General features: G+C 49.8%; 3 protein-coding genes across 22 annotated transcripts in view; 1 reads left to right on the forward strand and 2 right to left on the reverse strand.

Annotated features, from left to right (window-relative positions):
- Pde4a (phosphodiesterase 4A) overlaps positions 1-20,586 on the forward strand; it is a 62,744-nt gene extending 42,158 nt beyond the window's left edge. For 13 of the 15 annotated variants that reach the window (XM_063264966.1, XM_063264971.1, NM_001393736.1 and 10 more), the window contains 11 exons: positions 1,267-1,316; positions 1,406-1,518; positions 5,511-5,604; positions 8,231-8,427; positions 10,252-10,350; positions 10,439-10,603; positions 11,776-11,875; positions 12,383-12,537; positions 12,715-12,837; positions 13,885-14,067; positions 18,047-20,586. In XM_063264966.1, the coding sequence (XP_063121036.1) occupies positions 1,267-1,316; positions 1,406-1,518; positions 5,511-5,604; positions 8,231-8,427; positions 10,252-10,350; positions 10,439-10,603; positions 11,776-11,875; positions 12,383-12,537; positions 12,715-12,837; positions 13,885-14,067; positions 18,047-18,697 (1,930 nt within the window). In that variant the 3' untranslated portion in view covers positions 18,698-20,586. Of the gene's footprint in view, positions 1-1,266; positions 1,317-1,405; positions 1,519-3,601; positions 4,044-5,510; positions 5,605-5,650; positions 8,140-8,230; positions 8,428-10,251; positions 10,351-10,438; positions 10,604-11,775; positions 11,876-12,382; positions 12,538-12,714; positions 12,838-13,884; positions 14,068-18,046 lie in introns of those variants that run through there. The other 2 variants (NM_001393737.1, XM_063264974.1) reach the window with 2 other exon arrangements.
- Positions 20,587-35,419: 14,833 nt separating this feature from the next.
- On the reverse strand, positions 35,420-44,907 carry Keap1 (Kelch-like ECH-associated protein 1). 3 transcript variants are annotated; one of them, NM_057152.2, is made up of 6 exons: positions 44,632-44,907; positions 42,627-43,312; positions 39,132-39,805; positions 37,440-37,645; positions 36,954-37,130; positions 35,420-36,562 (listed from the first exon to the last, which is right to left on the reverse strand). In NM_057152.2, the coding sequence occupies exons 2-6, from the start codon at positions 43,263-43,265 to the stop codon at positions 36,396-36,398; spliced, it is 1,863 nt and encodes a 620-aa protein (NP_476493.2). In that variant the 5' UTR covers positions 43,266-43,312; positions 44,632-44,907; the 3' UTR covers positions 35,420-36,395. The 3 variants fall into 3 exon arrangements, with proteins under 3 accessions (NP_476493.2, XP_006242653.1, XP_038936643.1); XM_006242591.5 differs by having other exon boundaries at positions 35,739-36,562; positions 39,132-39,817; positions 44,632-44,772; XM_039080715.2 differs by lacking the exon at positions 44,632-44,907 and adding an exon at positions 44,351-44,490 and having other exon boundaries at positions 35,739-36,562; positions 39,132-39,817.
- An 8,798-nt stretch (positions 44,908-53,705) lies between these two features.
- Positions 53,706-58,878, reverse strand: S1pr5 (sphingosine-1-phosphate receptor 5). Of its 4 annotated transcripts, NM_021775.2 has the most exon segments (3): positions 53,763-55,751; positions 56,010-56,156; positions 58,700-58,734. In NM_021775.2, a coding segment is annotated over 1 exon segment (1,203 nt). In that variant the 5' UTR covers positions 55,677-55,751; positions 56,010-56,156; positions 58,700-58,734; the 3' UTR covers positions 53,763-54,473.
- Between the last annotated feature and the right edge of the window lie 9,680 nt (positions 58,879-68,558).

The following is a 68,558-nucleotide window of genomic DNA, read 5'->3' on the forward strand; positions in this document are numbered from 1 at the left end:
AGTTCTCAGCACACATGTGGTTCACACCGCGGGAATCCAATGCCTTCTTTTTAAATATTTATTTATTTTACGTATGTAAGTACACTGTTGCTGTCTTCAGACACACCAGAAGAAGGCATCAGATCCCATTACAGATGGTTGTGAGCCACCATGTGGTTGCTCGGAATTGAACTTGGGACCTCTGGAAGAGCAGTCAGTGCTCTTAACTACTGAGCCGTCTCACCAGCTGATCCACTGCCTTCTTATAGATTCTGAAGGCACCTGAAGTCACATATGTGTACACACACACACACACACACACACACACACACACACACACATAGTTAAACGTTAAAATTGGGATGGTCGTATACACCTCTGGAGGCAGAGGCAGGGGCAGATCTGTGAACTTAGTGGGTTCCTGGTCAGCCAGGGCTACACAGTCTACATAAGGCTGAGGGTGTGACTTACCAGTCCTTGCATAACAGCCATTCTCAAAACTTGAGACATTGGGGAGAAAAGGAAATTTTTTTTTTTTTTTGGTTCTTTTTTTTCCGGAGCTGGGGACCGAACCCAGGGCCTTGTGCTTCCTAGGTAAGCGCTCTACCACTGAGCTAAATCCCCAGCCCCTGAGAAAAGGAAATTTGAGAACCTGGGATCTGGCCACCACAGATCAGCAGTGTGGACTCAGTAATACTACTAGAATCCCGCCAGGTGGAGTGTCCCATGGCTCGGGAGGCTGAGGCAAGAAGATTTCCAGTTCCAGTGCAGCCTGAGCTTCAGCGAGATCCTATTTCAAACATTGTCACCTGCTATGTTCTCCCTCTGTATGGGCTCTCAGGCTGGGAGGATGTTTACCCAGCATTCGGAGGGAGGTCAGAATTTAATCTCAGGCCCCACAAGAATGAACAAACAATAAGTAACTGGGCCTCGGGCTCAGCTCATCTAACTGGCACTGAGCCCTGGGTTCCCCCCCAGCACCCTGTCTATATGCAGGGAAGGGTGGCACACACCTGTGATCCACAGCTAAGAAGGTGGGGGTAAGGATCAAGGTCATGTTTGGCGACATCGTGGGTTTGAGGCCAGTGTCAGCTGAGATTATCTCACAGGAGACAAATTCAGACTCTGAGATTCTATGGATTCAGAACCAGGGAAGCTGGTGTTACTCATGGGTAAGGGGGGCTGGTTTTGGGAGAACCCAGGCTGACATCGGAGTCAGTCAGTCAAAATCTCCCTCTCTCTCTCTCTCTCTCTCTCTCTCTCTCTCTCTCTCTCTCTCTCTCACAGGAGGTCTCCACTGGGTGGCCCACCCTCTGTCTGCAAGGCCACACTGTCAGGTAGCTAAGCCTAAGCCCAGAGGTTGGGGAAGAGCCCCCTTACCCGTTGTCTGGGGGCCTCTAGGTCACTTCCTGGTCTCTTTCCTCAGAGGAGACGTGCCAGCAGCTGGCCCGGGAGACCCTGGAAGAGCTGGATTGGTGCCTGGAGCAGCTGGAGACCATGCAGACCTACCGCTCTGTCAGCGAGATGGCCTCACACAAGGTGAGCGGGGCTGGGGAGCAGTTAATTCTCTGTGGAGTGCTAGGTGAATCCTTTGGTGGACAGGGCTTTGGTAGATAGTAGGCACCCTTGAAGAGGGCTGGGGAGCAGGGTGACTGAGGTGGGTAGGACCAGTGGGCAGGATGAATGTATAGGGTGAGTGGAGCCAGTCACCAAGGTGAATCCTGGGCCAATGAGCAGTCTGACTACTTCAACAGGGGTGGTATGGTGAGTGGGGTAAATCCTCTGGTGTGGGTGGGCAGACCTCTAGGCAGGGTGGCTGGGGTGTTTATAGGATAGGGTGAACCCAATCCTATGATAGGACCTACAGGTTACTGAATGGAGAAGTGGAGTGGATGCCGGCCCTGGAGCAGGGACTGGGTGCAACGCCAGTCACCAGTTTTAGATGGTGGGCAGGACCCAGGTCTGATTTAGAGCATTGGGTCTGCCGTTTGTCTGTGCCTTTAGAAAAACAAGTAGCGGGCTGGAGAGATGGCTCAGTGGTTAAGAGCACTGACTGCTCTTCCGAAGGTCCTGAGTTCAAATCCCAGCAACCACATGGTGGCTTATAACCATCTGTAATAAGATCTGATGCCCTCTTCTGGTGTGTCTGAACAGCTACAGTGTAATATAAATATAAAAAATAAATCTTAAAAAAAAAAAAGAAAAAGAAAAAAGAAAAACAAGTAGCTTGCCCCTCAGAGCTGAGGGGAGCCTGGTGTCGGGGGTGGGGTGTGGGTTGGAAGGGAGTCGTTGTACATATTTTCTACAGGTGACGGTAGCTCATGGAGGTTGTGCACTTGTGTGACCTCTTTGAGTGTCTATCCCTGGCTTCCAACCTATATGGCTGTTGGCTTTTTAAACATTATTTATTTTTATTTTATGTACATTGGTGATTTGGCTGTATGTATGTCTATGAGGGTGTCAGATTCCTAGAACAGGAGTTACACACAGTTGTGAGCTGCATGTGGTTGCTGGGAATTGAACCCTAGTCCTCTGGAAGAGCAGCCAGTGCTGTTAACCACTGAGCCATCTCTCCAGCCCTAGCGGTTGGCTTTTTGTCTGCTCATTTGCAAGTCTATTTGGAGTCATTCTGAGGAATTGTGTGCAGGCGTGGGCCATCAGAACAGTGTGTGGTTGTGGACATGTAGTCTTGTCGTGTGCTTTGGGTGTCCAGGCTGTGCTGGAGGGATTGGAATCTGAGTATCTCTGGTTTTGTGCAAGTTGTAAGCATAGAAGGAGGGCTTAGGGCTTCCCTACCCAGCTGTGTGGAGTGTGAACTGCCCAACTCCAGGGGGCCATTTGACTTGCTTCTGGGAGCCTGCAGCCCTTGTGGGCGGGTGTCTGTCAGGAAATGAGTGTGCAGGTGGAGGCGGCCTGCCTTTAGGAATGCATATATCCTCGTGGGCTGAGGCTTGTCTGGCTGGGAAAAAGAGTTCAGGGACACTTGTGTCCCTGAGGACAGGTTAAACTGATTTGGGGTGTGGTGTGGTGTGGTGTGTGTGTGTGTGTGTGTGTGTGTGTGTGTGTGTGAGAGAGAGAGAGAGAGAGAGAGAGAGAGAGAGAGAGAATGAGTACGTGTATTGATTTGCACCTTTAAGTGTCAGAACCTCAGTCTGTTTGCCCGTGAACTCTTGAAAGGGGTGGGACTTTTGTGTGAACCATTGTGTGTGTGTTTAAATGTTCAGCCAGGGCTGTATTGTGGCCTTGAAGCTGTGGCGCTCTCTCTCTCTCTCTCTCTCTCTCTCTCTCTCTCTCTCTCTCTCTGTGTGTGTGTGTGTGTGTGTGTGTGTGTGTGTGTGTGTGTGTAAGCATTTGGTGTCTGACCGCATTCAGTGTCTAGGTTTGAGGACAGTGTGTCTCAAGGCATGTTTGTGGTGTGGAGTATGTTTCTATCTGGCCATGTCCCTGGATGAGATGTGTCCTCAGAGAAGTTCGAGGGCCTCCTTGCCTCCCCATAGCAGCCTTCTCTGAGTCCCGCTGAGGCCCATGGGCTCCGATGCCCCTTTAACACCCCCCCCACCCCCAGCACCACCTGACTTCAAGTGCAGCCTCCAGTACTGCAGTGAGCGAGCAGCGAGCGAGCAACGACCAGCGCGCACACAGAACTGTGCACACAGAGAGCCCCCAAGCCTCCTCTGCACAGTTCACTTCCCAGGGCACTCACCCTGCCTGTCCCCATGGGCACAGGTCCCCCACTGCCTCCTGCCTCTGCTGCAGAGGTGCTCGTCAGGACCAGGGCTTGGCAGGCGATGTAACCAGGACTGCTGCTGGGAGCGCGGAGGGGAAGGGGGCCCCCAGTCCTGCTGGGCTGGCCCAGGCCCCTCCGCGGCTCCTTTTGGACCTTGTCCCCTCCTCCCCAGCTGCTCCCCTCCACTGCCCCTGGTCCCCAGGAATCACTGACCCAGGGACTCGGCCAAACCTACCTTACCTGTGCGCCAGCCCAGAGCTAAGCTTCCATCATGCCTCTGGTTGACTTCTTCTGCGAGACCTGCTCCAAGCCCTGGCTGGTGGGCTGGTGGGACCAGGTAGGGGGATGCAGGGTCGGGGTGGGGGGGACACCATCCATCAGTCACCTCTGATCTCTCAGGATTGGCACTTAGCTTCAGCTGTTCATGTGTGGCTGGGCCATGTAACATGCTTTGTGGCCTCTGTGTGACCCAGGGCTGGGCGTGCATGGCAGTGTCTGTATCTGAGTGTGAGTGTGTATTTGTGAGCCTCCCTGGGGAAGGTGTCTGCAATGGCTGGGTATCCTGCCTGGTCCTGAAATGGACCGTCTGTTGTGTTTGTGGTATATTTGTTAAGTGCAGTGCTACTTGATATTTCTGGGGGTATGTGACCCCTAAATGTCAGTGACTGAGTTATTGGGGTGTGAACCTTTGGTTGGTGGATCTGAGCATCTGAGCAGTGTGACACTAGATAGACTGAAGACATGGGATTATGTGCAGTGTGTGAGTGTGTGTGTGTGAGTGTGTGAGTGTGTGTGTGAGTGTGTGTGAGTGTGAGTGTGTGTGTGTGTGTGTGTGTGTGTGTGTGTGTGAAGTGTGTGTCTGTGTGTCCAGGGTCTCTGGGTAGTATTGAGAAAAGTTATACCCCAATTGTCAGTGTGGCTTACCCCCCTCCAGCCTGCCACCCCCCCCAACCTTGCCTCTACAAGAGTGTGTGTGTTTCTGCTATGGGGTGCTGGGGGTGGGGAGCAAATGCCCTTTCCGCTCCAAGCCCAATGTCACAGGAGACGCCTGTATGAAAGGACATGGGGGGACCAGGAGGGGACCCCCAAACCTATTTGGGAACATATTCCATCCATTTGTACATTATCTACCTGAGGATGGAGGAGAGGGGGGTTTGATGGGAACCCCCTCCCCCAGGTGATGTTACTGTAATTTCCTTGGTTCACTAGTTTTCGGTGTCTAGCCAAACCCTCTCCTCCTCCCACAGAGCTTGGGTGCTCTTAAACCTTCCAGATTAGGCTGGGCCTGCTGAACAGACCCTCATCCTTCCCCTCCCCTCTCCACCCTCCCAATTGAGGTCATGTTTGGCAACACCTAGGCCAGGGTTGGGGGTTTGCTCTGGGAAGGCAAGGGTTAAGGGGCCTCAGGCTTGCCCCCCTTTCCTAGGCTCAGCAGCTGGTTGGAAGGGGAGTTGCTAAGGAGACTCCCATCACCATGGCGACAGGAGTCTCCTGGTGCGCTATTGGTTCTGTGGTCAACGGGAGCTCCTCCCTTCCACAGGTGCTCATTGCATTGCTCTTTGAAGGGGGGTCCTTTTCCTTTACTGGGAATCCCGTCCTCCCAAATTTAGGGGAGCCCCTCCTCCGGAGCCAACAGGACAGGAAGAGCTAATTGCACTCCTCAAGCAGCCTAATTGGGGCTCTGAGTAGAGAAATTGTGGGCCTACAGGAATTTGCCGGGAAGGGCTGTCATATATGCATATCCATTCGTACCCCACCCATCTGGTACCCTATCACCCATTCTTTTTTGGCTCCTTCTCCTCAGTTCAAAAGGATGCTGAACCGTGAGCTCACACACCTGTCGGAAATGAGCAGGTCAGGAAACCAGGTCTCAGAGTACATTTCCAACACATTCCTGGGTGAGTGCAGGGCAGCAGGTGAGAGGGGTGTGGGGCATTGGGTCCAGGGTCACATGTTCAAGAGTCCCCTCTCAAACTGTGAAGCCACCCATATTTCCGTGGAGCCCAATTTATAAATATCTCAAGCCAGGGAGAGTGCTTTGTCGTTAAAGTGCTGACCTCAGAAGTATAAAGACTTGAGTTTAAGACCCTAGGGCCCAGATTAAAGGTCAGGTGCCACAGAGTAGACCTATAATCAAGCTCAGAGTAGGAGGAAACTTTCGCTAGACGAAGGAGCCATATCTATGAGCCCCAGGTTCAATGAGACAGACTCCCTTAAGGTAGAGCCCGCAGTGGGGGCACACACCTTCAATCCCAGCGCTGGGAAGCGGAGGCAGGAGCATCTCTGCAAATTTGAGACTAGCCTGGTCTACATAGTGAGTTCCAGGACAGCTAGGCTACATATGTCTCAAAAAAGAAAAAGGGGAAAAGTAAGCAAGGTGGGCAGCACTGGAACAACAGCGGAGGCTGAGCTGGGCTGGCATGCACGCATGCACGCAGAGAAAGTGTATAAAATCGAAGCCGCCATAGAGATTGAAATAGCATTCTTACCACTCTTCATTATTTATCCATTTATTGAGACACGTTTGCTGTGTAGTTCTGGCTGGCCTGGAACTAGATAGTGGACCAGGCTCAAACAGAATTCCTAAACTTTGAAAAGACTCCAACCAGTGCCAAGGAAGGTTGCCCAATAGGTAGAGCACTGGCTTAGCAAGCACAAGTCGTGGGCTCTTTTACCAGCACAATGTAAACCCACCCTGATGGTGCAGCTCTGGCAGTCCAGAACTCTGGGGAAGCAGGGGGAAGTTCAAGGTCATAGTTTTCTACGTAGCTGGTTAGAAGTTATCTGGCTAAAAAAGACCCTGTCTCAAACTAAAACACGCGTGCGTGCACCCGAGTGTACACACACACACACACACACACACACACGAGGGCAAAAAGGGTATGTTGGCACACACCTCTGATCCTTGTTTTCAGAATGTGAGTCTGAGAATTGTAAATTTAAGAACAGTCTGGGCTGTGTAGTGAGATGCTGTCTCAAGAAGCCAAAGTAAACTAAACAGAACAGTTCTCACAGACTTTAATCTCGATACTTAGAAGCAGAGGCAAAGAGGTCTGTGTGTGCAAGGCAGCTGCTCTATAAAGCAAATTCCAGGCCAGCCAGGGATGTACAGTCAGTCAGACGCCGTCTAAAAAACAAGCAAAACTGAGGTTGAAGCAGGGGTTTGATACCCAAGGTTGCCCTCTGACCCCTGCCTCTGTATTTGTGGCACTCACACATTCTATGAACACACGTGTGCGCACGTGCACGCACGCGCACACACACACACACACACACATGTATACTATTTAAAAATCAATAAAAGCCAGTGTGGTGGCACATGCCATTCACCATGATAGTCAGGAGACAAAGGCAGGCGGATCTCAGAATTCTAGCCAGTCACAAGGAATGATTGCCTGTCTTGAAAAACTAAATAGAACAACAACAGCAAATCAATAAAAGCAAGTATACTGGTGCACACCTGTAATCCCAGCACCTAGGCGGCAGAGGCAGGCAGATCTCTTGAGTTCAAGCCTAACCTGGTCTTCAGATCGAGTTCGAGGACAGCCAGGGCTACACAGAGAAACCCCTGTCTTGAAATCCAAGGGGTAAGGGGAGGACAAGTCAGTAAGGGGGAGAGGCTCTAAAGAGATGGCACAGTGGTTGGGAGTGGATTCAGCTTGGGTTCCCAACACACACATCAGACAGCTCACAACTGCCTGTAACTCCAGTTTCATGGCATCCGATGCTCCCTTCTGGCCTCTCCGAATATCTGCATGCTCATATACACACAACACAAAAAAGAAACTTCATGTGGAGTCCAGCAGTCACAGACTGAGGCAGGAAAATCTCAAGTCCCAGCCTAGAGGACAGGGTGAGACCGTGTCAAATCTTTCAAGACTGGGGGGGGGGGATGTGTTAAACCTCCCTCCAGCAGCAATGGTGTGGTACGTCTTAGAATTCTGAGGATGCAGCCAGTGGGATGGTGGCATGCAAATTAGGTCCTCCAAGGTCATAATGGGGTCAGCCCAGCTGGTTCTCAGAAGCTTTTGAAAGCTCAAGAAAAGAGTCTCTGGGGCTGTTCCTCAGGCTGACTGGTACCACGGGGCAGGAGGTCATGGATCCAGAGACCCCCCTTCCCTCCCACCTACAAACGATGTCCCCTCCCACCACTACCCTATGCCATCGTAGTGGGGTCTTCTCTGGTCAAGAAGGTCCCCTGGCTATCCAGAGTCAGCAGCAGCTCACTTGGGGGTCTTCCTCCCACATCCTCATGTCTCATACCATGTTGTGGCCCAAACTGGGCACCAGTCTGAGGGAACTCCATAGTCCAGAACCATCCCTAAGACCCCCACTGCAGCCCACCACCTCCCAGAAAAGTTCTTACATGTGTCCCAGTTTCAAACCTCAGAGAAGAGACCAGCATTGCCGTCCGCAGGATGACCTCATATCAAGTGAGATATCTCAGGACACCACCACAGACTGAGGGATGTGGGGGAGCCTCCTGGAAAGGGCATCTCATGCTTCTTACCTGATCTTTGACAGACAAGCAGAATGAAGTGGAGATCCCCTCACCCACACCTCGGCAGAGAGCCTTCCAGCAGCCCCCGCCGTCAGTGCTGCGACAGTCCCAGCCCATGTCTCAGATCACAGGGCTGAAAAAGCTGGTACACACTGGAAGCTTGAACACCAACGTCCCACGGTTTGGAGTCAAGACAGATCAAGAGGACCTCTTAGCACAAGTAGGTGAGGGGAAGGGGCTCAGCAGGGACAGCATTATCTGGGAGGTGTCCAGCAAGGGTCAGCCAGGCCCTGGGCTCATCTAACCCAAATTCCCAGCTTGCAGAGGCTGGTGTTGTGGGGTGAAGGAAAGGACAGTCAAGAAGAGCTCCAAGCTTGATCCAACAGGGCTCTGGATTTAGACAGCCATTCATTCTAACATACTGTGACCAGCCCTGGTTTACCCCCTTTTCAATCAGTGTTATTAACCGAGTACTGGTATGTAATGTGTTTGGAGGACAGCAGCATTCCTTCCTTGACCCCAACACAACTGAGGTCTCACGAGTAGGTTAGCTTAAAGTCTTGACGTGGGTCTGGGAGTCGGCCGGCTTGGTTCCCAGCTCGCGAGCCAACGGATGTTGGAGAGGTCTGGCATGTTTGTGGACCCAGTGTCCTTCCAGCACCACCTAAACCCAGTGCAGTGGCCTGTGTTCCCAGCACTGGGGAGGTAGAAGCAGGAGAACCAGGCATCCGTAGTCATCCTCCACCTAAGTGAGTCCAAGGCCAGCATGGACTACAGAACATACTGTCACAGAAAAAGATGGGATGGTGCTGGGCGATCGCTCAGTGTTTAAAGTGCGATCTTTCATTCAGAGCCCCACTGCCCACATCAAAAGTTACCCCAGTGTTGGTGAGCAAGGACAGGACAGGATGATCCCTTGGGGTCGCTGGGCAGCCACTATAGCCAAACTGGTGAGCTCCCAGTTCACTGAGAAACTCTGTGAAAAACTGAGCCTGGGGCCAGCAAGCCTGATGACTGTCCTCTGCCCTCCACACATCACACACACACACACACACACACACACACACACACACACACACACACACACACCCCTGCATACGCACACACACAGATGCACGTATGGCGATGCCTCAGCTGTTAAGAGTGCTTGCTGCTCTTACAGAGGTATCCAGTTCACTTCCCAGGATCCATGATGGGGAGGCCAGGGACCCAGTGCTGCCAGTAATTCCAGAGCCAGGGATGGATCTCATTCTAGCCTTATACACAAGTGATACACAGAGATACACATACACATAAAAGTTTTTTAAGTTTTATAAAGGTAAGAGAGATGGTTCAGCAGTTAAGAGCACTGGATGCTCTTCCAGAGGTCCTGAGTTCAATTCCCAGCAACCACATGGTGGCTCACAACCATCTGTAATGGGATCTGACGCCCTCTTCTGCTGTGTCTGAAGACACCTACAGTGTGCTTATATATAATAAATAAATCTTTAAAGAGAATTTTAAAGAGAAGACTGATTGAGGAATCCGTCTTAAGTTGGCCTCTGATCTCTGTGGTTGCGCATACCTGCAAATAGGCACACACACATACCAAGACTATGGCTGTCTTACAGTCCATGAATCTGGCCGGGTGTGGTGATCCATGCTTTTAATCCCGCCACTAGGGAGGCAGAGGCAGGCAGATGGCTGAGTTCTAAGACAGCCAGGACTACAAAGAGAAACCCAGTGTGGTGAAAGGGATGTTGGAGAATGGCTCAGTGGTTAAGAGCACTGACTACTCTTCCAGAGGTTCTGAGTTCAATTCCCACAACCACATGGTGGCTCCCGACCATCTGCAGTGGGATCTGATGCCCTCTTCTGTCGTGCAGGCACACATGCACTAGAGTACTCATATGCATAAAATAAATACATGTTTTTTAAAGTTAAAAAAGTCACCCATGCATTTGAGCACAATTTGTGAGCAGTAATGAGGCCCAGAGTCCTAGGAAGTAGCTTTCATGTCCCTGGGCCATGCAGGCTCCTGACCTCTTGCCCCCATCACTGCCAGGAACTGGAGAACTTGAGCAAATGGGGCCTGAACATCTTTTGTGTGTCGGAGTACGCTGGAGGCCGCTCACTCAGCTGTATCATGTATACGATATTCCAGGTGATGGGGGAAACGGAGCTGGCTGGGATCCCAGGGGCTGGGCCGGGGCACTGGGGATCAGCAGGCGTCACTGCCTCTTGGCTCTCAGGAGCGGGACCTACTGAAGAAATTCCACATCCCTGTGGACACCATGATGATGTACATGCTGACCCTGGAGGACCACTACCATGCCGACGTGGCCTACCACAACAGCCTGCACGCAGCGGATGTGCTGCAGTCCACACACGTGCTGCTGGCCACGCCCGCACTGGACGTGAGTGCCTGCCACCTCCCCGTCACCACCCTCCCTTCCATCCCGATTCTGTCTTTTCTTGTTTTCGGGGTGCTGTTGCCTGTGTGTGGAGGTCAGAGAACAGCTTTTGGAACTGAGTCTATCTATTCTGCCTTTTTAACATGTAAATCCAGAACCAGACTCCGGTCACCTGTCTTGGTGGCAGTTCCTTTACCCAGTGAGCTATCTCACTAGTGTCTGTTTTATTTTATTAGCGCGTGCCTGTGAGGGGGTGGGCATGTCTGTGTGAGCCGTGGAGCGTGTGCGGGGGAGGACGACGCTCCTGGGTGTTTTGCCTTCCCTTTTGCTTTACTTACAGTCAGGATCTCATTTGAGCTATATATCCCAGACTCGCTGACCTCGAGCTTCCTGGTGTCTCCTGTCTGACTCCCGTCTCACTGGAGGAATATTGGGATTGCAGATGGACACTGTAGCTTTTTTACCTGGGTTCTGGGGATTCAAACGCGTGTCTCCACATTTACGTGACCAGTGCTTTAGCCTCAGAGCCATCTCTCCAGCATGCCCTTTTGTATTTTGAGATGGTCTCATTGTGTGGCCCTAGCTGGCCTGGGACTCACTCTATAGACCGACCAGGCCGATGTCTAACTCTCATAGAGAGCCTGCCTCTGCCTCCTGAATGCTGAGATTAACACCTTGAGTTTTGAAACGGGCTATGGCCTGGGCCACTGAGTGGGAAAGATTGGCCAGCTGGCTCCAGGGATCCACCCCTCTCTGACCTCAGAGCTGAAATTGTAAGGGCAGCCATCGGGCCTGGCTTTTTAATGTGGGGTGCGGGGGCTGGAGAGATGGCTCAGTGGTTAAGAGCACTGACTGCTCTTCCAGAGGTCCTGAGTTCAAATCCCAGCAACCACATGGTGGCTCACAACCATCTGTAATGGGATCTGATGCCCTCTTGTGGCATGCAGGTGTACGTACAGAGAGAGCACTCATACAAAAAAATAAGTAAATAAACCTTTAATGTGGGGTGCGGGTTTGAAGCTCAGGTCCTTGTGCTTGCTTCTCTACATCATCTGCCCAGACACCACCTCTGTCTTTCTCTTCCCTTGTCTTTCTGGAATCCCATCTTTTCCTCATCTCCGTGCTGTCCCCTTTGTGTGAGACTCTGCTTCTCTCTCACTTCTCCTCGCCCCCAGGCTGTGTTCACAGACCTGGAGATTCTTGCTGCCCTCTTCGCTGCTGCCATCCACGATGTGGACCACCCTGGCGTCTCCAACCAGTTCCTAATCAACACCAGTGAGTGGCTTTTTAGGGCTGAGACAGTCAGGCTCAGGGCGTGGCCATTTGGCCTAGGAGCAACATCTGGTTGACCAGAGGTGGAAATAGCTCATGCAGCTGGGATGAGAGAGTAGAGCTGGTCTACCTGGAGCTGGGGCTGGCCAGGATGAAGGTGGACTACCTGGGCTGTGGAAGGGGCTAACCAGATTAGCTTTGGGAAACAACCTGCCTAAGAACCTAGTTTATGGAACATGAAATTAAACCAACTGAGCAAGGGGTGGGGCCAGCCAGGTGAGGGCGGGGCTTGTGAGGATGGGATGGGCCAGCTAGGCTCGGGTTGAGGTCAGCCAGAGGAAAAGTGGAGCTGGAACAGTCTGGGCGCCTGACCCTTGGTTTATTTGGTGAAGCACCGACGTGGCAGAGGAGGGGGCTGGGACTGGTCAGACTGAGGATGGAGCCAATTGGAGACCGGGAGCGCGCGGGGCGGGGCGTGGTACCCAGGTGGTACCACGTGGTACTCCGCAGATTCGGAGCTGGCGTTGATGTACAACGATGAGTCTGTGCTTGAGAACCACCACCTGGCTGTGGGATTCAAGCTGCTGCAAGAAGAGAACTGCGACATCTTCCAGAACCTCAGCAAGCGCCAGCGGCAGAGCCTGCGCAAGATGGTCATCGACATGGTGGGCGGGGCCAGCGCGGTGGGCAGGGCTTTGTGGGCAGGGTGGACCTTAAGAGCTCTCCAGTTTGGCAGAGGGAAATAATTCTAGGGCCAGGGTAGGTGACAGAGAGAGCGGATGACCAGGAGGGTGGACAAGCTTTCAGCTTTTGCTCCCTGACTTGACATGCCTTGCCTTCAGGTGCTGGCCACAGACATGTCCAAACACATGACCCTCCTGGCTGACCTGAAGACTATGGTGGAGACGAAGAAAGTGACCAGCTCCGGAGTTCTCTTGCTGGACAACTACTCTGACCGTATCCAGGTGCCCCAGATCTTTTCTCTTTTTTTTAAAGATTTATTTATTATATATAAGTACACCGTAGCTGTCCTCAGACACACCTGAAGAGGGCATCAGATCACATTATAGATGGTTGTGAGCCACCATGTGGTTACTGGAATTTGAACTCAGGACCTCTGGAAGAACAGTCAGTGCTTTTAACCGCTGAGCCATCTCTCCAGCCCAGTGTCCTAGATCTTTGTTTTTTCTTTTTTCTTTTTTTTTCCCAGAACTGAGGACCGAACCCAGGGCCTTGCGCTTGCTAGGCAAGCGCTCTACCACTAAGCTAAATTCCCAACCCCCAGTGTCCTAGATCTTAATTGCCTCTCCCGTCTTCCCTTTCCGACATGTGCCCCTCCTTCCTCTGTAATATTCCCTTATGCCTCTCTCTCAACCCCTTCCTTCCATCTCTCCCCAAACTGCTCCCCTGAGGGAACCCATCCAACTTCTCTCACCACACACTCACCTCGGCCCAGCTGTCTCTCACCTCTCTCATTTCCCTTGCACTTCTCGCCTCTGCTTGCTTCATCACTCCATCTCATCTGCCCAGCACACACACACACACACACACACACACACACACACAGGCACACAGATACACCTTCACACATACAGGTAAATGGTTGGGAGTTGAGAAAAACATAGGCCTAGTGAGGGCCTGTAATCCCAGCATTCCAAAGGTAGAGAGAGACTGGAGGATGACCACAGGTCTGAAACAGCCGGGACTCAGTTTGGAGACCCTTTTTTTTTTCTTTTTTTGGTTCTTTTTTTCGGAGCTGGGGACCGAACCCAGGGCCTTGCGCTTCTTAGGCAAGCGCTCTACCACTGAGCTAAATCCCCAACCCTGGAGACCCTTTTTAAAAGTCAAATAGAAACTAAGTCTGAATGTGAGTTAGCATATTCCCAGCACGCAGAAGATGGGGCAGGATCTCAGTTGGAGGGTGTCTGTAGCTACACAGCAATTCGAAGGCCAATCTGGGCTACAAGAGACCCCACAGGCTGGCCTCTGAAGGTCCCCCCCGTCCTCACCAGGTCCTCAGGAACATGGTGCACTGTGCAGACCTCAGCAATCCCACCAAGCCCCTGGAGCTGTACCGACAGTGGACCGACCGCATCATGGCTGAGTTCTTCCAGCAGGGCGACCGAGAACGGGAGCGTGGAATGGAGATCAGCCCCATGTGCGACAAGCACACAGCCTCTGTGGAGAAGTCTCAGGTACAGGGACAGGCCTTCTGGCCAGAGCACAGGCATGGCTTGGCCCTTCTTCAGGACAACAAGCTCATTTGCTTGAGGGCTCTTGTCTCTAGGAGAAGGGAGTTGTTCACCCTTTGGTAGCTTGGCCATCCGAGGATGTCACTCTCCTTTTACAGGGTCATTTTCATAGGTCTCTGGCTTTACACCTACCATAGCATTGGTCTGCTGCAACCCTAGCAGTTTTAAAAAACAGTGCTTTGTGTGCTGGGAGAGGGGATGGTTTTAGTTTTCCATTTGAGCCTTGAACTCGATAGTCAAGGATAAATTGGACTTTCTGAGCTTCCTGCCCTACATCTCTAGTACTGGATCACAGGCCCTGACCACCATGCAGGTCTGTACGTTACTGGGAACAGAGCCCAAAGCAAGCCTGCTCTACTGACCAGACCACAGCCCCAGGCCCCTTTACCTTTAAATACTGGCTAGGACAATAGACCGTAGTCAGGCCCATACCTGGGATTCTCAGACCGTGGCACCAAATTACACTTGTCAGAGGCTTATAAAGCAAAGCCTTTATTTCCTGCCTCTGTCCAAACTGGGGCAGGCATTCACCCCAATATACTTCAAGCCTGTGTACCTCCCCCCACATGCAATCAACCATAAGCTGTGCAGCTAGGCAGCCAGGCCTGTTTACAGAAGTAAAACTACGTGTTTGTTCTGTTACATGAGTAGCAGCTCCCCGTTCTAGGAAGCTCTTTGTCCTTGGGCAAGTAGGGCTCACAGGTTAGAGTCATTCTTGCTTTAAAGATCTGTTAAACACAGTCATTTAATCTTTTTTTTAAAGATTTATTTATTTATTATATATGAGTACACTGTCACTGTCTTCAGACACACCAGAAGAGGGCACCAGATCCCATTACAGATGGTTGTGAGCCACCATGTTGCTGGGAATTGAACTCAGGACCTCTGGAAGAGCAGTCAGTGCTCTTAACCGCTGAGCCATCTCTCCAGGCCCAGTCACTTGATCGTAAAACTTGAGCCCTCACAGTATCAGTATATACCTGTGTTCATACTGGACACACGGCACACCCTTAGGGCCAGCTTGTCCTCACACTGGAGCAGGAGGTAGGTTTTAGCCTAAACATTTGGGGCAAGCTTGGGCGTCTTAAACAAGATCTGTCTGGGGGTCACAGCTTAGCGGGTAAAGGTGCTTGACACATGAAAAAAGAGAAATGATCCTACAAGATTGTCCTCTGACATTCACACTCATGCCAAAACACAAATGTATCCCCCAAAATAAATTAAAATTTAGTAAAAATGTTTTTAGGGTTTTTAGTTTTTGCTTTTTAGGCCAGGACTCACCACTTATCTATCCCTAGCTGGCCTGGAGCTTACCGTGTAGATCAGGCTGGCCTGGAACTCAGAGATCTGCCTTCCTCGGCTCCAAGTATTGGGATTAAAAGTCAAGTAAGCAGGTGTAAAGGCCTCTGCACCTGCATACCTGGCCTTTAATCCCAGCACTCTTATACATAAAGTAAATAAATCAATCTTTAAAAAAAGAACCCTTCCCCATAATTAACTATTAAAAGAACACACACACACACACACACACACACACACACACACACACACACACACACTTCCACCTTCTAACCCACCAAATTTGCTTCTTTAAACTTGCACAAGTAAGATGAGAAAACAAGACACTTCTGAGACAAGATGCTAACTGCTGCTGACTGCTGGAGCTGGCCATGGCAAAGGCGTGTGGATCTCTGAGGTTTACACCATCCTGGGCTACAGGGGTAGGCAGAGCTACGTATAAAAACCCTCACGTGGGGGTTGGGGATTTAGCTCAGTGGTAGAGCGCTTGCCTAGCAAGCGCAAGGCCCTGGGTTCGGTCCCCAGCTCCAGAAAAAAACAAAACAAAACAAACAAAAAAAAAAAAAAAAAAACCCCTCACGTGAAAAACAAAAACAAAAAAACCCAACAAGAGTTCAAGGCCAGTCTGGTCTACACAGTAAGTTCCAGGCTAGCACAAGACTGTCTCAAAACCCAGAATAACAACAAAACATTGGGAAAGGTTGAGGGTGGTGGTATGCCTGCAATCCTCGCACTGCCTGGGCAGACAGGAGAGTCAGGAGTTCAAGCCCATCCTACAGAGCCAGTTTGAGGCCAGCTCTGACTGCAAGGAGACACTATCCCAAAACAAGAACAAGGAAATGGTACTGGATGGTGCATGCCTATAATTGCAGCACTCAGGAGGCTGAGGCAGCAGGATTACCACAAGTTCAAGGTTAGCCTAATCCACGGTGAGCCCCTGTCCCCAAATCCAACCATCTACCTAGCCAAAAACACTTGAAACATTCCATACTGGGGTGGGGAAAGAAGGCTTCGCAGTTAAGGACACCAGGAGTTCAGTTTCCAGAATCCACATGGCGGCTCACAGCCAAGTGCTACTCAAGTCCCAAGGACTCTGAAGCCTTCTTCCGGCCTCTGTAGGCACTAGATGCACATACATACATACATACATACATACATACATACATACATACATACAGGCAAAATACCCAAACACACTAAAAATAGTTTGGTATGGGTCAACCTGAGAGTTTTTTATCTGAGACACTCTTGCTGTATAGCCACGGCTGGCCCAGAACTCACTGCGTAGACCAGGATAGCCCTGACCTCCCAGAGATCTTGCCTGCTGCTGCTGCTTACTTGTTTGATTGTTTGGTTCTTTGAGATAAGGTTTCTCTGTGTAGCCCAGGCTGGCCTGGAACTTACTCTGTAGACCAGGCTGGTCCTGAACTCAACGATCTGCCTGCCTCTGCCTCACCAATGCCGGATTAAAGGCCACCACCATCCAATTTATTTAATTTTAAGTGTATGAATGTTTGCCTCTGTGTGTGTGTGTGTGTGTGTGTGTGTGTGTGCGCGCGCGTGTGTCTGTGTGTGTGTGCGCGTGTGTCTGTGTGTGTGTCTGTGTCTGTGTGTGTCTGTGTCTGTGTGTATCTGTGTGTGTGTGTATCTGTGTCTATGTGTGTCTGTGTGTGTGTGTCTGTGTGTGTTTGCATGTATGTATACCATGTTGATGCCTAATGTCCAAAGAGGGCAGGCAAGGGAGCTGGCGTCCTGGAACTAGAGCTACAGACAGTGGTGAGCTGCCATGAGAGCTTCCCAGGGCACTGGAAGAGCTACTCTCTTTCCAGCCCCGCCCTCATCTCCCAATATGGGGAGCTGAGGCAGGTGGATCTCCAGCCCTGGTTTTGTTTTGTTTTTAACTATATTTTACTTTTTTATGTGTATGAATTTTTTGTTTGAATGTATGTGTTTTCCTGTTAACCACGGAGGCCAGAATAAGGCGTCAGGTGACCTCGAACTGATTTATAGACAGATGTGAGCTTTATTGTGAATGTTGGAATTGAACCTGGCTTTCCTAGTAGAGTAGCCAGTTTTCTTAAGATTTTAGCCATCTCTCTAGCCCAGTTTGTTTGTTTGTTTGTTTGGTTGGTTGGTTTTGGGTTTTCAGACAAGGGTTTCTTTGTGTGGCCCTGGGTATCCGGAACTCTCTGTAGACCAGACTGACCTTGAACTCAGAGATCTGCTGCCTCTGCTTCTCAAGTACTGAGAAAAGTTCTTACTTAAAAACATGAGCCATCGTCTTCCAGCTGTTTGTTGAGTTTCACTTTTGGCTTTGGTTTGTTCAGCGGGTGGGTTTGGGGTGGGTTGTTGTGTCATTTTGGATGACAGGATCTATGTACCCCAGGCTGGTCTCAGACTCAGGGGTGACTTTGAGCACCTCAGCTCCCCAAGTGCTTGCACATAGGCTTGCACCAGCATGCCTGATTCACACATGTCTGGGATGGACCACAGGAGCCCCACATGTCAGGCAATCAGCTGACCCATGCCATCAACCCAGGCTATGGAAGATTGTTTTTAATTGAGTAGCTCCTTCTGCTTGCTCCACCAAATCACTTGTTTAGACCCCCTTCCTCTCTTCTAGGTGGGCTTCATCGACTACATTGTTCATCCATTGTGGGAGACATGGGCAGATCTCGTCCACCCGGATGCCCAAGACATCCTGGACACGCTGGAAGACAACCGGGACTGGTACCACAGTGCCATTCGGCAGAGTCCTTCCCCACCCCTGGAAGAGGAGCCAGGGGGGCTTGGCCATCCGTCCCTGCCTGACAAGTTCCAATTTGAGCTCACCTTGGAGGAAGAGGAGGAAGAGGATTCCTTGGAGGTTCCAGGATTGCCTACCACTGAGGAAACCTTCCTGGCTGCAGAGGATGCCAGAGCTCAAGCTGTGGACTGGTCAAAGGTCAAAGGCCCGAGCACTACAGTGGTGGAAGTGGCAGAGCGCTTGAAGCAGGAGACCGCCTCAGCATATGGTGCTCCTCAGGAGTCCATGGAGGCTGTAGGCTGTTCCTTCAGCCCTGGGACCCCTATTCTGCCTGACGTGAGGACCCTATCCTCCTCAGAGGAGGCCCCAGGCCTCCTGGGCCTCCCCTCCACGGCGGCAGAGGTGGAGGCCCCAAGAGACCATCTGGCTGCCACGAGGGCTTGTTCTGCCTGCTCTGGGACCTCAGGAGACAATTCTGCCATCATCTCTACTCCAGGCAGGTGGGGGTCAGGCGGAGACCCTGCCTGATCCTTTTTCCCTTCACCCTTGGGTCCTCCCTCCTCCCCACACTTCCCACTCACCACAGACCGCCTCAGCGACTCCTGGCCCTCCTGAGAAAAAAGAAAACAGAAAAGTGGGGTTTTTTTCTCTTTTCTTTTTTTTAACCCTTTCCCCTCTGCCCTTGTCCACAGGGCCTTTTTGTTGAGGTGGGGTATGGGGAGCCAGGAACTGAAGTCCCCAAAAAAAGGGATTTTATTTTTTGAATTTTAATTGTAAAGTTTTTAGAAAAAGAACAAAAAGAAAAAAAAAAAGAATGAAACACATCAGCTGTAGATGCTCCCCCTCCCCGTGCCTGGGCCCGCCTCCTTTCCTTTTCATCGCACCCATCAACCTCAAGTCCAAGGCGCCATCCTCCTGCCTCTTTTGAGACTTGCTCCTTGAGATTCAAGCCTAAGTGTGGCATTGCCTTTTGAGCCGTTCTCCTGAGGTTCAGAGGGCGTCCACAACCCTATTGGGAATAGCCACCCAGAGAGGCTGCCACAGGAGAGGCTGGTTCTCGGCGGGCCACTCCCTGGACCACTGTACTCTACCACAGTCTTCCATGCCTCTTTTCCCTTTCTGTTTTCTGTCTTTTTTGTACAACTCTGGCCACACGGTTGAAAGGGTGGTCAGATGGGCTGTTGCTAAGGTCCAGGGACTCTTGGTTTCTCTCTGTCCCCAGCCTCAGCCTGGGGTCCCACGCCTCTATTCCCTTCTCCAGATGCCATCTTCCTGGTCCACTTTGGGTCACTTTGAATTATCTCCGTTGGAGGAAGGGGGCTCTGTTCCATACGCACAAACACATCCTCCTTCCAGCTGCTTCTTCCTCTTGTTTCTGCCTTAAAGATTCCTGTGGCCATAGATGAAGTCTCCTTGGCTCCCTCCCTCCTTTCCAGTACCCATTCAACTGCCCTGCAGCCCGTCACTCTGCTCCCTCACCAACTCTCATTGCCCCAGGAGGAAGCAATAATGGTGTGTACCACATCCTCCCACCCTGGGCAGCCCTCTCCCCATCTTACCGAGCCTGACCTCCTCCCCGCCCCCCACATCCCCTACCCCCAGCCACAGGCAGTCCCTAAGCAATACAGACAGAGCAAGGCCATTTCTCCAAGCCATGGGGATGAGGGGACTTTTAAAAAGGACGACCCCATTTCCCCTACTACATGGAACCAGTCATCAGCAGGGCAGGGGGAGGTATTGTCCCTCCCTGCCCTGTTACATCTCTGTACACGGTACTGTAGCTGCACCCCAATCCTTCCCCACCTATCCTGTCTACCCCACTAACCCCTCCCCCAACCCCGATGCTTGCAGGATTTTGATTCATTTGTTTATTAAGCGAGAGCGATTGCTGTCCTAGCTGGCGATGAGAATGGGTATCCCTCCTCTCCATGTGTGGGTTTTGTACATACTGTAAGGTTGATATATAAATTATTGTACTGAGATGAAGGAGATAGTGAGCTTGTCTTTCCCTGGGTGAGCCCATTGGCAAGGTGAAGGAGGGCTTCTCCAGGCCGAAGTAACACCTTCCTTCTGTATCATACCAGCTGTATCATACTCCCTGCATGCAGGGTGGACATGCCATCACTTCATGGGAACTTGTGTCATACTGAGGAGGGATGAGGGCTGTGCATAGCTTCCTCCCTGTTCTCTTTCTCCTCCGAGAGCCTCTGATGGGGTACGAGGACTGGCCGAACTCCTGGCCTCCGTCAGCAGTTTTCCCTACCCGGGTGGGTGCAGAACCTTATGAACTGCCTACGTGTTGTCCACATTGACAGTTGATCAATTGCTCTGTGGACTGACAATCAGCCCTTCAGTCTTGTCCCTTATTAAAGTGAGGCTGTCTCCGGGGCTCCCGGCTGATGGCTGATACGGCTTCATTCATTTGTTCCTTGGGATTTTTATTTTGTTTTTTTGTTTTTTTTTTTTTTTTTTGGTTCTTTTTTTCGGAGCTGGGGATCGAACCCAGGGCCTTGCGCTTCCTAGGTAAGCACTCTACCACTGAGCTAAATCCCCAGCTTATTTTGTTTTTTTAAGGCTTATTTTTTTCTTCATGTTATAATTTTTTATTTTAGGGTTCAGGACACACAACAAAGGAGAACTTGAGAGATTTAGTTCTCTTTTACCATGCAAATCCCGTGAGTCAGACTCAGGTTGTCAACACAGGCAGCAAGCACCTTTATCTGGCGAGCTATCTCCTGCCCACATTCTGTGAAGCCTGGGTCCCATGTGGCCCAGACGTGTGCTGTGCTGGCCTCAGACCTGCTATGAGCTACGGCTGGCCTCGAACTCTGGAATTGCAGGTGTGTGCCACCATGCCTGGCTGCTATTCACTCACTCATGTGGAGACACATGGTCTCGCTCTGTAGGATGTGAAGTCTGTCTGGTATCTGCCCTCTTTTTTTTTTTTCTGTCATGATTCACAGTTTTCAGTTCAGAACAGTCTTGAATCATGATCCTCCTGCCTCTACCTCCCCTGGTGCTAGGATGATAAGCCTGGTTCTCCACACAGTTTACACAATGTTGGAATGGAACCTGGGACTTCCTGCAGGCTAGGCAAGTGCTCTGCTCACCGAGCAGCATCCCCGTCCTAAATGGCCTGTTGTGCCCATAGACCCTGAGCAAGCAGTCCTCTTACATGCTGTCTGGAAACACAGTCGGGATCTGTTAGGAGGAGGTTTTTCCCGTGTGTGATGGGGCCGTGCCTGCCACGCTAGGGATGTCCTGGGCAGCTCTGCAGGGGACTCTCTCCTGCCTTTACTTGGCTTCTGGGAATGGATGGGTTGGTGTGTGAGGTGGGTCTCTCTCCCTGATGAGCCACCTCACCAACACAGGACGCTCATTTGGTTTTGTTTTCTCTCGTTTTGTTTTATTTTAAGATAGGCTCTCTCTGCATGGCTCTGGCTGTCCTGGGAAACTCTGTGTAGACCGCTGGCCTCTAACTCTCAAAGACCCTGCTTAATCTCTTTTTTAAAAATGATTTTTATGTGTATAATTATTTTCTAAAGATTCATTTGTTTTTTTATTTTTATGTTCTTGACCGTGTGCCTGGATGCATGTCTGTTCCTTGTGAATGCAGTGCTGAGGAAGACCAGAAGAGGGCGTCAGAGCCTCTGGAACTAGAGTTATAGATGTGGGCTCTGGTGCTCTTAACCACTGAGCCGTCCCTCCAGCCTCTGCATTTTTTTTTTTTTTTTTAAAGACAAAATCTTCCTTGTGCAGCCTAGGCTAGCCTAGAATTCATATAAAACAGGCTTCTTTCAAAGCTAGAGATTACCCCTGTGTTTACCACCACACCGAACATAGACTTGGGCTCTTATTTAAATGGCTTTTACATTACATTTATTTGATGTGGAGGTGTGAGGTAACTGAGGGGCGCACACACCATGGTACACGAACAACATTTAGTAGTTGGTTCTCTCCTTCCAACATGAGAATCTTGGAATGGAATCAGTCAGCAGGCTTGACCTCAAGGGCCTGCCTACACATGCAGACTCCTAGCTACAGCCTAATGAAAGGGGGATATAACTGAGGGGCGGCTGATGGCACATGACTTTAGTCCTAGCAGAGGCAGGAAGATTTCTGAGTTCGAGGCTAGCCTGGTCTACAGAGTTCCATGACAGCCAAGGCTACACTGAGAAACCCTGTCTCAAAAAAACAAAAGGGAAAAAGAAAGAAGAAAGGGGGATAAAACCAGGCATATTGGCAGACTCCTTTAATCCTCACACTCAGTAGACAAAGCTAGATGAAGTGGATCAGGGCCATCCTGGTCTACATAGTGAGACCCAGGCCAGCCTGATATACATACATAGGGAGACCCTGCTGTAGAGAATTATATCAAGAACCTTTGCCTGGAAAAAGAAAAAAGAAAAGAAATTAAGGCGGTGGCTCACGACTTTAATCCCAGCACTCAGGAGGCAGAGACAGGCAGATCTCTGAGTGAGTGTGAGGCCTGTGATGTCTACAGAGAGAATTCTAGGACAGCCAGAACTGCACAAGAAACCCTGTCTTGAAAAAGAAAACAAGAGCTCAGCGGTTAGGAGCACTGCCTGCTTTTCCAGAGGTCCTGAGTTCAATTCCCAGCAACCACATGGTGGCTCACAACCATCTGTAATGGGATCTGATGCCCTCTTCTGGTGTGTCTGAAGACAGCTACAGTGAACTCACATATAATAAGTAAATAAATAAATCTTTTAAAAAAATGAGGAAATAGAAGGCATTAGACTGGGCTAGACCGCAGCAGCCTGTGACTAGACCACCCAGTGAGGGTAGGGGTATGGCTCAATGGAACAGCTGCCTAGAATTCTGAGGTGACTTATGGTACAGTCTCTTCCCTATCCAGCTTCTTTCTTTTCTCCCCCAGCACAACAATAAACAAGGACTTCAGCTCAAAGCCAGCCTGGTTGGTCTTGTTTAGTTAAGTTTTAGATCACCTAGAGTTACACAGTGGAACCCTGTCTCAGAAAAGGGATGTTGGAGGCCAGCCTGGTCTACAGTGAGTTCCAGGACAGCCAGGGCCATACAGAGACACCATACCTGGAAACAACAGCAGTGTCCCTGAGCTTCAGTTGTCCCTCTATGGAGCAGGAAGAGGTGTGTGCATGGCTGAATGGTAAAGCATGCATTTCCTGGATTGAGTCCCAGCACAGCACCTATGAAGACTTTGCTGGCCTAGAACTTAGCACAGACAGGGTGGCCTGAAAGTCACCAAAATCCACTGTTCTCTCTGGTGCTGAAAACAAGGCCTGTGCTACCATGCCTGGGATTTCCTCCTCCTCTTGCTGCGTGTGTGTGTGTGTGTGTGTGTGTGTGTGTGTGTGTGTGTGTTTAGTGGTAGAGGCTGACCTTGAACCCTTAACCTCCTGGCTCCACCTCAGTGCTGAGATGAGAGACATTCGGCCCTACTCCTGACATTGTATATATCCTTTCTGTGAGGTGACTCAGTCCAGTGACTACTGACTTTACACTGGATGGCTCTAGAACCAAGTGACATCGAGGACAGGTTTTGGAGGGGACAGATTACCCGACTGGTGGTCTAGGAACAGTTCCCGGGAAACAGCAGGCCGAGAGAATGAGGAACCAGCTTGGACGCTGGGTGGAAAGGCAAACCTGGAAAAATAGTTTTCAGACCATCTTGACCTTTGTACAAGAAGCAAAGAGAAGACCCAGACACTGTCCCAGGGGACCTCAGAGGTTGGCAGGCTGAGGAAAGGTCACGAGGCTGGAGGTCAAGAGGCCACAAGAAAGTCTGGACTGTGGGGAGTTATTGAGTGAACACACACACACACACACACACACACACACACACACATACACATATACACACACCACACACATACACACCACCACACACCACACACACACACATATACACCACCACACACCACACACACACACATATACACACACACCACACACACACATACACACACCACACACCACACACACACACCACCATCACCACCACCACACACCACATACATACACATAAACATACCAAGTGCTGAACATATTTGCTCCCAGCCTCAATTTCCCCAAGTGTAAAAGGGTTGGTGGGGTGTTAATACATCGTATATTGGAGTACAAACCAAGCAAGCCAGTGAGGGTGACCTGCATCAAACTGTCTCATTAGAATTGCCAGGAGTTGGGAGAGAGGTCCATCTTTCCTCAAGTGAAGGGAAACAGGATGCAGCCCTAGGACCATATCAGAAGAAATGGGGGTGGGGAGACCGTCTGTCTTCCCAGCACTCGGGAGGTGTAGGCAGGACGGACCGTCAGGGCCACTGCAGCATTTGATAGCAGTTTTGGCCGCATGTAAACCAGTCTCAAAAAGAAAACGTTGGGGCTGGAGAGATAGCTCAGTGGTTAAGAGCACCAACTTCCAGAGGTCCTGAGTTCAAATCCCAGCAACCACATGGTGGCTCACAACCATCTGTAATGGGATCCGATGCCCTCAGAGATAAAGAAAGCCACAGTGTACTCATATACAAAATAAATATATTAATTAATTAAAAAAAAGAAAATGCTCATGTCCATCAAGACATTTTCTGCAACAGAGACTCAATAAATAAATAAAATAGCTGGATTTTATTTGGTTAGCGGGCTGCGGAGAATGCAGAACGTGCTTGTGCCACAATACCCACATTAGAGAACAATTTACCCATGGGGGCGTTCTCTTCAGCTATGTGGGTTCTGGGGACTGAGGTCAGGCTATCAGACCTTCACACCGTGAGCCAACTTAAAAATTTACTCTGTTAAAAAAAAAATTAGGCCTATGGTAAGCGAATGGTAGCACCTTTAATCCCAGCACTCAGGAGGCAGAAGCAGGTGAATCTCTGAGTTTGAGGTCAGCCTGATCGATATAGTGAGTTCCAGGACAGCCAGGGCTACAAGATTGGACCCTGTCTCAAAAATTATTCCTATTGGGGCTGGGGATTTAGCTCAGTGGTAGAGCGCTTACCTAGGAAGCACAAGGCCCTGGGTTCGGTCCCCAGCTCCGAAAAAAAGAACCAAAAAAAAAAAAATTATTCCTATTTGTGTGTACACGTGCACATCTGTCTGATGTGCACCAGTTGTGTGCTCTGCCTATAGAAGCCAAAAGACAGTGTCAGATCCCTAAGACCACATACAGGAAGTCATAGGCTGCCAAGTTTGGGTGCTGGGAACCAAACCCATGTTCTCTGCAAAAGCAGCAAATGCTTAACCACTGAGCCATTTTTCCAGGCATCCATTTTTTTAAAAAAGATTTATTTATTTATTATTTATTTTATGTGTACAAGCACAGTGTAGCTGTCTTCAGACACACCAGAAGAGGGCATCAGATCTCATTACAGATGGTTGTGAGCCACCATGTAGTTGCTGGGAATTGAACTCAGGACCTCTGGAAGAGCAGTCAGTGCTCTTAACTGCTGAGCCATCTCTCCAGCCCAATTTATTTCTATTTTTAATTATGTGTGTATGTGTGTGTGTGTGTGAGGGGTATCTGTAAGTGCAGTGCCCAAGAAGGCCAGAAGGGGGGATCAAATCCCCTGGAACTACAGTCCCGGATTATTTAAAGTCACCATGTGAGTGCTGGATCCTCTGGAAGAGCAGCCAGTGCTCTTAACAGCACTACCATCTCTCTGACCCTGGGGAGTGCGGGAGAGACAGATAAATAAGAGAGACAGTCAGATACACATTAAGTCAGATTGAGTGTTCTGCGGGGGGTTGATTAAACGAGATCTCTCAACAGGTGTGAGGTCTTTATTCCCAACACGAGGAAGACAGAGGCAAGTAGATTGAAAGTTCAAAGCCAGTCTTATGTACTCAGAAAGACCCTGTATCAAAACAAGCTTTAATAAACAGAATCACGGGCTGGAGAGATGGCTCAGCGGTTAAGAGCACCCGACTGCTCTTCCAGAGGTCATGAGTTCAATTCCCAGCAACCACATGGTGGCTCACAACCATCTGTAATGAGATCTGATGCCCTCTTCTGGTGTGTCTGAAGACAGCTACAGTGTACTGATATGTAATAAATAAATAAATCTTTAAAAAAAAAAAGAAAAAAAAATAAACAGAATCACACGTAGCCCCGGCCGTTCTGGAGCTCTGTCGGTAGCCGATGATGCCCTTGAACTCATGAGTCTCCTGTTAACACCTCCTAAAAGCTAAAAGTACCACACAGGTTTATCCAAAGCTTAAATCTCAACCAGTTAACGTATCTTCTCAATTTCCCGTGCTGACAAATGCAATAACACTATTCATGTTCAGGCTACATTATAGACATAGTGTGTTGACTACATTATTACCAACAGTCTGTATTACCAGTCAAATCCGTATTATTATGAAATGGGTCCCGGGGTTGGGGATTTAGCTCAGTGGTAGAGCGCTTGCCTAGGAAGCGCAAGGCCCTGGGTTCGGTCCCCAGCTCCGAAAAAAAGAACAAAAAAAAAAAAAAAAAAAAAAAAAAAAATGGGTCCCAAGCCAGATGAGAAAGGAGCCAGAGCTGGAAGCACACGCCCTCGCGCGCCCCCTCTTGGGCAACTTCAGAACTACATGAACATCAGGAAGCGGCGTCCGTGCAGACCATCTGAGAGGCGGAGCTAGAGCGGGAGGATATTCCAAGCTATTATTGGCTGAGGTCGCTGTCAGTTGAGAGGAAAATAGCCAATGACGGCTGCGGCCGCTCGACTTCTGATCTGAAGGCTGTGTCCTGTCTCCTGTAGTCCTAATGACCTTGCTTCCTTGATTTGAACAGGACCCTAATTTCTTGAGAATATCCTGGCCCTGGAGTCAATTCTACTTTAGGGTAATATCTAGTTTATCCTTTTGTTTTTGAGACAGAGTTTCATGGAGCACAGGCTGGCCATGAACTCTCATGTCACCGAGCCTGGCCAAAAACTTCTAATCGGATCCTCCTGCTTCTACCTCCTAATTGTTGGGAGCACCACCACGCAACCCTAAGATTTTTTTTTTTTTTTTTGGTTCTTTTTTTTCGGAGCTGGGGACCGAACCCAGGGCCTTGAGCTTCCTAGGCAAGCGCTCTACCACTGAGCTAAATCCCCAACCCCTGCAACCCTAAGATTTTATCCTGAGTGATCTCACGGTTCTTTCCACTTTCTTAAAGGAGGCCCACTCAGTCATGTGGTCCCCAACAGCATTGTTTCTGCAGAAAACCATCGTTTGTGGTATAAGAACTCTGATATCATTCATCAGAGAACCCTAGAATCTTTCACCTCTCTTCAAAGGCAGTGTAGACCAGGTTGGCCTGGAAGTCACAGAGATCCGCCTGCCTCTGCCTCCTGAGTGCTGGAATTAAAGCCTTGTGCCACCAACGTCCTTATTTACTTATTTTTATTTTATTTATTTATTTTGTGGTTTCGTTTGGTTTTGTTTTATGTTTTGCCTTCTCTGATGTCTTTCAATTTAATGGGATCTTCTGTGGTCCCATGAATAAAAAAAGCCCAAAGCTCTCCTTTCCTCCCCTAAATTGGGAAGAAAAAAAAACAAGACTCAAATCACCCCTTAAAATTGAGAGGTGAGGGGTTGGGGATTTAGCTGAGCGGTAGAGTGCTTGCCTAGCAAGTGAAAGGCCCTGGGTTCGGTCCCCAGCTCCGAAAAAAAGAAGAAAAAAAATTTGAGAGGTAAGGGCTAGCGAGATGGCTCAGTAGTTAAGAGTACTGACTGCTCTTCCAGAGGTCCTGAGTTCAAATCCCAGCAACCACATGGTGGCTCACAACCATCTGTAATGAGATCTGATGCCCTCTCTGGTGTGTCTGAAGACAGCTACAGGGTACTCACATACATGAAATAAATAAGTTTAAAAAAAAAAAAAAAGTACTGACTGCTCTTCCAAAGGTCCTGAGTTCAATTCCCAGCAACCACATGATGGCTCACAACCATCTGTAATGAGCTCTGGTGCCCTCTTCTGACATGCAGCTATATATGCAGAATACTGTGTATATAATAAACAAATAAAAAAAATTGAGAGGTGATAAATTAAAAAAGTCTGGGGCTGCAGAGATGATGGCTCAGCAGTTAAGAGCACTGACTGCTCTTCCAGAGGTCCTGAGTTCAATTCCCAGCAGATCAAAGCTCCATCCCCAGCACTAAAGGAAATTATCTGCCCCACCCCCACCCCAGCACTCTGGAGGTAAAAGCAGATGATTAGGGGTTCAAGCTCGCCCTCCTCTTGGAGCATAGTGAGTTGGAGGCTGGGAAGAGACACAGGAAGAATCCAGTGCACTCAACATCATATATATTTTTTAAGTTTTTGTTTAGGTTTATTTTATTTTTTTGTGTATGAATGTTTTTTGCCTGCTTGTACATCTGTGCACCACATGTGTCTGGTGTTTAAGGAGGTGGTGAGCCTCGGTATGAGTGCTACAAATTGAAGTGAGTCCTTCAGCAAGAACAACTGCTCTAAGCAGTGAGCCACTCTCCAGTCCCAGGTTTTTAAATTATTTTACACGTGTGGTGTTCTTCACATGCCTGTGTGGTGTGTGAGTGTGTGTGTGTGTGTGTGTGTGTGTGTGTGTGTGTGTGTGTGATAAGATGCAGTACCAGAGGAGGTCAGAAGAGGGCGATGGATCCCTAGAACTAAAGTTACAAACCCAGTGAACTGCCACGTGGATGCTGGCAATCGAACCCAAGTCTGTGAGAGCCAATGCCATCTCAGGGTATTTGAAGCACAGCCTCAAAGATGTCTCCCTGAAGACATCCGATCTGTGTTCCCCGGAGTCCCAAGGTGACACCAGAGGGCCTGCTCAGATGTAGGGAAGAAATTCACGCACACGTAATAGCTGGTCTCCAATGGGCCACACACTGGCATAATCTAGAAGATCTAGCCAGTTCCATGCAACTCCATATATTTGTTTCCTTTTATTTTTTTAGAAAAAGATTTATTTATTTTATGTATGTGAGTACACTGTCACTGTCTTCAGACACACCAGAAGAGGGCGTCAGATCTCATTACAGATGGTTGTGTGCCACCATGTGGTTGCTGGGAATTGAACTCAGGAGTCCTGATTTCTGCCATGTTGGTGGCCAAGCATCAACTCAGGCCATGAGCCTTGGTCACTAGCACCCTTACCAGCAAACCGTGTCTGTCCTGGCTTTGGTGTGTGTGTGGGGGGGGATTTTTTAAGGTTTATTTACCTTTATGTGTATGGGGGAGAGGAGTCACCAAGGCGTGCAGCACCCTTAGGCCAGCAGAGGGCTTCTGATCCCCAGAACTGCAGTTACAGATGGTTGTGAGCTGCCGTGTGGGTGCTGGGAATTGAACTCAGGTCCTCTGAAAGAGCAACCAATGCTCTTAACCTTAGCTATCTCTACAGCCCGTATCTAATTTTTTTAGAGATGATCTCCTAGTTAGCCTCAGCTGTCCACTTGACAGGCCAGAGTTATCAGAAGCTGTCTTAATGAGGGGGTAGCCTTAGACCACATTCGATATAGGTATTCCTTTGGAGCATTTTCTTTTTTGTTTTTGATACCGAGTCACTTTATATAGCGCTAGTCTCGAATTCACAGAGACTTGGCATCTGCAGACTGAATGCTGGGATCAAAGGGGTGTGCCGCCATGCCCTGTAGAGACTTTTCTTGGCTGCCAATTGGTGTAAGAGAGGACTCTGTGGGTGGGGCCAATCCTGGGCTGAGCAGAGGCTGGGAACTGAACCAGTGAGCTGCTTTCCTTGATGGTCTCCACCAGGAGCTCCTCCCCTGAATTCCTGCCCTAACTTGCCTCAGTGATGGAACTGTATGTAAGCTGAAACAGACTTTTTCCTCCCCAAACTGGTTTTGTTCGCGATATCAGAAACCATCACAGTAGCATTGAATATAAACGAGAACAGTGACCTTGTTAAGATTTCCCAGATTCCGGACTGGAGAGATGGCTCAGCGGTTAAGAGCACTGACTGCTCTTCCAGAGGTCCTGAGTTCAAATCCCAGCAACCACATGGTGGCTCACAGCCATCTGTAATGGGATCTGATGCCCTCTTCTGGTGTGTCTGAAGACAGTGACAGTGTACTTATACAAGTATTAAAAAAAAATTCCAGATTCCAGACTCGGAAGAGTTTGCAAACCTGGGCCCTAAGGGCTGGCTCTGATTCACTGTCTCGCTGTCTCCAATTGAAGATGATTTCAGACCCAGGAGCTTGGCTGCTGATTGTGCCTGCCCGCACAGATTTCACTTCAGATGCTTAGTCAGGGAGGGGATGTGCGTGTGTCCTCCATGGTGACTGTCATTCTGGGCTGAGTTTTCCACTCCACACAAGCTTGATTTCCCCCTTTCTCGTTGATTTTTTTTTCTTTTTTTCTTTTTCTTTTTCTTTTTCTTTTTCTTTTTTCTTTTTTTTTTTTTGGCTTTCCTTTTCCTGCCTGGCATGGGCGCTGGGAACCAAACCTGGGTCCTCTTCGCCTCTTCAATAGCACTGTGCTCGCCTAACTGCCGAGAGTCTCCCCAACCCTGTTGCTACCCTCGGCACGCCCCCGTATGTGAATGTAAACTTGCTCCATAGACAGTATGGCATTGGCAAATAACCACGGATACCTGAATTTGCTGCTTTGTTACTGAATGAGCTTTGCTGAGGAGAACCCATCAGAATGCCATCCTTAAGAGCATGAATGAGAGCCGGTCGTGGTGGCGCACCCTTTCACACCGGCACGTGGGAGACAGATGCAAGTGGACCTCTGACTTTTGAGGTTCTGTGTAGTGAGTTCTAAGCCATACGTATTCAGACTCTGTCTCAAAAAAGAAAGAAAAAAGAAAGAGGTTGGAGTGATAGAACTCCTGCCTTACAAGAATCCCCTGTGAGGATCTGAAAGTGTGGTTCAGTAAAAGAGCCCCTGCCTTAAACTCCCCGGGGGGGGGGCGGCGTGGCTGAGCAGTGTGTTTACACAGCACCACCAAGACTTTTTGGGGTTTTAACTCCAGGAGAGGGGGGGGGGCTTCACTCCTCCAGCCAATCAGCTCACTCGCAGTCGTCGCAGTTGTCTTTAGTACGTGCCTAACCAAACGCTGAACCTGAATCACCACAACCTCTCCCCTGGACGATAGCCAATGCCAATGACTTTTGGCTAGCGTTCCCTAACGCACGCCTGTCTCCAGCCAAGCCTGTTGTCTGAGGTTCCAACCTCATGAACTTGGAGTTTCAGTTTGACCCCCATCCACACGCCTCTTCTGTTGGCTGACGAATTTATTTATGGTCATGCTGGGGTTGAGACTGGGGCTTTGCATAGCTCTCCCACTGCCCTACCTGACATTATTGTTTCCTGCAGTGGGAACAACTTGGTTGGGGGGATTTTTTTTTTCAAGACAGGATTTCTCTGTATAGCCCTGGCTGTCCAGAAATTCATTCTGTCAACCAGGCTGGTCCCCAACTCAGAGACCCACCAGCCTCTGCCTCCCTTGTGCTGTTATTAAAGGTTTAAAGGTGGGCACCGCCATTGCAGGACTTACATCCAGGTTTTTGTTTCTCATTTTTGCATGTGCTTGCACGCTACCTATGGTGTACGAGCAGACATACGTGTACGCTTGCAAGTGCATTTGGGTGCTTTTCTATGAGGCCTCGTTTTGACATCCTATGCTAACTTCATGACTCTCCACCCTATTTTCCCAGGCAGGGTCTCCAAGACTCAACCACAGGGAGAGCTGGGTGCAGGGATCCAATCTGAGATAGTACTCTTGTGTGGTAAGTGCTGTATCCACTGAGCCATCTCCCCAACCACTGTGGTTTTCCGTTTTGTTTTGTTTTTGCTCTTGTTTTGCTTAAAAACAAGACCTTGGGCTGGCAAAATGGCTGCTCAGCAGGTAAAGATGCCCCCAAGTCTGGCCTCAGTTGATTCTCAACTGACTCCTTCAATCAATCTCTTCTCTTCTCTTCTCTTCTCTTCTCTTCTCTTCTCTTCTCTTCTCTTCTCTTCTCTTCTCTTCTCTCTCTCTCTCTCTCTCTCTCTCTCTCTCTCTCAATACAAATTAAAATCAAATTAAATGAGAAACATGCTTTCAGCTGGGCGGCGGTAGTGGTGGTGGTGTAGCCTTTAATCCCAGCATTCAGGAGACAAAGGCAGATAGCTCTCTGAGTTCAAGGCCAGCCTGGTTTACAGAGAGTTTCAGAACAGCCTGGGCTACACAGAGAAGCCCTGTCTAGAAAAAAACAAAAAGCAAAAAAGGTGTGAGATGCTCAGTCAGTAAAATGCTTGCTGTATGAGCAAGGGAATCTGAAGTTGATTCCCAGCGCCAAAATCAACATCCAGGCATGGCTGCACAGTTGTAAGCCTGGCGGAGGGAAATAGTCAGGAGAACCCCGAGGCATATGGCCACACACTCCAGCCTAATCAATTAGCTCCAGGTCTTAGTAGATCATATCTCAAAAAGCATTGGAGACAGTTTCTGAGCAATCGCATCTGAGCCTGACCTCTGACCTTGACCTACATGTGTATGCAGACACACATGAACACAAAACGATTTGAAAGGCTGGGTGACTTGGCTCTGTGGAAAAGGGGCTACCAATCCTGATGGTCTGAGTTTTACCTCTGGGTCCCATGTAGTAGGAAGAGTAAGCCAACTCCTAAAAATTGTTCTCTAAGCTCTATCTACACACAGCCCGTGACACACTGACCCCAACACACAAATACACACACAGGCAGGGGTGGCACATGACTTTAACTCCAGCACTCAGGAGGCAGAGGCAGGCAGATCTCTGAGTTTGAGGCTAGCCTAGTTTATAGAGTGTGTTCAAGGACAGCCAGAGTTACACAAAGAAACTCTGTTTTGGAAAAAATTAAAACAATTTAAAAAGAAAAAAGAAAGGAAGGAAGGAAGGAAATGCTCGTTTTGGGGCTGAGGGTGTAGCTCATGGGTAGACCACATATTTAGTATGCAACAGATTCTGGGCTCAAGCCCCAACACTGAGAAAACAAATAAGTCAGCAAGCTTAAAACTGGCTCCTCGGGGCTGGGGATTTAGCTCAGTGGTAGAGCGCTTGCCTAGGAAGCGCAAGGCCCTGGGTTCGGTCCCCAGCTCCAAAAAAAAGAACCAAAAAAAAAAAAAAAAAAAAAACTGGCTCCTAGTGGATCCAGCTGCTGCAGGGCGTGCTGTCCAATAGATGTCCAAAGTCCCAGCCTCACAGCTAACAACCAGCAAACACACCTGATCCTGAGACCCAGAGGCTTCACAGAGACCTTGACCTGAGAGTGAGGGCCGTACGTAACCCTCCACAGCAAAGATCACCCCACTCCAGGGAGAGGAGCTGTACTGGGAGGTTGATCATCTCAGCCGGACATTCAATTCTTCTGGAACTTTCACGGCTGTGCACAAAGACTTTCTTTAATTTCCCTCATCCACATGTTGAGTAGCCACCAGGAAAGGAGTTGACGAGAGGGCTCAGTGGGTAGAGGGGCAAGGGGCTTGCCACCAGCCTTAGGCCCTCAGTTTCAGACCCAGAACCCTCATGACAGAAGAACCTATTCCTGAAAATTCTCCCAACATCCACACAACTGCCACGTGTGCTTGTACCTCTGGCTCCCCCCCAAAAATGGACAAGTGAAATTAAAATAGTAGAAATATCAGAAATGCTGAAAAGACTGCCCAGGTGGCATCTATGAAACTCCTCAGGGGGGCTGGAGAGATGGCTCAGAGGTTAAGAGCACCAACTGCTCTTCCAGAGGTCCTGAGTTCAATTCCCAGCAACCACATGGTGGCTCACAACCATCTGTAATACTGGTGTGTCTGAAGACAGCGACGATGTACTCACATACATAAAATAAATAAATAAAATCTTTAAAAAGAAAAGAAACTCCTCAGGGCTGCAAAGCTTCCTTCTCACCTCCTTCCACTGCAAACCCACGGTGCACCCAGACTTCCTGGTGGCTGTGTAAGTAAATCCTCCTTGCTTCCTTCTATCTTTAAAAAATTATTTTTCAGATGTATGTGCGCTTTTGTGAGTTCATGGGCAGCACAAGCTTGTGGGAGTTTATCCAGGCCAGCAGGCATCAGACCCCACAGGACCGAAGGAGTCACGGGGAGTTGTGGTGTACGTGCTAGGCGCTGAACCTGGGTCCTCTGACAGGGGAGTAGGTGCTCTTAACGGCCTAGCAGCTCTCTCTAGCCCCTTCTCTTCCTTTCTTCTTTCTCCTCAATCCTTCTGGGTTGTATTCCCACATCTTGTACAGAGGTGGAAGACAGAGGAGGGATGCTGGTGCTTTCTTCTATCCCTCCTGTCAGTCTCTCATTTAGAAACAGGTCTCTCTAGGACGACCAGGCTGGTCCCAAACTCAGAGATCCGTGTGTTTCTGCCTCGTCTGCAAGGGCTCTATTGAGCTTCATTTCCAGCTTTTTGAAGACTTTTTAGGTATATAGAGCTGTGTTTGTCTGTCCATGCATTTGTGGACAGGTGCCTCAGACGGCTCTGGTCCTTGGGAAGAACCAAGAAGCCACCTCTCTGGCCTAACGCATCTCCCTATGTGGCTTGGGCTGGAATTCAGAGCTCTGGGATCAAAGGCGTGAGCCACCACACCTCACTCCATACATGTGAGAGGATCTTGCTATGCAGCCCAGGCTGGCCTTGAAGTCTCAATCCTCCTGCCTCAGCTTCCCGTCACTGGGGTTACAGGTCGGTGCTACTATTCCAAGCTATACTTTAGGCGCTGAGACATCTAAGGGAACTGAAAGGGGAGCCATTGGAGATAGAGGTACAGGTGTCTGAAGCCCCCAACATAAGTACTGGGAACAAAAGCTGAGCCCCTGGAAAAGCAGCAAGTGCTCGTAACTGCTGAGCCACCTCCAGCTCCACAGAGAGCCCAGGATGACCCCAAGCCTCCTTTCTCCTGGTGCTTTAAAAATACACCCAGAGCCCAGCATGTCAGCACATGCTTTCTGCTTGCTTTGTTGGCTTCATTTTCTTTTCTGGAGACAGCTTCTCTGTATAACAGCCCTGCTTATCCTGGAATTCACTTTGGAGGCCAGGCTGGTCTCAAACTTGGGAGAGATCTGCTTGCCTCTGCCTCCAAAGTGCGGCCACTGCCCGGCCATTACTCTGAAACGAGGTCCAGTTGGCAAGGCTGGCCTTGCATTGGTTACATGTTTATGCCAGCATGACGCTGAATTTATCGGTGGTTCTGCCCCCTGCTGCTAGGATTACAGGGTGATCCATGATGCCCAGCTTAGAGGTGTTAGGGATGGAACCCAGGGCTCATACATGCCAGGTTAGCTCTGAGCCACTGAGCTGTACCATACCCAATGTCCCAGAAATCTTTATTTTCCTGCTTAGATACAAAGAGGAGAAGCAGGAACCAGGCATGGTGGTATACAGGTATAACTCAGGAGGCTGGGGCAGGCAGCAGGGCCAGGAGTTCAGGGTCTGAATTGAAGGCCATCCTGGACTACATGAGCTCTGGTCTCAAAGCAAAAGACAGGAGGCCCCAGGAGAAGTGTCACAGAAGTTGGGTCATTGGCTTCTAATACCCCGAAACAGACAGACAACTATGTGTCCCACAAGGGAGCAGGATGCCCTAGATGAGTAGAATGCACAATTGTAAGCAGAGACAACAGACAGGTTTCAGATGCCAGCCCCGATCAGGATCTGCGTGTATTTCAATAGCAGAGCTGTCTCTCCCTGAGGGATTCCACTGCCCTCTGAGGACCGGTGTGCAAGGCACTGCCTACTCCATTTTTTATTCTCATGGGAAAGTTACAGGGCTATTTAACAAAATAAGTGTCCAGGGCTTACAGCCCAGAGGCTGCTCTGCAGGTTTGTCCCTGGGCCCCATCTCCAGAGGGAGCCTCTGCCCCTTGGCCTCACCTGTTCCTTCTTTCCCTTGTCCCCTGGAATTGATCACCAAGTTGCAGGAACCAAAGAAAACACATGTGACCTTCCTGCTTTGCCTGTCCCCCCTGAAAGGGGGTCTGGGTGTGGGTGGTAGGAGTTCAGGGGCCTCTCACCTGCGAGGGTGCCCTCCCATACCCCATCCCAGACTGCAGACTTGGATGCTCCAGGGGCTATGACAGAAGGGCCCATGGATTTCAGTTCTGGTCTTCCACAAGGTCCTTTACAAGGCATCCCAGCCGCCCTTCGTGGAAGAAGGCATGGCTTGTTCTGCTGCCTCTTCTGCCCTGTGTTTTGTTTGTGGTTTTGCTTCCTTTTTCTTTAGTACAGAGACAGCAGCGATGCACAGCTTCTGTCCTGTGGCCAGTGCTCAGGTAGTCCAAGTGCTTCAGCAGGTACAGTTTTGTTGATCAATTTGCTTCCGACAGGGTTCCATGGTGACAGCAACACCCACCCCACTGCGGCCAGATGTCAAGCGGGTCACTTCACTCCAGGTATCAGTGTCTGGGTCATAGCATTCCACACTGTCCAGAAAAGTGTGGCCATCGTAGCCTCCTGCAGGGAGAGTGAAGAAAATGGTCACCCCTCAGAGGGCTCAACCCATTATGCACCCACAAAAAGGCAGCAGAAACCAGAAGGGAAAAGAAGCCACCTGTTTGTGATGGATAGGGAGGGGGTGGAATGTGGTTCAGTGGTAAAGCTCCTACCTAGACTTCCCAGTGAAGGTGAGGTGCAGGGTAGGAAGTGTTGTGAGAGTGGGGGGGGGGGGCCTCAGTGGTAGAGCGGCTGCCCAGAATACCCCAGTGGGGCGTGGCACAATTAAAGAACACTTGCCAAGCATTCGGGAGTCTCTGGCTTCTATATACTCAGCACCAGAACTTGAAAAAGAAAAGATAAGGACACTTAAGTGTGTTTTTCACCCTGACCCGGCCTCAGAGGGCCTCACCGAGGACGTAGATCCTGCCCTGGTGCACAGCAATCCCCAGCGCGCTCCGGCGATGCTTCATGGAGGCTACGAAAGTCCAGGTCTCTGTCTCCACGTCGTAGCGTTCCACGCTGTTCAGCTGGTCCTGCCCATCGTAGCCTCCTGCGGCATAGATGCAGCTGTGCAGCACACAGACCCCTAAACGAAAGCGCACAGTGAGAGTCACCGTGAGGCTGGTCTCGGATCGGTGCCACTGAACAAGGGACCTTAGCAACCACTACCCTTCCCTCCAGCACTGGAGAAGCTGGGGTAGGAGGATCGAGTTCAAAATCACCCTCATCTACATAAGGACTTCCAGGACAGCCTTAGTTGTAATGACCCTGACTCTTAACAAAACAGTAAAAGCTGGAAGGGAGGAGGGTTATAGATTCCTGGGCTACAAGGAGGAGCGCAGAGAAAGGAAGCTCCTCGTAGGCTGGGTGTGTCTTTACTCCGTGCCCCACTCACCGGCCCCGCTCCGGATGGTATTCATTGGTGTAATCATCCGCCACTCATTCCTCTCCGGGTAGTAACATTCTGCCGAGTTAAGCCGGTTAGTCCCATCAAAGCCCCCCACTGCATACAGCAAGCGGTTGAGCACTGCCACGCCCACGCCGATCCTCCGCGTCAACATTGGCGCGACTAGGTGCCACTCGTCTCGATCTGGCTCATATCTGCGAAGGACATGATGCACCGTGGTCACCCCAGGCTACCGCTGGACTTCCTCACACTAAGGTCCACCATCTACCAGCACTTTGTATTTTTAATATTTTTTTGTAGATAGAATCTTGTTATATAGTCCAAGCTAGCCTTGAACTCTCCGTGGTCTCCTGCTTCGGTGGTCTCCTGCTTCGGTCACACGGTCACCCTGTGCTGGGATGAAGGATGTGCAGCACCATGCCTGGCTCTGATCTCTACTTCTCTCAAGAAGTGTGTGGGATCAGCAGAAGTGAGGGGGAGTCGGCAGCTCAGTTTCCAGAGGAAGAAACTGAGGCTCAGTGTTATCAGTTATGAAAGCAACAGCAATTCCCTTAAGCCTAGGCAGCTTTATCCTTCCCGGCAGCAGTGCCTTGTGCTTCACCCCTAGTGAACTCACTGCCTCACACTACAAGCAAGATTTGCTACGGAAGGGGCTGGGGATTTAGCTCAGTGGTAGAGCGCTTACCTAGCAAGCTCAAGGCCCTGGGTTCGGTCCTCAGCTCAAAAAAAAAAAAAAAAAAAAAAAAGATTTGCTACGGAAATGTGGGGTAGGACTCCAGAAGTCTAACTGGTTCTCCCAGGCGCTTCTCCTCCAAGCAACATGATCAGAAATGGGGTGAATGCGTCCCGGTTGGCCCAGCAGCGTCCAGTCCATACCTGTGTTCCTGGAGTTATTAATAGTGTCCCTGTCCTCCTTGAAAGCGGCCGCTCAGGGAGGCATCAACCCACCATCCTATTCACAGACCACAAACATTAGAGGCCCCTAGGGCATTTGTTTAAAAGTCCATTTTCAGGCTATGGATGGGGTTAGCCCGGGGGCGGGAGGGGGGGGGGTAAATGGCTGGCCTGGCATGCACAAAGTCCTAGGTTCTATTCCCAGCACTACAAACACAAAATTTAAACTTTTCTCATTTTCTTACCCTTGCTCCAAGCCCTAAATTTATGTGTTGGGGGGAGGGGGTACAGGGAGAAGGGGGTTGTCTGTTTTGAGACAGGGTCTCATATCCCAGGCTGGCCTTGAACTTGCCATACAGCCAAAGAGAATCTTGACTCCCGATCCTGCTCCCTCGACCTCCCAAGGGCTGGGATGAGAGCTGGTGTCCACTACCACACCCCAGCTGAGTCACACCCCACGCCTGTGCCTTCCTTTTTCTCCCTCTCCTTATGGCAGTGTTGGGGATGAGACCTTAAACCCTGGATTCAAGAAAGAGACCAGGGCACTACCACTTAACTACATCCCTGTTCAGATGATACATTTTAACTAATTATAAACAGCACAACATAATTCACATACTATAGTAACTCCTGCTGTCCTCAGTGTGCTGTGACTCCTATAGGTTTAGGAAGCCCCTTCCAGGATTTCCCAACTCTGGACACTGAGGACAAACATCCCAGCCGCTCAACCTCACGTGGAGGCAGGGACAAGAACACGTACTGTCCCTTAGGGCCTCCGGTGCTCACCTCTCCACGCTGCTGTGGTGGATGCAGCCGTGGGAACCCCCGACTGCGTAGATGTGGCCATCTATGACCCCCACCCCGATGCGGTTGCGCGGCACGCTCATAGAGGCACAGGGCGACCACTGGTTGGTCATGGGGTTGTAGCAGTCCAGGGCGCTGGAATCAGTGTTGCCGTCCGGCGAGTTGTTGCGGCCGCCCACAGCATACAGCAGCCCGCCCACCACGCAGCCCGCCAGCCCACTGCGGGGCACCTGTAGGTCTGCCAGGCGCAGCCAGGAGCCATTGCTCGGGTTGTAGGCCTCCAGGTAGCTGAGCGACTGTCGGAAGTAACCGCCCGCAGTGTAGATGAGGCGGCCCACTTTGGGCGCCCGGCAGGGCACCGCTTGTGTGGGCTTGTGCAGCGTGAGCTCCTGGAAGATCTGCACCAGGTAGTCCTTGCAGCGCGCGTCGGCCTGCAGGATCTCGCACTTTTGCAGCTGTGTCTGCAGGAAGCGTGGCGTGAGAGCGTGGCAGCGCACGGCCCGTAGCAGTGCCTGCACGTAGAAGCGCCGCTGCGGGCAGTCGTATTTGACCCAGTCGATGCACGCATGGAACACCTCGGACTCGCAGCGCACGTTCAGATCATCGCGGCTGATGAGCGTGGCCAGCTGGCAGTGTGACAGGTTGAAGAACTCCTCCTGCTTGGCCACCTGCAGGGAGCTCAGGTGAGAAGGAAGCCCTCCTGGCCGAGCACCCATACACTGGCATCACACGGGCCACACAGTGTGGTATCTTTAGGCGCCTGTATTGATTTTGGTTTTAATTTTTAAAAAAAAAAATATAGCTAGGTGTAGTGGCACACTCCTATAATCCCCTATCCCACGGAAGGCAGAGGAACAAGGGTGTCTGAATTCAAGGCCAGATTGGTCTACATAAGCCAGTTCTAGATCAGGTAGGACAACATAATAAGATCCTGTCTCAAAATAAACAAATAATTGAACCTAGTCTGGCTTTAATCCCAGCATTGGACTAATGGCCACTTGGAAGGGAGAGGCAGGAGATGTCTGTGAGCTCCAGGCCACTTGTTCTACATAGTAAGACCCTCTCTTAAAAAAGGACTTTAAATTACATTTAATTACATTTAAATTACATTTATTGGTTTATTGGGTATGTATGGGAGGTGTGCGACAGCTCATGTCTGACGGGTAGGATCTCGCCTTCCACCTTGTGGTCCCTGGGATTGGTCTTCTGGCTTGGCAGTGAGTGCCCTCACCAGCTCCCAAAGGCACTGGGTTTGTTTGTTTCCTTGTTTTGTTTGTTTAACCCCCTCAGGAATCATATGCTGGAAGGAATCAACTTGTGCAAGTAGTATTCTGACCTCCGCATGAACTGTGGCACATACATTGCCCCCGAAATAAACACAATCAAAATTTTAGATTAATAAAATAAAATATAAAATGATAGGGAGCCTTACGGCTTGGCAGAGATGAGGAGACAACTCGGGAATGAGAGTATGGTATAAACTTCAAGTGAGCCACCAAGGTCCGTGTCGATTCTCGGCACCAGGGAACCTGACACACAAGAATCTTGGGTTTCAGACAAAAGCCTGGGCTATGACAACCTGCTGTCTCAAAAATCTAAATGAATAAACAAAATACATTCATGCTGATTCATACTGACCTTACACAGCCTGAAGGCTGTGCGTGTGTGTGTGTATCTGACCTGGAACTTGTTACGCGGAGCAGACTGGCCTCCAACTCACAGCTCTGCCTGCCTTTGCCTACCCAGTGCTGGGACTAACGGTGTGCGTAGCCACACTTGGTTTATGTGAGGTGTGGATGGAACCCAGGGCTTCGCACAGGCTGGGGAAGGGTTCTACCAGTCCAGGAGCACATCGGCCCTCCAAAGATTTATGCACTAGGCTTGATGTGCCCGCCACCCATCTTGTGAGGTCAGGTGTGGAACTGTCCACTTGAGAACGACAGATGGTGTTCAAAAGCTTTTGAAGCATTTCAGACTTGGGGTTTGGGTTGGTGATATTCAGAATGCAGTCATGTCCAGGGGACCTTTCTAGTCACTGCCACCCAGAGCCAAGGCTGCTGTTGACTGGCTTTCCCTAAGAACTGCCCTATTACTTTCCCTTGAGGACTTCCTGTATTCAGAAACGAAAATGAAAGCAATACCATGTGAACCCAGGAAAAGCCAAGCAAAGCTGGAGACTGCATGTGTGAGGTTGGTGGGTACCATTGACTGCCTGTTCAATCGCACTCCGAGGGTTTCTCTGTGTAGCCCTGGCTGTCTTGGGACTCCCTCTGTAGATCAGGCTATCCTTGAACTCTTGAACTCAGAGATCTACCTGCCTCTGCCTTCTGAGTGCTGGGATTAAAGGTGTACACCAATATGTTTGCACATATACACCCACACACCCCACTTTTTTTAGACAGGGTCTCACTGTATAGCCCAGGCTGGCCATCACTATTTTTAACACCAAAGAGACCAGGCTGCTGAGGCACTAGGAGGGCATGTCCTCACCTGATGCTCTCTGCATTTGGATTAGGGGCTCAGAAGCTGAGTTTTCAGTCCAGCAATGTGGCTTTGAGGGTAAAGGCATTTTCTGCCAGGCCCTATGATCTGAGTTTAACCTAGAAACATACATAAGGTAGCAAGAGAGAGCCAGTTCCTGCTATTTGTTCTCTGATTTCCACACAAGATCAGTGCATGCATATACACACAAATATATATATATATATATATATATATATATATATATGTATTTTTTTTAGGACTTAAAAAACAAAAACAAAACAAAACAATAGCTTCAATAGCCAGGTGTGGTGGTACACACCTTTAATTACTAAGGCAGGTGGATCTCTCTTAGTTCAAGGCCAGGCCAGTCTACAAATTGAGGTCCAGAACAGACAGGACTGTTACACAGAGAAACTCTGTCTCAAAAAACAAAAGTAAAAGAAAAACAAAAAAAGCCTCAGCTAGAGAAGTCTGCCAAAAAAAATAAAATCTAAGGTGCTGGAGAGATGACTCAGCAGTTGAGCGCACTACTGACTGCTCTTCCTGAGGACCAGAGTTCAAATCCCAGCACCCACGTGGCAGCTCACAACTGTCTGTAACTCCAAGACCTGACCCTTTCACATAGAAAAACATTCAGGCAAAACAATAATGCACACAAAATAAAGGTAAATGAATTTTTAAAAAAAGATTTAAAAACAAAAGTAAAACCAAGTCCTGGGGCTCTGCGTTCCATTCCAGTATCTCTTAAGTATACTGGGAGTCTGTGACTACAGTACTTGGGAGACTGACACAGGAATCAGGAACTTAAAACCATCCTCAGATACACAACCAGATTAGGGCCAGCCTGAGCTACATGAGGCCCTATGGAGAAAAGGAGGAAGAAAAAAAGAAATCTTCCTCCAGCCTTGAATGGCCGCTCCAGTCTCGGAGAGCACTATGCTGGCCCATCCCACTTCTTGTGACAACTGAGCCCAAACCCCAGGTCTTACTCACCTCCCCGAAGTGCATGTAGATATACTCCCGAGCACGCTGGTGCAGTTCCGTGCAGCCGATCTGCTCGGCGAAGTTGGCGATGCCGATGGCGTTGCTGGGGTCCAGCTGCTGCACGAGGAAGTCGCTGCAGGCTCGGACCACGCTGTCAATCTGGTACATGACTGCCCCGTTCATCACATGCAGCACACACTTCTCGCCCACGGAGATGGAGGCCGTGTAGGCGAACTCAATTAGCCTCTCCATGACCTTGGGGTGGATGCCTTCAATGGACACCACCTCCATGCCCTGCTCCCGAAGCCCGTTGGTGAACATAGCTTTAAAGACTGGGCTGGAGGAGGCCAGCACCACTTTGTGGGCCATGAATTGGGCAGCTGGGATGTCCTCATATTTGACCTGCAGGGTCACGTCACAGAGCTGCTGGCTCAGCCGAAGCTCGTTCATGATGCCAAAAGCCTGCTTGGTGTGATCCTCTAGTGTGTAACTGAAGGTTCGGTTACCATCCTGCGAGGGCGTCACCTCCGCCTTGCACTCCGTGGATGCATACATCACCGCGTCCCCTGCCCCCTCCGGGCACTTTGACCACAGGGGCAGGAACTGGCTGCTGCGGGGAGCCCCGCTAGGCTTGGGTTCGGGCTGCATGGGGTTCCTGATGACAAGATACAGTTCCACCACTAGCGATTAGGGGCCTGGAAGGAGGGAAGAGTACAGGGCTGGATTAGGCCAGACCCTGCCACATTTTTTTTTTGTTTGTTTGTTTGTTTCTTGTTTTCTTTTGAGACAGGGTCTTAGCCTAGGCTGGCTTCAAACTCACTATGTAAACAAGGCTGTTTGCTGTTTCCTCCCGTGTACTGGGACTACAGTTTGTGTCACCATATCTAGCCAAGCTTTAATTTTTTTTTTTTTTTTTAGACTAAGCAATGATTTCTAGAGCAGTTTTTGTCAAGCCAAGTGAACTGGACACACCCGGCTCCATTCAAACTGACTTCTTCTCAAATCACCGGCCGTTCCTTTTCCTGCTCAGAATCACCCAATACCTATCCCAGAGCCCAAGAGTGGAAACCCAGCTCCTCAATGGCCTGTAAAACTCCACACCCCCTTCTAGACCTCTTCACTCAGTTCCAGCCATGCTTCCCTTCCCTTCATCCGACATGTCAAATCCCTTTCTTCAACACCTCACCAAAATTTACAGAGCCTGCCATTTATACTTGCAACTGTTCTGAGCTCCAGGGACACAGCAGGAAGACAGAAAAGGCCTGAAAATAAAGCAAGGTCTGTATAGAAAACACTAGGCGAGCACCAAGGCCCTGGGCAGAGTGTGCAGCCTCTGGAACACCCACGGTGAGGGATTCAGGAGACCCTTGGAGACCTGGGGCCAGGACAGGAGTTATGCTTTCAAAGGAGATGTGGGGACACAGAGAGGGCCTGCAGCTGGCTCCCCAGGTTCTGGGGCTCAGCCTGGAGTCGCGTCCCCCAGTGTTATGTCTACTAGGTCACCATGGGGGGGACGACGATGAAATGCTCCAGGGGCCCCAGTAAGTGAGCGACTGTCACGCGTGACCACACTGCCGGAGCTCGGGCCTGGCATTGCGCAGAGGGCTGAGCAGCAGCCACCCGGTACCCGGTGCCTGCTCCAGCGGCCTCCCTAACGCTCGGAGGCGCAGCCCTGACGCCTGGAGAGCCCGCAGGGCCTGGTCCCGGGCCGCGGCCCGGAGCGGCGCACTCACCCCGCCATGGCCGCGCTCTGCCTCCGCCTCCGCCGCGCGGGTCACGGTGACTAAGCACAGCGCACCACCCTGTCACAATAAGAGTCCCGGGGCGCCGGCCGCGGGCGACCCCTACCCTCGACTCGCCTCGGCCACCACCCTACGCGGGTGCACGGGCTGGGCGCGGGTGCGCACTTGGAGGGGTCACGCGCTTCCCCCCACCGCGTGCACGTCCCCACGCGCGACCGCGGGCGGCGCCCGGAGCTGGCTCCCCACCGCATCCTCCGCGGGCGCTCGCTCACCTCCGTCCCACCCCCCCGGGTGTCTCTGTTGGTGCCACGCGTCCAATCCGCACCGCCGGGCCGCCACGCGCCGCGCTTCCGGGAGGAGCCGAGGGCAGCCAGGGGGCCTCGGATCGGGGCAGCGGTGCTGCGGGGTCCCGGGCGGCACGCGTGGGAGGAGCGGGAGGGCGGAAACAGGCGGCGGGCACGCAGAGGCGGTTCCAGCCCTTCCTGCAGGTGCCGGGCGGAGGGAGCAGGGCGTGGGTCAGGGCGGCCCTAGGAGCCTGCCTCCGGGTTAGGCTGTCCAGTACGCCTCTAGCTGAACCTGCCCCAGCGGACCCTCCCACACCCTACCCGGCCCAGCCAGACCTATGTACCTGGTTGAGATACAGATCTTCCTTTAAAATAACTTTTTAATGGTTTCTATTTCAATTCGCATTTTACTTTATGTGTGTGGGTGTTTTGCCTGCGTGTATGTCTGTGCCCCGTGGGCGTGCAGTGCCCCCTAAAGTTACAGGTTATCCACCCTGTGGAGAGGGGGAATTGAACTCTGGTCTTCTGCAAGAGCAACAGGTACTCTTAACTGCTGAGCCAGCACCCCAGCCTTATAACTTCTTTTTTGAGAATGGCCTCATTACATAGCCCTGGCTGGCCTCTGCCTCTCGCTCTGCCTCCTGCGTGCCGGGGTGAGGGGGAGTGGGGGGGTGGGGGTTTAAAGGCTGTGACACCACGCAGGGCTTTGTGTACATTAATTTATTTGTGTGTATGCTTGTGTGTAGAGGTCGGGGGATGACTGGCAGAAACTGATTCTCTTCCCCTATGTGGAGCCTGCAAGGTGCAACAGCAGCCCACTTTCCTCTCTCCTCTCTCTGTAGTCATTTTTTCATGAGGAGAGGTGTGGCATTCATCTGAGGGTGTTGGAGAGTTGGAATGCCCAGAATTGCCTTTCTTTGCATTTCTCATTATATATATATATATATATATATATATATATGATAAGAGATTCTTATTTGCTACAAAGGCATTTATGAGAGAAAATTATTTTCTTGACCTATAAGATTTGGCCAATTCTGGCAACTAAGTTCCATCCCTGTTTCTCACGTGGTAGTAAAAAACTTACTCCTCCAAGTTGTCCTCCAACCTCCACATGCACACATAAATTAATTTTGGAAAATAAAGTTATTATTGGTGCTGGAGAGATGGCTCAGTGATTACAGCACTGACAGCTCTTTCAGAGGACCCAGGTTCAATTCCCGGAACTGGTATTAGGGTCAAAATGAACGCCTATAACTCCAGTTACAGGGGATCCCATACCCTTTTCTGGCTTCCACAAGCACCACAACCATGAAGACAAAACACCCATACACATAAAATAAAGATAAATAAAAAAATTTAATATTATTTGACTGACTGGTGCAGACAAGATGTCATTTTTAGCCCAGGCTAGCTTTGAACTCTGTCTCCTGTCTCCATCTCTCCAATGGGATTACAAATGTGTATTCTGGGTTTTTTCTTTCAATTTATTTTTAATTTCATGTTCATTGCTGTTTTGCCTGCATGTATGTCTGTATAAGGTGCATACTGGATCCCTTGGAACGGGAGTTACAGATGGTTGTGAACTGCCATGTGGGTTCTGGGAATTGAACCCAGGTCCTCTGGGAGAGCAGCCAGTGCTCTTAACTGCTGGGCTATCTCTCCAGCCCCAGTTTTACTCATATATGTTTGAGGCTGGATTTCACTTTGTAGCCCAGACTGGCCTTGAGCACACAGTAATTCTCTTGCCTCAGTCTCCCAAGTGCTGGCATTTTTAATATAGACGCCACACTTTGCTATATAATTTTAAGTAATTATTTTATATATTTATCATCTGAATAAAGGAATGTCCGGTGGAAATGATGTTGATCCGTGTGGGAAGTTCCTGGAGACACCACATGAACTCGACCTTTCCTATGTTCAATAAAACTGCAATTCCAGCCTTCTCCAAAGGTGGCGTCTCACCACACTCAGCTATGATGTAGGTGTTGGGATTCCTGCCCTGGTGCCTAAGACCACAATTTCTGTCTCTCAAAGTCAAGCCTCCAGGCCCCATGAGCTGGCTGTGGAGATTTATCAAGGCTCATTCACACAGGTACAGCCATGATTATATAACAGTTTAACTGTCAAAGGACTCGCCCAACTCCTACATTTTTTTTGTAGGCTTCTGACTCAATAGCTGGTGGTATTGCTGTAGTGTGAAATACTATCCAGCCAGTTAAAAGAAGCAAGATGGAGCTGGACCTGGAGATGAAGGCATGAAAATTTAGCTACTCTGGAAGTAGCTGAAGCAGAAGAATGACTGGTTGGATAACAATGAGACCTTGTGTGTGATGGTTTGTGTGTGTGGTGTGTGTGGTGCCCAAGGAGTGGCACTATCAGGAGGTGTGGCCATGTTGGAGTATGTATGTCTCTCTGGGTGTGGGCTTAAGACCCTCACCCAACTGCCTGGAAGTCAGTCTTCCACTAGCAGCCTTCAGAGAAAGATGTAGAACTCTCAGCTCCTCCTGCACCATGCCTGTCTGGATGCTGCCATGCTCCCGCCTTGATGACACTGAACTGACCTCAGAATGTATGCTAGCCCCAGTTAAATGTTGTCCTTATAAGACTTGCCTTGGTCATGGTGTCTGTTCACAGCAATAAAACCCTAAGACAGAAAGAATGTGATACCAGGGACTGGGGTATTACTGTGATAGGCCTGACCATGCTTTTGTTTGGAAGAATGTGGATTTTGGGACTTTGGATTTGGATAGCAGTGGAATGATTTAAATGGGGTTTAATGGGCTATCATACTATGAATATGGAAGACTGTGTTGCTGGGAGTGATTTGAACTGTGCTGACCTGGCCCAAGAGGTTTCAGAGAAGAAGAATTTCAGAATGTGGTATTTTGATGAAAAATGTGGTTGCTTTTTTGCTCTTGTCTGAAGAGTCTACCTGAGGCTAAGGAAAAGAGATTTTTATTAATTGTTTTGAAAAAGGAAGTCTCAAAAACCCTGGTGTAGATTCTGCTGTGCAGTTACTAAAGTTTACTCTTTTTTTTTAAAGATTTATTTACTTATTATTTATGAGTACACTGTAGCTGTCTTCAGACACATCAGAAGAGGGCACCAGATCCCATTACAGATGGTTGTGAGCCACCATGTGGGTGCTGGGATTTGAACTCAGGTCCTCTGGAAGAGCAGTCAATGTTCTTTTTTTCGGAGCTGGGGATCGAACCCAGGGTCTTGCGTTTGCTAGACAAGCGCTCTACCACTGAGCTAAATCCCCAACCCCAGCAGTCAGTGTTCTTAACCACGGAGCTACCTCTTCAGCCCCTAAAGTTCATTCTTTACATTTATTTTGCCTTTTTTTTTTTTTTTCGGAGCTGAGGACCGGAGCTTGCTAGACAAGCACTCTACCACTGAGCTAAATCCCCAACCCCGCTAAAGTTCATTCTTATGAAGAGCATTTTAATGAAAAGGAGCAAGTTGAGAAAGGAAAAAAAATATAAAACCTATGGTTCCAGTATTAAAGGGGCACCAGGAAGTGAGTGGAGCTGACTCCTGTGTTGGAGGATATTAAATTGAATTGAGGGAGTAGTGACCTTGGGGCAAGATCCCACCCAGCTAAATTAGCTCCAGGCAACTTAGTACAAACCTTTAATCCTAGGGGGCAAAGACAAGCAGATCTCTGAGTTCAAGGTCAGTCTAAAACAAAGTAAATTCTAGGTGAAGAAAAACTTAAATCCAGTCTTAGTAGACCACATCTTTAATCCCAGTGTTTAGGAGACAGGCTGCAGATATCTGAGTTCAAAGTCAATCAACGGAGCAAGTTCCAGGACAGCCAAGCTTAGACAGTGAAGGAGTTGGAAACTGAAAGCTGGTGATAATGTAATAGAACAAAGGGGCCATGTTCCAGCCCCAGCAAGGAGCAATACTCGGCAGCTTTGGCCATGTGGCTCTGGCTTCAGAATCCAGAATAGAAGGGACTACTGGGAAAATTGATTCTGGTCAGCTGGAGCTAAGAGATTAGCGGTGAATAAGAGGAGACCAGCATCACTGAGGTGAAACCCTCTGGGAAGTGTTGTCTGAGACCACAAAGAAACTGTGTTCCAGATATAGCCAAGGTTACCTGGTGCTGTGGCTGGACTTGGTAATGTGTAAGAGTCACCCAGGTGGTACTGGTTTTGAAGGCATGAAGGGGTCATGAAGAGCAGCTGAGGCTTGGCACTGTGAGAGGCCATGGGAGGCCATTGGTGAAGGTGCAGCCTCGGTGGCAGTTGATGGCCCAGTCTATTCCTGGCTTCCTTGGATGAAGATATAGACCTCTTAGCTCTGCCTGCACCATGCCTTCCTGGATGCTGCAATGCTTCCCCCTTGATGATAATGGTGACCCTTTGAACCTGTAAGCCAGCCCCAATTAAGTGTTGTTATTTATAAGACTTGCCTTGGTCACGGTGTCTGTTCACAGCAGTAAAACTCTAAGGCATTGTATCACACAATTATTTCAAAAACAAAAGAGAGGGGCTGGAGAAATGGCTCAGTGGTCCAGAGGTCCTGAGTTCAAATCCCAGCACCCACATGGTGGCTCACAACCATCTGTAATGAGATCTGATGTCCTCTTCTGGTGTTTCTAAGACAGCTACAGTGTACTCATCTATATTAATAAATAAATAAATAAATCTTTAAAAAAAACCAAAAAAACAAAAGAGAAGGCTAGAGAGATGACTCAGTAGTGAAGAGCAGTTAACTGCTCTATCAGAGGACCAGAGTCTAGATCCCAGTACGCACACCAACCAGGTGATACATATGCCTGTGGCTCCAGTTCCCAGCATGCCCCACTTCTACTAACCACGAACACACACACATACACACACACACACACACACACACACACACACACACTCTTAGAAATTAAAAAAAAAAAAAAGCGGGCAGGGCTGGAGAGATGGCTTAGTGGTTAAGAGCACTGACTACTCTTCCAGGAGTCCTGAGTTCAATTCCCAGCAACCACATGGTGGCTCACAACCATCTGAAATGGAACCTGATGCCCTCTTCTGGTGTGTCTGACAGTGTACTCATATTAAAAAAAAAAAAAAAGAAAAGAAAAAAAGTCAGCAGAGGGGGCTGGGGATTTAGCTCAGTGGTAGAGCGCTTACCTAGGAAGCGCAAGGCCCTGGGTTCGGTCCCCAGCTCCGAAAAAAAAGAACAAAAAAAAAAAAAAAAAAAAAAAAAAACCCAAACAAAAAAAAAGTCAGCAGAGACTAGAACCCAACATTAGGGGGTGTACCTGGAATGTTCAAAAACTGGGTTTCATTCCCAGTTTAAGGAAAAAGTAAAGACAGAAGCCGGGTGAGCTGACATAGTTTATAACTCCCACACTGAAGTGAAGTAATAAAGTTCCAGGCCAGCCTGGGCTACACAGAGTTTGAGGCCAGCCTGGGCTACTTAGAGACCCTGTAACAAAACAAAAGTATTAGAAATAGGAGCTGGAGGGGTTGGGGATTTAGCTCAGGGGTAGAGCGCTTGCCTAGCAAACGCAAGGCCCTGGGTTCGGTCCCCAGCTCCGAAAAAAGAAAAAAAAAAAAAAAAAAAAAGAAAGAAAGAAATAGGAGCTGGAAAGCAGGAGTATGGTGGCACACACCTATAGTCCCAGCACTCAGGAGGCAGAGGCTAGCCTGGTCTACAAAGTGAGTTCCAGGACAGCCAGGGCTACACCCTGACTAAAAACCCAAAAGGAGTTGGAGGGATGAGTGTTTGAGAGCACTTGCTCTTGCAGAGAACCTGGAGCTCATTTCCAGCACACACACGATGGCTCACAGCCATCACAACTATTCTAGGTCCAGTGCTGTCTTCTTACTTCTGGGCACCATGCAGATAGGTGGTGCACAGACATACAGGCAAGCAAAGTATTCCTGTGCATAAAAGGAAATAAATCTAAAAATGACAATGAGGTGACACATCTATAATCCCAGCAGGCAGGGTGCTGAAGCAGGAAGGTTACCTCCAGATCACAGTAAGCCTGCTTGGCCTAGCAAGACCTTATGTCAGAAAACAAATGAATAAATGTCAAAGAAAAGGAGGGTTTTTAAAGACATTATCACAGGAGAGTCTGAAGCAGAGGGTTGAATGTTTGAGAACAGCACAGACCACACAGTGAGACTCTGGAGGGGAAAAGTAAAGCCAGGCATAGTGTTGAATACCTTTAATTTTAAAACTCAAGAGGCAGAGACAGATGGAGGCCCATCTGTGAATTTGAGACAAGCCTGGGCACATAGCAAATTCTAGGCCAGCCAGGGCTGCATAGTAAGACCTTATTTTGTTCTATTCATAATTTGAACAAAACAACAATAACGCGGGACAGCTGAGTAGGGGACACACTGTAACCACCCCCCCACCCCGCACCCAGGAGCTGAGGGAGGAGGATCAGAAAAGTAAAGGATATCCTTGGCTACATAGTGAGCACAGCCTGAGCTACATAGTGAGTGCAGCCTGAGCTACATAGTGAGACCCTATTTCAAAATCGAAATGGGGGACAGGGGAAGATTTACGTTTCAGGTAATTTCCCCACAAAGTATGTCTGGAAGTTCTCCACAAGTCCTAACAGTGCTTTTTAAATTTAGTGTTTAAATAGGGAACCGGGTGCTTTTTAAATTTAGTATCGGAATCTCTAAGTTCCCTACTGTCAAACCACCAAACCAACACACCAGGAAAGATACGAGAACTGTGGGGAGGATTTCTGGGAGCCAGCCGGACCGTGCTCCCCCACCCCCACCCCCACCCCCACCAGCTTTTCGCTAGTTTCAGGAGGAAAGAAAGATTCATTTTTTGAGCAAGTTGGCCCGCAGGCAGTCCCAGCCGGAGCTCATCCAGCATCACCACCCGCTTCCACGCTGCTTGCAGTTCCCAGAATTGCCTCAAGGGAGCGCGCTGTACCTTAACCAGCGGCCAGAAGCAGAACCCAGGCAATTTCCAAACCTACGCAAGGTGGCGCCCAGCACTTTAAACCTCAGTCAGCGTCCGTCCTTCCCTTCTTCCCTTACACACACACACACACAGACACAGACACACAGACACAGACACACAGACACAGACACACACAGCCGCCGCCGCCACCACCACCACCACCACCACCACCACCACCACCACCACCACCACCACCCCACCCCGGTGCCCAGCACTTTAAACCTCAACTAGCATCTGTCCTTCCCATATCCTGACACACACACACACAGCCACCACCACCACCACCACCCCGTGCCTGCCCACCAGCCAGGCAAGTGCCAGGGGTCATGAATGCATCTGGGGATCTTCTAGGGATGATATGGGGAGCAAGTCTTTTATGAACCCAAATCAGAGCTCTATACTGCCACACAGGGAACAATGCAGAACCTTCCAGAAAGTCTTAGTGTCATCATGGGGACCCCAAAGGTAAGCCTTACTAAGACACTGGGGCGAGGGAAATCAGCATTCGTCTCTTCATCTACCAAATGGGTTCCGTCCCAGCACAGCATAAGTCAGGTGTGGTAGGGCACACTTTTGCTCACAGGAAACAAAATTCACAAGTATATACACAAGGTCGTCTTTTGGCTTCGTAGCACGTTTAAAGTCAGCTTGGGTACAAGAAGCGTCTCAGTGTGGGGCCCGGGGATGTGTGCTCGTGCTGAACTTGGGGCACGCAAGAGCAGCCTCGATGTGCCCAACCACATGAGTCCGTGGACCAGTCCACGGCACAGAGCAACGGCATCATTGGTGTCAAGGACCTTGTGTCCAACCAGAGGAACTTGGGCGAAGCTGACAGATCACAGGCAGGTTTAATGAATAGTTTATGCTGTCTGCGGGAGGTGGGAGCGGGGGCCGGCAGGGCGGAGGGGCCAGGGTTGGTAGGGATGGGTGGGCAAGAGGGGGCACTATTTGCAGGATGGGTGAGTCAGATGAGTATGTTCTCAGATTGGGGAAGGCTGATGAATGGTCTAAAAGAACTTTTCACCATAGGAAATCAGGGGATTTTTGTCATAATTAGTGAGAAACCAGACCAAACAAACCAAACAGGGGGGTGGGATGGTGGAGCCAATGATATGCCTCAGAGGATAACGGTGTTTGCTTCGAGAATGATAGCCTGACTTGGATCCTTAGGATCCTGTGCCGGGAGGAGAGCTGTCCTTTGACCTCCCCACTCCTGCAGTGGCCAGTGGGTGTACACACACACACACACACACACACACACACACACACGGGGGGGGGGCACAAAATACTTAAGAACCTTCCAGGGAGTCTCTTATGTTTTAAAGACACGGTCTCACTATGTAGACCAGGCTAGCCAATAAAATACCTTCAATTCTAGCACTCAGGACTTGCAGGCCATCTGGGGCTGCGTGGTGAGTGCCTCTCTCAAAATAAACAAATGATAAATAAACCATTTTAAACACTTTTCAAAGATTTATTTAGCTTATTGTATGGAAGCTTTGCCTTCATTCATTCTGTGCACCACGTGCATGCCTGGTACCCCCAGAAGTCAGACGAGGGCATCAGATCCCTTGGAACTGGGGTTGCCAATGGTTGTGAATCATTGTTTGGGTCCTGGGAATGGAACACAGGTCCCCTGCAAGAGCAACATGTGTTCTTAACTGCTGAGCCATCTCCCCAACCCCAATAAATAAGCACTTTTTAAAAAAAAGATTTATTCATTTATTATATGTAAGTACACTGTAGCTGTCTTCAGACACACCAGAAGAGGGCATCAGATCCCATTACAGATGGTTGTGAGCCACCATGTGGTTGCTGGGATTTGAACTCAGGAAGAAGAGCAGTCGGTGCTCTTAACCACTGAGCCATCTCTCCAGCCCATAAATAAGCACTTTTAAAGATGATGGTTACAGCTTTCTGAGGAAAATAAAAAATACATAGAGGGGCCTGGAGAGATGGCTCAGTGGTTAAGAGCACTGACTGCTCTTCCAGAGGTCCTGAGTTCAATTCCCAGCAACCACATGGTGGCTCACAACCATCTGTAATGAGACCTGATGCCCTCTATGTGTCTGAAGACAGCTACAGTGTAGTCATAAAATAAAATAAACAAATACATCTTTAAAAAATAAATAAATAGATGGGTGCATTTATTCTGAAAGATCACAGTACGGACAGCCGCTTGAATTGTTTTTATTGTGGTTGTAGTTTGTATAAAGAGCCTGTCCACACTCTGGAAGTTTGGTAGCTGATATCTGGCAAAGTCTCCAGAGCCAAATTTTTGGACCTAGGCTTACGGTCCTGCCTTCCCACGGCTCTGCCTCACTCTGTAGCCAGCCACTCCTTCTGCCAGCCCTTAGCGCACTCTATTCAGACTTCACCTGCTTTTGAGAATATTTGGAGCCTCCCCTTTATCCCTGTGTCTTCCAGCGTTTCCCCTTGAACTCCAGTAGTCACAGGGTACCTGTGGAGGTCTGAATCTAGGCGAGTCCCTCCTTTGTTTAGAATTCTCTACGGCTCCCACTTCACTCAGAGCCAAACCGAAGGCCTCCCTCAGAACCAACAAGACTTCCCACAACCCGCCCTTTCATCTCCTGTCACCCTGCTCTGCTGCTCCTCAATTTCTGCTGCTGCCACACCGAATGGTCCTCCCTCAGGGGTTCCCAGCTCAGGTTACATCACTACCCGGATACCTTCCCATCACTTTCGTTTTGTTGTTGTCCATGCCAGACCCCACGTGCATTTTCGTCTGTTCCTGTTATGGGGTGGTCAAACCATTTCCCTTCTTTCTTGTATGTCCCCTCTGTTATTGGCTATTTCCTACAGATGATGCGCTTATTTGGACAGTCAGTCTGCTCTTGCAAAGGGCGACAGCAGGTTGGGAAGCGTCAGTCTGTAGCATCAGGCACCAGGGTCCGGTTGGCGGTTGCTGCTCCGGGACTGCCAGTGGAGCAGCTGGTGTCCATCCCGTCCCGCTGGGGACACGAGTGTTCTGATGGGCTAGAGCTGCGATCCAGGGTTGGTGGCAGGCAGCGTCGCAGGCCTCCACCGGAAGGCCCAACAGCACTTGGGGATCGCTGCAAACTGTTGGAGGAGTCTTGGTTGCAGGGTCCGCGGCCACAGCAGAGCAGCCTCAGGAGCGCGTGGCGCAGGTCTCGGTTGGTGAAGGTGTAGATGATAGGATTCAGCAGCGAGTTAGCCATGGCTAGACCCAGGAAGGGATCGGCTTGCAGAAGCACAGGACACGCGCGGGCTGGGCACGCGACATCCAGTAATAGCAAGAGAAATAGAGGTCCCCAGCAGGCCACGAAGGCCAGGAGCACCACGCTAAGCGTGCGGAGCAGGGCCAACGACCGTGGCGTGTGCCGGGATCGCGAGGAGGACGTGGCCCTACGGGACCCAGGACCGGCCCGCAGGCGACGCGCGTTGGCCCGCACCTGACAGTAAATCCTTGCATAGAGCGCACAGATGGCAGCCAGGATGCCCAGGAAGGCCAGCACGCAGAAGAGCACATAGGCCTTGGCGTAGAGCGGCAGCACGGTGGAGCAGGCTTCCAGGCGTCCCAAGCAGTTCCAGCCCAGCGCGGGCAGCAGCCCCAGCAGCAGCGACAAGCCCCAGGCGGCCACCGCCATCGCCAGCGTGCGAGCGCGACTGGCGGCAGGCGCGGGTCCACGACGGGCCATGGTAAGGTGGCGCTCTAGAGCAATGGCCAGGAGGCTCAGCACCGACGCTGCGAGCGCCACGAAGACACCCCCTTCGCGCGCAAACCAGAGCGCAGGCGACAGGCGCAATGTGAGCGGCCCGGACAGCAGGATGTTGGTGGCGTAGGCCGCCCCAGCGAGCAGGTCCGACAAGGTAAGACTACCCAGGAGCAGGAACATGGGTGCATGGAAGCGAGGATGGCGGCCCAGCACCAAGAGCACAGCCAGGTTCTCCAGCACGATGAAAGCGCACACAGCCAAGCACACTGCGGCGTCCGCACGCAGGCCGGCACCGGGCTGGTAGCGCGCTCCCCGGAGCTTGCCAGTGTAGTTGTAGTGAAGGACGATGACCTCGCTCACCGGCGCTGGCCGCAGTAGCCCGGACTCCATGGGCTGCCCGCCGCCCGCCGCGGAGATGTCGCAGCTGTATCCTGCCAGATGTCCACGGGAGCACTGTGCAAAAGTCTACGGAGGCAAGGACAGTCAGGATCTAGGAATCCTGAAGAAAAGCCCTGGAAGAGGGTCCCCAAACACTGCGCCCCCTAAGGTCTTGAGAGGGTTTAGGACGGAGGAGAAATGTCTGGATATAGATAGATACTCCACACAGAGACTATCTGGAAGGACCAGCCTATAGTCATGGTGGCTTAGGCCTATAATTCTAGCATTTGGGCAGCAGAGGCAAAGGTTCAGGCGTTCAGAGCCAGCCTCAGCCTGGAGAGATACCTTAACGATTAAGATCTCTTGCCACTATTCCAGAGGACTCGGGTTTAGCTCCCAGGACCCACATCAGACAACTCAAAACCGCCTGCAACTTCAGCACCAAGGGATCAACCCCTCTGCTTGGCATTTGTGCACTGGTCTATATGCGAACTAAAAAATAAAAAACAAAAAAAGTCACTTTAGAAGCAAAAGCACCCCTGGCTGCATAATGAGTTCCAGGCTAGCTAGCTTGGGATAAATGCCCCAAATCAAAAGAACAGCAACACCCCAGCAAGAAGGCTCAGTGCTGTGCCTGCCACCAAGACTGATGGCTTGAGTTTAATCCCCAGGACCTACACGATGGGAGGAGACCTGTGACTCCCAAAAGTTGTTTTCTGACCTACACAGCACACAAAATAAAAGTTAAAGTGTTTGGTTTTTAAAAGGCACCTACCTGTAATCCAGCACTCTAGAAACGGCACAGAGGGTGACTATTGGAAAGTTGGTGGAGGTGTAAGCTGGGCATCTAATGCACATCTGTCCCCCAGCAATTGCCAGATGGGGGGTAGGACTTCAAGATTATCTTTAGCTACATAGTAAGTTTGAGGGCAGCTTGGGCTCCCAGACTCTGGGTCAAGATCAAATAAAACCAAAAGGAACTATTGTAACACAAAAGCAGAGACACATCCAGATGCATACACACCCATAAACAAATGAGAATTCAGAAAATCGCCGCTGTAAAGACAACCACAGATAGGGACACCAAACAGGGAAGGGGGTTCCACACGGACAGGACATGGACACACTGGCCTGGCTGGGGACCTGTAGCTCAGTGGAAGACTAACATGCTCAGGTGACCCTGAACTCCAGCCTCAGCGTTGGCTTCCTCCCCATTCCAAACTGCAGGGGAACATGAGAGTTTATTTCCGCATGAAACATTTCACAGTGACAGAAGCCACCACAGGGGCTCAGCCCTGAGAATGGTCTCACGCCCAGTAGCACAATTTCACAACCTCCACCCACAACCAGCCTGGGGCCCAGTGCCCCATACTGCACATGAGAAATACATAGGCTTTTCCTTGTTTTTGTTTGTTTGTTTGTTTGTTTTTGTTTTTTCAAATGTTGCTGGGTGGTAGCGGTGGGGCACGGCTTTAACTTGGAAGGCAGAGGCAAGTGGATCTCTGTGAGTTCGAGGCCAACCTGGTCTACAAAGTGAGTTCCAGGACAGCTTGGACCACACAGAGAAACCCTGTCTCAAAAAAAAAAAAAAACAAAAACAAAAAAAAACAAAACAAAAAAAAAACAAAAAACAAAACAAAACAAAAAACAAAGCACCAAACACACAACAAAACAAGAACAACAAAAGAAGAAAATGTGTTTCCTCAAAGCACCCGGGAGAATGTTGATCCTGGTCACTCCTTGCACAGAGTCAGAGGTCCTCGGAGACACACATGTCATTAAATCACCTACCCTTTAATCCTCTCAGCAATTCTTCACTTAGTTCCAATTTACAGATAAACAAAAACAGGTTCCTGGCAAGATGGCTCAGTGGGAAAGGGAGTGCCCACTCAAGTCTGGAACCCACACAATATAAAGAGAGAACCCAATCCTCACAGGCTGTCCTCAGACCTCCATGTTCATGGTGTTTGTGGCACACATATATTCACAGTCCCACCCACCCATCCACCACACACACACACACACACACACACACACACACACACACACACACACACAAGTAAATGAGATTTTAAAATAAATTGTTTTTGAGACAGTCTTCATTTGCAGCCCTGCTGACCTGGGTCTATATTGACCAGGCTGACCTGAAAGTTACAGATATTCAACTGTTTCTGCCTCCCAAGTGCTGGGATTAAAGACACACACACATCACCATGCTCTTCATAGAAGTTTTGGACACACTTTAAAAAAAAAAAGCCTCAGGTACCCCAGGCTGGGTACTATGTAGCAGAAAATTATATTGCATTTCTGATCCTCCTGCCTTACCTCCTGAGTTTGGAGGTCACAGGAACATGTCACCACTCAGTTTATCTGGACATAAATCCCTAGGCTTTCTGCATACTAGGCAAGCCTTCTACAAACTGACCCAAATCCTGAGGCCCTCTTAGTCCCATTTTACAGACGAACAGAATGAGGCTCCAGAGAGATGCCTTACATAGAGGTAGACTCACAGATGTCCATCTCTTATACAAAGACGACCCCACAAAAACAATACCACAGTTCCCCGACCCTGCTTCAAAGAAACAGATTTGCCTGGAAGGCAAACGGGGGGGGGGGCGTTCCAGACAGTTTCAGAGTAGCACAGATAGACTTGGAGTACTGAACCACTTTGAATGCAGGAGAGGCATCAAATACAGAGATACAGGTTAAACAGCTTTCTCTGCTCGGTTCACTCAGGAGAGGGTAGATGGGACTTTTATACCAACACCCGCAGTGACCTGACATGCCCGGAAATGAGAATGATACTAGGAAAAGCTTGAAGGAGCCCAGTCAGGCTAAGCTGGAGGGTTCCTGGGGGCCCCACTCCCTTCAGGCAGGGGCCTGCGATTACCCCTGGAGTTTTCTGTTTTCTCTGCTGGGGAGGTTCCATAAAGGATCTAGAAACCCCAGCAAGGAGCGCTGTGCCTTTTCAGCTCTGCAGTCGCTCCAAGGAGCCGTCCCACTTGCCGCAAGTTCCCCTAGTGCTGGACACTCACCCTTGCGCCTAGGTCCGGTCGTGCGCCCTAGGCGGTGCGCCTGGGAACACTGGACGGATGCAACGGGGGCGGGGCTGGAAGTGGCAGGTCTAAGGGCGGGCCCGCGACGCCGAGTGCTGGCGAACGCCCGCAATTGCCCCCTCCTTCTTCCAGCCCCGGATTGCCAGCCTGTGCCACCCGCCGCGGCACCGGAGAGCGCCTCAGCGGCGACTGGTACCAACAAGTCCTAGCTTCTCCCTCGGATCCCCTCCCCGGGACACTCGAGGTGGGAGGGCTCAGAATCGCAGGAAAGAGAGGGCTTTTCTAGATGAACCACTCTCCTACTCCAGATAAGGGGTCCTGTCTGTCTCCTGCTGTCTGGACCCCTGAGCCTGCATCCCAAAGACACCTTAAGGGCTCAGTACCTGGGCTCAATTTACGAGATACTTTTTTTTTTTTTTTTTTTGGTTCTTTTTTTTCGGAGCTGGGGACCGAACCCAGGGCCTTGCGCTTCCTAGGCAAGCGCTCTACCACTGAGCTAAATCCCCAACCCCACGAGTTACTTTTAATTGGCGCTGCTGCTGGAGTCTTCTGGTCCTCACCAGGTGGGGACAGGTCTCCTCTGCTCCGCAGCACGGGGGCCCTTCCCCACTTTCCGTTCATTCTGCTAGGCAAGAGGGGGAAGGGGCGGGTACAAGAGGGATAGTGGAGGTGGAGGGAACTTCCCGGTCCCCAAATAAGTAGGATCTGATTCCTCCCGCCCTATGGCTTCTCTGTCTCCACCCCACTTCTTTCAACCTTTAGGATCTAAACCATGAAATTTAACACTTGTGTTTCTGGCGTCAGGGATTTGAGGCTGTCTTGGGCACAGATTATGGCCAATAAACACTTCTGAATGAGTAAGGTAATAAATGATAAATGGATGTCTGCTATATCTCTGTCCCCTGGGTCTCTTTAAATTTTCTTTCGTTCCTTCTTTCTTTCTTTCCTTCCTTCCTTTCTTCTTCCTCCTCCTCCTCTTCCCCCTCTTCCCCCTCCTCCCCTCCTCCTCCCCCTCCTCCCCTCCCCCCCCTTCTTTTTGGAGACAGGATTTCTCTGTGTAGTCCTGGTTGTCCTGGAACTCGCGCTGTAGCTGGCCTCAGATCTGCCTGCCTTTTCCTCCTGAATGCTGGAATTAAAGGCGTGCACCACCATTCCTAGCTTTAATTTTTTCTTAAAATTACGCTTATTTATGTATCTGTGTATGTGCATGCGTGTGTGTACTATGTCATGTATATGGAGATCAGAGGACAACTTGTCAAAGTTGGTCCCCCCCCCCATGTGGGTCCCCAGGACTAACTCAGGTCACGAGTGTGCTTTATGCAGTGATCCATCTTTGTGGCTCCTCTCAGAGCCTCGTGGTTTCTCCCTGTCTCTTTGAGTGTGTCTCTCTTCCATGCTGTCTGTGTCACTCTCCTACCCCTCTCCCAGGCCACTCCTCCAGCAGGTCAGTCTCAGCTAGCACTACCCGCCCTCCTCCCTTATCTGCCCCTTTAATTCCCAAGAGATTCCTGCCAGGGTCCAGCTCTTCCAACCTCAGACCTGTGCCCACAGTCTGGTTTCTGGTGACTGTTTTAATGATCTTCCTGGGGGCTGTACCCTTTGCCCAGGGTCACTCCAGCCCCATCTGGCCAGCTGTGGGGGGCGGGGTGAGAGGCGAGTACATATTAGAAATCATAGGAAGTGACTCTAGCGTTGTTGCCCGTGGGAGGAATCACGAAATGTCCCAGGCTAGATCACACCTCCGTTGAACCTCTTGGGAGAGCTCTCTCAAGTAGACCCCTATGGGATCCCCATGGCTCGAGACCCAGTTGTTCCAGTGGGCAGAACCGCTCCTACCAGTTTGAACCAATCAAAACCACGCACCTGACAGCATGGCCAATGGGATGTATGGGTCGGGCCTTAAGTGCTTGGTTCATCACAACTCCAGAGACCGGGCATATATATTTGGGGGGAAGGGAATTGTGCCTGGAAAACGAGTCTCGGGGCCTCTCCTGGTAACCAGTAGGAGCTTGACAAATGGTCTTCTGTATCAAAGGGGAAGCAGTGTGGGAGGTGGCTGCTTCACACCTCCCAGGCGACAATATCACCTCCTGTGAGCCCTGCCAGGCACAGTGGGACTCTTCCGGCACGCTGGGGGCCATAGGTCCCAGGCCCAGCTGCCTACACTCCTGCAGACACCTTTCTTTCTTTCCCATAGACTAGGACACCGGGACTTAGGCTGCAGCGACCTGGACAGATGTCAGGAGATACACTGACCATCCGTGCTTCTGTCTCTAATTTTCACTTCACAGCTGGAACCAACACTTGTTGCTGCTGGGATTGGTCTCTGTTCTGCTCCAAAACCAGCCGGGTTCCCTATGTCTTTTAGGCTAAGTAGCCCACCCAGCCCCATGTCTTGATATCTTATACACCCTAACCCTCTCAGTCCCAGCCCTACTGGCCTCCTTATTCTTCAGAGATGCCTAAAACCTTTGTGCCTGGGCCAATGAGATAGCTCAGCTGGTAACACTGTTTGCTGTGGGTCTGCCAGATGGCTCAGCCAGCTACCAAGCCTGACGACCGGATTGAACCAATTCCAATTCCAGAGAGTTGTCCTCTGACCTCCACAGGGACACCTTGGCACTGGAGTATCTGCATACACACATGCATACACACACATGCATACACACACATGCATACACACACATGCATACACACACACACACACACACACACACACACACACACACACCAAACTCTAACACAGAGAACAATAAAAACAAAACTTCTGATCTTGAGAATCAGTCAGCCTGAACTGTTTTCCAGATAGATACTCACGGACCCCTGCACACAGACAGGCCTTTTATAACTCTTTTTTTTTTTCTTTTTTTTTTTTTTTTCTTTTTTTTCCGGAGCTGGGGACCGAACCCAGGGCCTTGCGCTCGCTAGGCAAGCGCTCTACCACTGAGCTAAATCCCCAACCCCAGGCCTTTTATAACTCAACTGAGAGGAGGAATGGCAAAGTCTGCAGAATATGGAGCCGAGTCAGTCATTTTGAGGCTGCTGAAACAGAGCTACTTCAGGGTTCGCTACCAGGACATGGACAGTGCATACAGCAGGAGTTCTGTAATTTTGAGCATGGGTACTATTTGCCACCACTGTATTCCAACAGAGGAATTAGGAATTAGGACAACTGCACCCCAGGCATTCACAACACCGCACCCAATTCCCACTCCCACCCATAGATTCAGCTGGAAACTAGCCCTGGCCCCCGCAGTCCTGCTGCAGCCTGCCCCGAGGCTTGTCTAGGCTGTGTACCTACCCAGCCTGTTCTACAGATGATCCTCAGACACAGAGACTACCACACCCGTGCTGGGCCCACTCTCTGGAAGGCAGGGCTGGGCCTTGCCCAGGGACAGAAATGTGCTCCCCCGCAGAACACCACCACCATCAGAGCCAGAGCGATGCTAGGGACAGCTGATTCTCACCCTCCAGCTGCCTTCTGCAGGCCCGGACTTGAACAAGGCAGGAGAGTGTAAGCTTGATTTTCACAGAACCAGAAAGTTTAACTGGTCAGGGTTTGGGGGTCAGCGATGCAGGTGGGGCGCTGGGCTTTGTGCGTGGCAGGCAAGCACTCTACCAACTGAGACCCAGCACCAGGCCCTCAGTAGTTTGTTTCTTATTAACGATCACTGTGGTCGCCAAAACCAGATGTGGGGCTGAGGAGCTGGGGAACACGCCTTCTCCAAGATGCTGAGTGAGTCGGGCGAAGGCTCGACGTCAGGCTTGGAGAATTCTGCAGAGGAAAATCTAACTTCACCTACCCACAAGGGCCCTTCTGAACAGTTTGGGTGTGTTTCAGAACAAAAGCCAGGAACTTAGGAGGAGGACGAGGGTGAGCACGGGGGTGTGCTTGTGTGTGATCCCAGGGTTCCCATTTTCTCAGCTAGGCCGAGGTCAGCAAACCCTAATGATTCTCCTGACTCTACCTTTCCTGAAGAAGATGGGTTCTGGCCACCATAAGTTCATGCCAACTTATGGCCTCCTGATGTCACAGTAGTCATTCAAGATCGCTGGGCTATCTCTCCATCCGTGTCATTTATTGTTTTGAGCTTGTGTTTCTGAGGCAGGGTCTCTCTGTGCAGTCCAGGCTGGCCTGAAACTCACTATGTAGACCAGGCTAGTCTCAATAGGAGGCAATGTTCCAGCTTTTCCTCCCAGTTGTTGAGATGCAGTTACATTCTGCCATGCCTGACTCCAGGTCTCTGCCACGCTGCCCAAGGTGGCCTGGGACTCCCGATCCTGACAGCGCCTTTGGGGTAGCAGGAAGGTTCGTGCCTGAAGCCATTTTTTATCACTGATACCTTGCAGTCAGTCCTTCTGTCCTTATGCTGTTCCCCACCCTTTATAGGTCTCAGCCGCCCTCTGATTGCAGCTCAAGCAGCCAGGCCGTTGGCATCTGACTCCAGTCCCAGCAACGCAATACCCACAGTTTCTGCCCCTTTTCTCCAGACCTGGGGCCTGTTCCAAATCTCAAAGACATGCAAGCTCTGGGGTCAGAGTTTTGGAATCCTGGCTGCTGCCACTGTGTGTGTGTGTGTGTGTGTGTGTGTGTGTGTGTGTGTGTGTATGTGTGTGTGTGTGTGCGCGCACACTTTTATTTGTTGTTACAGGATACTTGAAATTGTCTCTAGTTACGGTGTAGCTCAGCCTTTAGCACGCTCCTCTGGCTGGAACACAGTCATGCTTTTAGCACTCACCTTTAATTCCAAACAATGAAGGTAAAGTTAGTTTTAGAGGGAAGCACGGTGTTTGGGAGTGGTGTCTACTAGAGTGGCAGACAAAGCAATGAATCAGAGAAAGATTCGGCAGGATAGGATATGCCCAACTCTCATGAGAAGAGAGAGGAAAGGGAAGCTACGTAAGAGAGATGGTACAAGAGGAAGGGAGCACAGTACACATGCAGGAGCGGTTGTGGAAACAGAAGGGCTGTGGGGGAAGCAGAGAAGCAAGCACAGAGGGAGGAGGAAGAAAGAGGAGTTGGCTTTACCTGGAGAGTTTTACAGAGGAAGATTGAAGAGAACAAGCTAACACAGGTGAAGACAGACAAGCCAGAGAGAGAGTGAGAAGGAGCCGGAAGATTAGAACAGATTGCCAGAGTTAGTTTGAGGCCAAGCAGAGCAGTTCAGGAGACACTGAAAGAAGCCATATTGAATCAGTCAGCTTGGAGAGGGTTTTGACCCAGAACCACTGAATTGAACCATCCAGCCAGAGCTAGAAAGAACTAGAAAGAGCGAGTCTCAGAGGCTGAGAACATTCTAGGCCTAGATAAGAATGTGCAGAAGGCAGAAGCTTAGGCCTAGGTTAGCAGACAGAGGCAGTGAGCTTCCAAGATGACAATTACTTCAGGCGAATGAAAGTTACTACTTTGGAGCCTCAGTTTCCTTGTTAGGTTTTGATTTTTGAGACAGGGCACTGACTGGCCTCGGACTTGCTATGTTCAATACAGGCCTTGAACTCAGAGATCTACCTGCTTCTACCTCCTGAATGCTGGGGTCAAAGGCATGCAACATCACATGCATTACTTTTAAAGATTCTTCCTCCTCTTCCTCCCCTCCCTCCTCTCCCTCCTCTCCCTCCTCTTCCTCTTCTTCGTATGTTTATGAATGTTTGTCTGTGTGTCTGTGCACTGGGTACATGCCTGGTACCCACAGAGGCCAGAAGAGGGCATTAGGTGTCTTGGGGTTACAGAGAGCTGTGAACGGCCAGGAGGATGCTGGGAATCCACATGAGTAGCCAGTACCCTTAACCACTGACATTGTTCCAAGTCATTTTTTATTTATTTATTTATTTTTTGGTTCTTTTTTTTTCGGAGCTGGGGACCGAACCCAGGGCCTTGCGCTTCCTAGGCAAGCGCTCTACCACTGAGCTAAATCCCCAACCCCCCAAGTCATTTTTTTAAAAAAATAATTAATTAAATCTATGTGTAACTCCCTTGGAACTGGAGACAGTTGCGATCTACCATGTGGTTGCTGAGAATTGAACCCCAGTCCTTTGGAAGATCAGACAGTGCTTTTTTTTTTTTTTTAAGATTTTTATTTATTTCACATATATGAGTACACTGCTGTCCTTGACACACAAGAGCGGGACATCGAATCTCATTACAGATGGTTGAGAGCCACCATATGGTTGCTGGGAATTGAACTCATGACCTTTGGAAGAGAAACCAGTGCTCTTAACCATTGAGCCATCTCTCCAGCCCCAGACAGTGCTCTTAACCACTCAGTCATCTCTCCCACCCCCAACTCTGGCTCGCCTTTAAAAGATTAAAAAATACATACGGGGAAGGGTTGAAGTGATGGCTCAACTTTTAGCAGCACTGGCTGCTCTTCTAGAACCTTCATTTCCCAGCACCCACAGGGTAGCTCAACACCGTCTGTAACTCCAATGTCAGGGACCCAAGGCACCAGGCATGCAATTGGTACAGAGACATCCATGAGGGCAAACAATCATAAACATAACATAATTAAATATTTAAGAAATCTTATCATTGTTATATTCACTCAGCAACCTCGTGGAAAGAGACAGATTGGATTCATTCCTAGAGCGACACCAGCTGTCATGAACGACCTATCAGTTGGCTTAGGGGAAAGTGGGCTGCTCTGATTGGCTGAGCAGGATAGGGGTGGGCTCTTCTCAAGGTTGGTGTGAGCGCCTCTGTGGATCCTAAGGAGTTCTTGCCTCTCTGCATCTGGCTAGAAAGCCCACAGGCTCTAGAAGTTCAGAAGTTCAGGTTAGTAAGATATGCCTTCCAGACATCACGTGGTTCTGCTGAGTCATTGACCTGAAACAAGAACACACTTGATGTCTTGGTGGCTCATAATCCTTTTATTGTTTTTATGAAAACGTAATTCCATATTGCTTTGAAAAATACCACTGAGAATTGTAATTAATATGAGGTATTATTTCCCCACCGCGAGCTATCTGGCTTCCCTTCCTTTCCTGCTTCGACTTGACCGTCTTTGCATTTCTAGCAGTACAGCTCGACAGTACAGTTTTCTTCTTTGTGCTTTTCCGTCTTTTCTTTCCCTTCTTTTCTTTCTCTCCTTTGCTCCCTCCCTTCCTCCTTCCTCTTTTCCACCCCCCCCCCGCCCTCCGCTAGATAGGGTTTCTTTGTGAAGCCCTGGAATTCATGACCAGGCTGGTCTCAAACTCACAGAGATCTGCCTGCCTCTGTCTCCTGAGGTCTAGGATTAAAGCCATGTGACACCATTTTCCTGCTTTTTAATTTTTTTCTTTCTTTCTTTTTCCAGATTTTTATTTATTTATTTATTTATTTATTTATTTATTTATTTATTTTATATATGTGAGTACACTGTAGCTGTCTTCAGACACACCAGAAGAGGGCATCAGATCTTATTACAGGTGGTTGTGAGCCACCATGTGGTTGCTGGGATTTGAACTCAGGACCTCTGGGAGAGCAGTCAGTGCTCTCAACCACTGAGCCATCTCTCCAGCCCTTTTTCCAGATTTTTAAGTTGTTCTTTCTCTCTTCCTCCTCCTTTGTTTGTTTTTCATTTTTTGAGACAGGGTTTCTTTTTGTAGCCCTTGCTGGCTGTTCTGAAACTCACTCTGTAAACCAGGCTGACCTTGAATTTAGAGATCTGCCTGCCTCTCCCACTCCAGTGCTGTGAGTAAAGTTATGTGCCACCACTGCCTGGCTTTTATTTTTATTTTCTTATTTGTAAAGATTTATTTAGTTCATGTATACGATGAGTACACTGTCACTGTGACACTGTCTTCAGACACAACAGAAGAGGGCACCAGATCTCATTACAGATAGTTGTGAGTCACCATGTAGTTGCTGGGAATTGAACTCAGGACCTCTGGAAGAACAGAGATTTTAACCGCTGAGCCATCTCCTCAGCCTTGGTTTTGTTTTGTTTTGTTTTGTTTTGTTTTGTTTTGTTTTGTTTTTGGTTCTTTTTTTTTTGGAGCTGGGGACCGAACCAGGGCCTTGCGCTTCCTAGGCAAGTGCTCTACCACTGAGCTAAATCCCCAACCCCTGGTTTTTTGTTTTTTTGTTTTTTGTTTTTTCTTTTTTTTCCGGAGCTGGGGACCGAACCCAGGGCCTTGCGCTCGCTCGCTCGCTCGCTCGCTAGGCAAGCGCTCTACCGCTGAGCTAAATCCCCAACCCCCCAACCCCTGTTTTGTTTTGTTTTGTTTTGTTTTGTTTGTTTGTCTGTTTGTTAAGGCAAGTTCTCGCTATGTAGTTCTGGCATCCTGAAACTCACAGACATTATACCTGCCTCTGCCTCTTGAGTGCTGGGATTAAAGTCTTACCTGGCAACGCTGGTATTTTCGTGTTTCTTGATTTGTCGTTTTGCTTTGGTGGCGCATACCCTAAAGTAACTCACGGAGCATGCGCAGTAGTAGCAGTTCTGATCTACTCCGTGTTGTGAAATGTTTTGCTTGATTGGTCTTGACACTCAGTCGGTGTTGTGTGTGTGAGTGTGCACCCATATGTGCTCGGGGACACAGGGAAGGCTGTCGCTGTCCTGTTCTATTCTTTTTCTGCCTTATTCCTGAATCTGGTGGCCAGCAAGTCCCAGGAGTCCTCACAGCACCAGAGTTGCAGGCGCACTGGCCACTCCCAGCTCTTTTTGTGTGGGTGCTGGGAACGCATGTACTCATGTTTTCCGGCTTGCACACAGACTGCTTCTTCTGGTGTGTGTGTGTGCGCACGTGTGTGAATGTGAGTGTGTGTGTGCGTGTGTGAATGTGTGTGTGTGCACGTGTGTGAATGTGAGTGCGTCTGCGCGTGTGCGAATGTGTGTGTGTGCGTGGGTGCGTGCGTGCGTGCGTGTGTGTGTGTCTGTGTGTGTGTGTCTGTGTGTGTGTCTGTGTGTGTCTGTGTGTGATCAGATCATCAGATTTGGCAGCAAGTTCCTTTTCCCACTGAGCCACCTTCCAGGTCCCTACTTCCCCAGCCTTGTGAGGGAGGTGCAACCAGTGCAGTTAGGAGGAGGAGGGTTTGTCTCCACCCTCTGCCTGGACCCTCTGCGTGGGATAGGAAGTAACATTAGACCAAAGAAAAATGTATTGTTTGCTTGAGACAGTAGTTTCATGTAGCCCAGGCTAGCTTCAATTCCTTTTGTAGCCAAGGATGACCCTGATTCTCCCTCCCTCTCCCCCTCTGCCTCCCTCTCCCTCTCTCCCTTCTCCTCCCTTTCCCCTCCCCTTCCCTCCCTTCCCCCTTCCCTCTCTTTCCCTTTTCTCTCCTTCCTTCTTCCTTCCTTCCTTTCTTCTTCTTCTTCTTCTTCTTCTTCTTCTTCTTCTTCTTCTTCTTCTTCTTCTTCTTTAATAAATTTTCTTTTTCTCTCTTTTCTTCTCCTTCTGTCTTTCAACAAGGGACCCACCCCAGGCACTCATGCTATACAAATATGAAAGGCAAGACAGTATGGCTCCAGACAGTGCAGGAGTTTGACAAGGAGTGTAATATAAACTAATGGGCTGCGAGGAGGCATCTCCCTCTGCTAGTCATGTTTTCTTTAAGCCTGTGTTATTTTTGCCAACAACTGCTCAACCTGGGAGGGAGCTCAAGGTGAGACGTATTTCACTCAGAGCGTGGGAACCGGGCAGAGGTGCACGGAAGCGGTTTTGGAGTGGCAGAGAGACTCTGCTAACTTGAGGAGCCAATACCACAATGTCACTGGGAGAAACCTCCCTGGATAAAAGCCATTCCAAAGGGCTGTCATGTGATGCCCAATGCTGCCAGATTGAATTTTTTCTTGTTCCCCTCTTCTTCCTTCTTCCTTTTTTCCTTTTTTCCTTCTTTTTCTTCCTGATATTTTCGATG

The sequence above is a fragment of the Rattus norvegicus genome, chromosome 8 (assembly GCF_036323735.1).
Source record: "Rattus norvegicus strain BN/NHsdMcwi chromosome 8, GRCr8, whole genome shotgun sequence".
Classification (NCBI taxonomy): Eukaryota; Metazoa; Chordata; class Mammalia; order Rodentia; family Muridae; genus Rattus; species Rattus norvegicus.

Bases quoted from the DNA above. Each gene is read 5' to 3' on its own strand.
- S1pr5 (XM_006242663.5), bottom strand. From the start codon at position 55,676: ATGGAGTCCGGGCTACTGCGGCCAGCGCCGGTGAGCGAGGTCATCGTC.
- Keap1 (XM_006242591.5), bottom strand. From the start codon at position 43,265: ATGCAGCCCGAACCCAAGCCTAGCGGGGCTCCCCGCAGCAGCCAGTTC. The intron at 39,818-42,626 runs GTGAGTAAGACC...AGCTCCCTGCAG, and splicing joins TCTACATGCACTTCGGGGAG to GTGGCCAAGCAGGAGGAGTT. The intron at 36,563-36,953 runs GTGAGGCCCTCT...CTCTCCCTGCAG, and splicing joins GGGCAGGATCTACGTCCTCG to GAGGCTACGATGGCCACACT.